Source organism: Sceloporus occidentalis, unplaced genomic scaffold, assembly GCF_023333645.1.
Source record: "Sceloporus occidentalis isolate IW3139 unplaced genomic scaffold, rSceOcc1.0.p SCAF_8, whole genome shotgun sequence".
Taxonomy (NCBI): domain Eukaryota; kingdom Metazoa; phylum Chordata; class Lepidosauria; order Squamata; family Phrynosomatidae; genus Sceloporus; species Sceloporus occidentalis.
Genome location: NW_028316988.1, coordinates 24,182,832 through 24,243,779, shown reverse-complemented (window position 1 = coordinate 24,243,779; position 60,948 = coordinate 24,182,832). Strand labels below are relative to the sequence as shown.

The 60,948-nt window shown below is 44.6% G+C and overlaps 3 protein-coding genes across 11 annotated transcripts; all 3 read right to left on the bottom strand.

The window, feature by feature from the left end:
- Positions 1-397: 397 nt before the first annotated feature.
- On the bottom strand, positions 398-8,758 carry LOC149308299 (tRNA-dihydrouridine(47) synthase [NAD(P)(+)]-like). The gene is made up of 13 exons (XM_089535481.1): positions 8,638-8,758; positions 7,177-7,477; positions 5,897-6,487; positions 5,430-5,471; positions 5,043-5,195; positions 4,463-4,579; positions 4,135-4,200; positions 3,479-3,589; positions 3,005-3,101; positions 2,356-2,431; positions 1,654-1,842; positions 1,225-1,353; positions 398-577 (listed from the first exon to the last, which is right to left on the bottom strand). The coding sequence occupies exons 1-13, from the start codon at positions 8,670-8,672 to the stop codon at positions 505-507; spliced, it is 1,980 nt and encodes a 659-aa protein (XP_089391607.1). The 5' UTR covers positions 8,673-8,758; the 3' UTR covers positions 398-504.
- On the bottom strand, positions 7,395-25,142 carry LOC149308298 (tRNA-dihydrouridine(47) synthase [NAD(P)(+)]-like). Of its 4 annotated transcripts, XM_089535478.1 has the most exons (18): positions 24,957-25,142; positions 22,951-23,397; positions 21,631-21,725; positions 20,406-20,603; positions 20,123-20,320; positions 19,779-20,037; positions 18,748-19,179; positions 17,575-17,616; positions 16,896-17,048; positions 16,260-16,376; positions 15,555-15,629; positions 14,838-14,948; positions 14,072-14,168; positions 13,125-13,200; positions 12,282-12,470; positions 11,883-12,011; positions 10,901-11,029; positions 7,395-7,477 (listed from the first exon to the last, which is right to left on the bottom strand). In XM_089535478.1, the coding sequence occupies exons 1-17, from the start codon at positions 25,092-25,094 to the stop codon at positions 10,948-10,950; spliced, it is 2,838 nt and encodes a 945-aa protein (XP_089391604.1). In that variant the 5' UTR covers positions 25,095-25,142; the 3' UTR covers positions 7,395-7,477; positions 10,901-10,947. The 4 variants fall into 4 exon arrangements, with proteins under 4 accessions (XP_089391604.1, XP_089391603.1, XP_089391606.1 ...); XM_089535477.1 differs by lacking the exon at positions 7,395-7,477 and having other exon boundaries at positions 10,376-11,029; XM_089535480.1 differs by lacking the exons at positions 7,395-7,477; positions 18,748-19,179 and having other exon boundaries at positions 10,376-11,029.
- Positions 25,143-26,086: 944 nt separating this feature from the next.
- LOC149308297 (tRNA-dihydrouridine(47) synthase [NAD(P)(+)]-like) lies at positions 26,087-36,831 on the bottom strand. Of its 6 annotated transcripts, none has more exons than XM_089535472.1 (13): positions 36,742-36,831; positions 33,791-33,986; positions 32,497-32,931; positions 32,143-32,184; positions 31,312-31,464; positions 30,629-30,721; positions 29,865-29,930; positions 29,071-29,181; positions 28,789-28,885; positions 28,044-28,119; positions 27,233-27,421; positions 26,821-26,949; positions 26,087-26,356 (listed from the first exon to the last, which is right to left on the bottom strand). In XM_089535472.1, the coding sequence occupies exons 2-13, from the start codon at positions 33,791-33,793 to the stop codon at positions 26,275-26,277; spliced, it is 1,476 nt and encodes a 491-aa protein (XP_089391598.1). In that variant the 5' UTR covers positions 33,794-33,986; positions 36,742-36,831; the 3' UTR covers positions 26,087-26,274. The 6 variants fall into 6 exon arrangements, with proteins under 6 accessions (XP_089391598.1, XP_089391599.1, XP_089391596.1 ...); XM_089535473.1 differs by lacking the exon at positions 36,742-36,831 and adding an exon at positions 35,722-35,795; XM_089535470.1 differs by lacking the exon at positions 36,742-36,831 and adding an exon at positions 35,563-35,692.
- Between the last annotated feature and the right edge of the window lie 24,117 nt (positions 36,832-60,948).

Genomic DNA, 60,948 nt, shown 5'->3' with positions numbered 1-60,948 from the left:
GCAATCTTTAGCTGTCTGAATGTCTGTATCTTGGGTCTCTCAGACTCCCTGGAGCATTTTCCCACCTCCCTGGCCAAAAAAGGGAAGGATGAATTGCCTCTTTAAGAAGCCTAGACTGAGGGATTCTGGGAAATGTAGTCCTCAAAAGTCACCTTTCCAAGTTCTGGATTCCTTCAAGCACCTAAGCATGCGCACAACCAGAAATAGCTATAGACAAATTTTACCAGCAAGTTAACTCCCAAAGCAATCAGATAATGAGAGATTTTTAACCACTGGGATCAGTTAAAAAATAAATTACAGGCTGCAATCTGGAAGCAAGTTAATGATGGTCAGGATTTTTGGATTGGATCAAGGGAATGGGTGTCAGGGAAGACTTTGAGGAAACACAGCAGACAAGTTAAAAATATATCGTTTTTAAAAATTATTGTTGAGAAACCAAAAGAGTCACAATCTCCAAAGATGCTTCCAAGTAGAGACTTAATTCCAACGACAGCGGCAATGGTCCTATTTGTATGAATTTGCCTTGTGCTTTGGCAGAAAAGTGAAGTTGACAGGGACAGGACCGAGGAGCATCTCACTGCATGGAGAAAAGAACAGAGAAAGCAAGAGAGAGACAGGGAAAAGTTAGATCCAGATCAGTTTAAATCAGTTTAAAAAGAAATATGGGAACTAAGGCTAAAGGGTGTTCCTTTTAAATGTCAGCTGATGGTCGGAAGGGAAGGGTGGCTAGATAACATCCAAGGAGACTTCAGTGTAACTGGGTTGGAGGCAAGGGGACCATAGAAAAATTCAGGATGTTAAGGAAGAATTTCAACTCCAGACATTTCAGCAATTTCAAGTAGGTATGTACAGACCATCCGGCCCAAATACCCTAAAAAGGCAGCAAATTCCCTTTGATCTTAGAAACTAAGTAGGGCCAGGCATGGTTAGTGCTTTGATGGAAGACCGCCAACAAACTGCAGGTGCTGTAGGCAGTATTTCAGAGGAAGGAACTGGCAAAACTACCTCTCGGGTTTTGTTGCCTAAGAAAACCTTATGAAATTGATGAGGTCACCATAAGTCAATAGGTGACTTATGTACAGGTCTATAGAGCACCTATAGACATGCGGGTCCTTGGTTTTTTTCTGTGCTGGCCAAAATAGTGCCATTTTGGGCCACAGGAAAGTCAAGAGTGTATCCACACTTTTGAGATGAAAAAAAACTCCTAGAGTCAAGAACTTTTACCTGATCTTAATCCAGTCCCCCACATTTTGGCTTGCCATGAGGGTCTCCATGTAGTCTCGCCCCATGTAATACGGGGGTCTCTCATTGATCCTCTGAGGCAGGCGCTCCAGTAAACCGGCTGGAATGTACCTAACCAATGTCAGAGAAGGCAGAAAAATGATACAATACCATCATGATTTGAGTAATAAGAATAAATCATTCACTTCATTCAGATACCCTACCTCTTCTCCCCAACAAAAAGAAACACAAGTAAAACTACCTAGATAGTTTTATCCCCAGATAAACTTTTAACCATCCCTGGCTCAAAAATATTCCAAAAGAAAAAAAAAACCACCTTAATTTTGCCATTTTACGTAAGGGACACCAATTTTACTACCCCGTTGTTCATCATGGTAGTTGAGCATCCAGGGGTTTAGCAGCAGCTGTTACCTGCAAAGAAAGGAGAGCCATTCCAGCATGAACTTCCGGGTCTTCTCCACGCCTTGCGTGTCCGACCCCCAGTGCTCCAGGCCATAGTTGGTGTAGTCCTTAAGGATCTCAAACCGCTCGGAGGATGAGATGTCCCAGTGGCGCCGCTCCTTGATTTCAGTGAAAATCCAAGGCTTGATCAGTGCCCCTCTGAGGACAGGGAGAACAACAAATAAGCCTGAGCTAAACGCCCTAAATGAGCCATCGTAGCACAGTATTTGAGTGCCAACTATGAACCTGGAGACTAGAGTTGGATTCCCAGCTTGACCATGAAACCCACTGGGTGACCTTGGGTAAGTCACACTCTCTCAGCCTCAGGGGAAGGCAATGGCAAACCTCCTCTGGAACAAACCCTGAGAAAGAAAAGCCCATGACAGGTTCACCTTATGATCACCTTAAGTCAGAAATGACTTGTTGCACACAACAACTATCCTAAATACACTTTGATTTGTGCCCAATAACAAATCAGTGGGACTTTGGGAGGAAGGGAATTGTATGATTCCTGCAACCCTCCCATTAACCTGTTCCTTCCCAAAACTGGAATGATAAACTACATGGAGAAAGCTTTCATCTAGTCCTCTGAAACTGCTTTCTCAGGAAGACTATCTTTCCATAAGCAGGTAAATTTCTAACAAGAAGCTGAAAGAAAGAAGGGGCACTTGCCTGGCGATCATAATCCCCGAAACGCCAGTTTTCATGGCTCGATCGGCATCGTCAAAAGAGAAGATATCCCCATTCCCTGGGCCAGAAAGAAGCGAAGAAGTAAAGGATGGGTGGAGTTCAGAAGGGAAATGTTACCACTTGAGTTATCAAAATAATACTTCAGATACCACAAAGGAAGGTGTGATTTCTGCTAGGCCTGTAAACTCTGGACAAGTTGTGTCTAAAATTTTCATCTCTTTCCTGCATCAAAAGTTAAACCTTTTAAAGGCAAATTGATCTGAGAAAGAAGAAAGTACAAGAACAGATCAGTAGAGGTGAAGAGCTTCACAAAGAGAAACTGAATGTTCTTGTTTGAACCAACTCTCCTAAATCTTCCACAAACACATTCAAAAATTAGCAAGGCTTGTCCTGGTTAGAAAGGATTTTTCCAGTATTTTAAGAGAGCTGGAGATTTACATTTGGATGATTCTGGATTCTGTACGTGCAAATGTAACAATGGTATGCTATTTACTCACAAATTTGTCTGTATTAATTAGTTCTTTAGGTGCTGTTATTTCATAAGTCAGTTTATCCAAGTGAGAAGCAAAAGCAGATGGGCTGGAACTGGCTGCACAGAAATGAAGAAAAGCAAACCTTGCAAACAACCTACCGAAAAGAGGCATTGGACTGGCAATTTTGGCACACTCCGAAATGTATTCCCAGTCCGCCACCTTTGTGTACCTCTGCTCTCTTGACCGACCGTGAAGCTAACAGTGAAACAGAAGGAAAAGAAGACATTTTGTGGTTGGTTGGACTAGGGCAGGGAAAAGAGAGATAGGACAATGGAGACAAAGACAAAGCGAAGAAAACTCATTGGATGGTTCCTATCCCTTGCAACCTATCCTACCTTGCAGGGCTGTGTGCTAATAAAAGTTGGAATGAGTAAAAGTCTCCTTGCAGTCACTGCATTGGAGGATGTAAAATGTAGATAGGAAAACCGTTCTCTTATCCAGCTAGGAAAAGGCACTATCTCTCTGGTATACAGAGAATCAGGAATAATTCCATAAGGAATCTGAACATGAAGGCTTGGGAAACTGGAACTGACTCTTCCTCCTACAAATGTGGACGAAACAAGGTGGTTTACCGTGACCAAAGCTGCCCCCCATTCCCGGAGGTTGGGGATGATCTTGTGAGCCAAGTTGGTCTTCTCTTGCACACCAGTTCTGATCTTGACAGTCAACGGCGCATCCAACACCTGGCATGGAAAGAGGATAAGACTCAGAGAACAAACATAGGCCTGTTACAGACAGCCAAAATAAAGCTGCTTCGAGTCGCAGTGGAGGTATGGCGTTTCAATGATGCATGCGTCCTAAGAGTCCAGAAGTTGCACCAAAGCCACGCTCCAGACAGGAGTGTGGCTTTGGTGTTGCTTCTGGACTCTTAGGACGCATGCATCATTGAAACGCCATACCTCCACTGCGACTCGAAGCAGCTTTATTTTGGCTGTCTGTAACAGGCCATAGTGTAGTAGTTTGATTGCTGGACTGGGACTCTGAGAAATCAGGGTTCGAATCATTGCTCAGCCACAGATACCTACTGGGTGAGCTTGGCCAAGTTCCACTTTCTCCCACATGGGAATTGTGGGAGTGCGAAATCTTAATGCCATAAAAACCCTGCCCGTGATTACTAATGCATTCCCTCTTTGGCATGTGCATCCCATGGGCTGAGAGCAGCAATAGACAGGATGGGAAGAAAAGGGTGGGACTACACTTGGAGAAATCCCTGCCCCTCAAAACGTACATAATTCATGCCTTGGACTATCTGTTCAAACTTGTTTGTGCGGGTCATTAAAGCACAGCCTCCACCCTAGGAAGAAAAAGAAGAGAATGGTAGTGAAGGGGTAGCATACAGTCCGCTGGCATTATCTTTTCTATCCCACCAAAAAAGTCCTTAGCAATCAAATTTATCCCTCAGAATGGGGAAACAGTTCCATGATCTCCCTATCCTTTGTAGACCTGATGCACCTTGAGGTACTTGCTTTCCTTTCATTCTTTACACATAAGTGGCACTAAATAAATAGAAACTTTTTACAGACCAGGCAGCTTTATGGATGCAAGGAACTGACTACCTTGTTATATATGAGGTCAATGGGGCAACCAACATTGATGTCTACAAAATCCACCTCGATGGTCCGGTTGAGAAGCTCTGCGCACTTGGTCATGGTGTCTGGAAATGCTCCTTCCAACTGTAGACAGATATCATCATCATCATCATCATTTTATTTAGTGCCATCAATGTACATGGCATTTTACAAGTGAAACAACAGCAAAAAACAGTCTGCTCTGCCAAAGGCATACAATCTAATAAATACAAACATACATACACATACATACATACATACATAGGGAAAGGAAGGAGTACAGTGGGCTCTTTGGTTCTGGGACCCACCATGGATACTAGAATCAATGGATGTTCAAATCTAATTAAATATAATGACCCAGTAAAATGGTGTCCCTTATATAAAATGGTAAAACCAAATGTTTGCTTTTTGAAATTTATATTAATTTAAATTTATATAGATTTATATATTATATAGTCTGGTTTTTTCAGACTCATCCTGAGCTTTTTGACACTGTGCGGTCCAGAGAGGGTCCCAAGGAGAGAAAACTGGCCCCCAGACCCACTGAGGTCGCCCACCCATGCTTTACCTGGACACCAAAAAGATCTTCAGTGTGGTGCCGCTTCAGTAAAGCCCACTCAGACGACTGTCCCTGGAGCAAATTCGTACATACAGCCATCTCTCCGCAGGTGACATCTGCTCCGTAGCGCTTACAGATTCTCCGAAAAGGGAGGTTGCCGCACTGAATGCCACAGAAAGGAGGGGGGGGGGGAAGGACAGCATGGTCAAGTCAGACTTATCCAACAGTTCACAGCTCCCTATCACAAAGCTTTTCTTGGCAAGCTTTGTTCATAGGGGGTTTGCCTTTGCCTCTCTCTGAGACTGAGAACTTGCCTAAGGTCACCCAGTGGGTTTCCAGAGTCCTAGTCCAACACTCAAACCACTATACACCGCTGCCTCTCTTCCATATACTTACCGTTGTTAAAGGAGCCAAATAAAGCTTGCTATTGAGATCCAGCTGGAAGACAGAAGTGGAAACAGAAGAGAGAAAACTGAGGGATAAAAGTGGTATTAGAAGCTTTGTGTGGTATTATGAACTATCCCTGCTATGCAGGCAGGGATTTTTTGGAAGTTGTAGTCCAAAATACCTTTTCAAAGCTCTGCAGTTACTCAATGTCTGACATCATCATCCATGTCAATATCATGCTTTTTATCCCAAAACCATCTAACAAACTGAAACAAATACCATATAGCTACAAACAAAAAAAAGACTAACATGTAAAATGTAACCATATAGTCAACAATGTTAAAAACAAATTAAAACACACAATTGAAAACAATAACTTTAAGGAAGTTAATTTTAAAGCAGTTAAAAGGAAGATACAGGGAGGATAAACGGCTCTCTCTCCCTGGGCGATTGCCCACCCAATTTGCGCTGGGTACCTTTCGCTTCTCACATGGTCTCAGCTTCACAACGTCTTCATCTGTCACAGTGCCGGATGTTTTGAGAACCGGTTGCTCTGGGACTGCCAGATTATCAGAATCCTCCGTAGTCAACAACGAGGCCTTTTCGTTCTGCGATGAAAGGGTGACGTCCGGCACTTCCATGTCCGCAGGGTTGAGGTCCACACTTTCTTTGGATGAAGTACAGTTTGGCATCCCTGTCTCTCTCACAGAAGCTTTGCTCCCGGATCCAGCTGCGCGGCTGGTCTTGCCAAGGCGGCGAAGATATTCCTGAGACTTGTCAAAGGGGAATTTCTTCTTCCGCAGTTGTTGCTGAAGCTCTTTGCTCAGGCCGTTCTTCACCACTGCCTTCCCCTCCCACTGTTTTTGGAGGTCCGTGTCAATGACGTTCTTGAGGTCCTCCCCAAAATGGCAGCTGGCAAACCGGCAAGTGACCCCATAGATGCACTTGCCAAAGGTTCTGAAGAGCACGCAGCTGTCTCCGAGGTCTGGGGCCTTTGTGGCCATGTATTCTTTGACATCGTGGAGGAAGCGGCACCGTGAGCCAAAGAAACATTTGTCTGTGCGTTCCTTCAAGGGGAGAGAAAAGTGTTGTTTTTGGCCAGGGGTGGAGACTTTGTGGTTCTCTGGACCCTACTTTTCAGGCCTCGGAAGTCCCCCACCAGTCCTCCCAAGACTTCCCAAATCATCCCATTAAAAACAATTGCTTTGGCATGATTTGGAAAGTAGTTTTTCATCAAACACTCTCATCCTATAACAATTTTGCCTCCAAACTGGGTAGAAAGTACCTCAAACATGAAAACATCCAAAAGTATTCACTCCAACAATTACCCCAGAACCCTGGTACAAACACCCTACACCTCCATTTCCCTCTGCAGCCTCTCTCAAAATGGCAACAGGAAAGGATGCCACCATTTTGAGAGGGACTGCAGAGGAAAACAGAGGCATTTGAGACTGTGTAAGTGGGATGGCCAAGTGTTGAGGCCCATAAGAGGTTTGTGGGGTTCACTGACCCCTGGCACCCACATCCTGCTGTAGAGGAGCAGGGGGAGACAACTGCCATGGAAAATTGGAGAGCTGCCCCCTCATGAACCACCAAAAACTAGAAAAGGAAACAGATCCCTACTGTATCATGTCTTATTGCATAAGGAACACAGAACACCAAGACTGGATCCCTACATTTTCAGAGGGGCCACAAAAATTATCTCTGAGGGCCACGCGTGACCCAAAAGTCACACTTTCACCACCTTCTGCTGTACCTGGACAACTGAGGGGCACAGCCGGTTCTTCTCATAGTTAGCAGGCTTCATACACGGGCGGCTCTTGTTCTGGCCCCGGGCCCTCTTCCGTTCTTCCTTGTTTGTATTTTCATTTCCCGCTTCCGACAGATTTTCTTCTTGGTCTCCATCTTCCTCCAGCTTCTGAAGCTTGGCAGGAGGAGGTTCACTTTGGTCACCGCCAGCTTTCTTCTCTGGCTCATCCTTCTCACCATCTTCGCCGCTCTGCTGTTTTCCTTCCCGGTCAAGGTAGGCATGAAACTCTTCTTTCGTAGAAAGGTATCTAGAGGAAAAAGAAAAAAAATTAGTTGTTCAACATTATTTTGGGGGGAAATGCTACCATGGAGATGGGTAAAGGGTTTAAGAAGCCTACACATCACTACACTTTCCATGCTGCATTCATCTTTCTTTTAAAGAACCAGTGTGGTCACAGCGATTCCCAAACTCTGCCTTGAGGCATTTTGGGCTTGGGCTCCCAGAATCCCAGACCATTGGCCAAAACGGCTGAGGCTTCTGGGAGCTGAAGTCCAAAACACCTGGAGGATCAGAATTTGGGAATCACTGCGTGGTTTGAATGTTGGACTAGGACTATGGGAGAGCAAGGTTCGAATCACCACTCAGCCATGGAAACCCACTGGATGCCCTTGAGCCTCAAAGGAAGGCAATGGCAGCAAACTCCCGGTCTAGAAAACCTGGACTGTCGCTGGGCAATTTGGGGCAGTTGCAGGATACGGATTAATGGGGACCAGCCACCGATGAAGCCTACTATGAGTGCCTTCCAGGGAGCCCCGTCTTCTCATGATATGTCCAAAGTATGCAGAGGTCAAGCTTGATTTGCTCCAGGGTCCCTTTATTTGTCTTTTTTGGCAGTCCAGGATATCCGCAGAATTCTTCCTCAGCCCCAGATTTGAAATGAATGGATTCCTTTCCTTCTCCGTCTTCCATCTTTCACAGCCATCCGTAGAAATGGGAAATACGATCGCCTGGATGACTCTGACTTTGGCAGACAATGTTTCCTATCAGCGGACATATAGGGAAATATAGCTCTGAGGGTCTTCCTAGAAGACAATGCGCTGGTTGGGGGATTCTGGGAATTACAGTCGGAGAACGAACTTTCTCTCTGTATTGAATGCAGAAGAACCATACACAGGAATGGGAATTTGGATGGACTGGGCGACTCTGACTTTGAAGCACAGCTCTAGGGCTCTTACTAGGCTTAGCTAGGGGATTCTGGGAACTGTAGTCCAAAATAAAGGAACACTCTCTCTTTGCGCACAAAATCATATATCAATGGGAAATGCATAGACGACCCTAAGTTTGGCATTCAGTGATGCTTTGCAACAACAACAATAATAGCAACAATGTTAATAATAATGAATGGGAGAGGATGGAAAGCTTGTGGTTCTTTTGGGAGAAGCAAGTGGGGGGCTCCCCGATACTCACTGGGCTCTGATGGGGGCCACCCCACTGGCCTCCATGGCAGGGAGGGCTTTCTGAGGCTGAGACTCTGCTCACTTCCCACGAGGCTGGAAAGGGCATGAGAACATAGACAGCGGCGGCTAGAGCGTCCCCAGCACAAGCACTTCCTGCCCAAACCGGAAATGCTCTTGCCGCTTCTCTATTGCACTGGCCTCTTGTTATCTAAAGGGGTGGTCATAGAGTTGGAGGGCTAGAGCGCCCGTGGGCCTTTCTAGCCCCTCACCTCTACGGAGAAGGATAAGGAGGGAGGGGGCGTGGCTACGACGGGCGGAGCTTTGGAAGTGGGCGGGGCCTTACAATGGGCGGGAAGATGCCTCTAATCACTTTTCTGAGGGGAAATTTCTGAGGGGCGAAATTGTAAAGCAAGCCATGTTAAAACACATAAAACACACCAATTATATACACACACACACACATATAATTGTATGTAAATACACCTGTAGCTACACTATATATATATATATATATATATATATACACACACACACACACACATACACATACATAGATAGATAAACCCACTGGGTGACCTTGGTCTAGTCACACTCTCTCAGCCTCGAAAACTGAATAAACCTTGCCAAGGAAACTCCACAACAGGAGTCACCACAAGCTGTAAAAATACAGTAAGAAAATACACATATATCTTACGCCGTGTGTGTTTTCGCAGACGTCTATTCTTTGACATCAACATTGACCCTACAGCAACCCTAAAAAATCCATACATAATACATATTATAATAAATGTCATTTTATTCAAATAGCGTGTGCTTATTAACTCTGTTGGGTGCGTTCAAGCCATTTCCGACTTAAGGCAACCCTAACCACAGATACATATACAGTCGGCCCTCCTTATTTACGGATGTTTCACTCACGGATTCAAGCATCCACAGCTTGAAAATATTCCAAAACTGAATAAATACCACATAACAAACCTTGGTTGTTTCATTTTATATAAGGGACACCATTTTACTATGCCATTGTAATTCATGGGACTTGAGCATCCATGGATTTTGTTATCCTCAGGGGGTCCTGGAACCAAACCCCAGTGAATAACAAGGGTCCACTGTATAGCATTGCATGCACACAAATGTATATACACTCGGCCCCCGGGTTACGAAAATAATCCGTTCCGGCGCCATTTTCGTAACCCGGAAGTCTTCGTAAGCCGAGAAACCCATAGGCGCTAATGGAGGGAAGCCGCGATTTGGTGCGAAATAGCGCCAAAAAGCACCAAAAGGTTATTCGTAACCCGGAATAACCTTCGTAACCCGGAAATAATTTTTATTTTTTTTTTCGTAACCCGAAAAGTTCGTATCCCGGCGCGTTCGTAACCCGAGGTATGAGTGTATAATATGTATATACTGTATAGTTAGAATAGCCTACTTTGGTTCAAGAGTGTTTTTATTAACCGTTGTGTGCCTTCAAGTCATTATGTAAAGGGAAAATAGGACATTTAGGTAGGACATCTAGGACATTTATATTACCTAGATAAGTTTGCTGAATAAATGTATTAGAAGTCATGATTCTGAGTTGGTATAAAAAGAGGAACCAATTTCTATAGGAGGTGTGTATTTATTAACTACGGTTGTGTGCTTTCAAGCCATTTCTGACTTATGGCAAACCCTAAGGCCATGGACACATGTATATCATTACATACAGACAGACAGACAGACACACACACACACACACACACACACATATATATATATAATACTTTTATTCAAGATTGTGTTTTTATGAACTGTTGTGAGACTTCAAGTAGTTTCTGACTTATGGCAACCCTAAGTTGATCCTATCACTGGACTTTCTGGGCAAGAATTGTTTCAGCGGCTGAGAGTGTGATTTGCCCAAGGCAACATGCTTAGAAATGGGGAATAAAATGGCATGGAGAAGCCTCACCTTGGTATTAAACAATACATCTGTAGACATATATGCCCATCCTACCTGAATTGGCACATTTGTGCATGTTACAAGCAGTTTTACGTCCATTTTTATATGAACTATACACAGTGTCATTAATATATATGTATTTCCTGCATGGCATTTGCCCTTGCGGTCTCTTCCAACTCTATGATTCTATATATATAATTTTATCTTTATTTTTCTTTGCAAAAAGCTCTTGCCCAATAAGAGCCATTAAAGACATTTAAATCTGGCAAGAACGCTCGCACACACATATACATAAATGTAACACATTTTTAATGCCTGGAAATGAAGGATTCACAACCTGTACATGGATGCCTCAAGCAGAGGCAGCATTAAGGTCTTGCTTCGCTACAGCTTCCTGAGATATGCATCGACATTGTGTGCTGGCTCGAAACGGTAATTATCAGGAACCCTACCTAAAAACATCTCACTGGAAGAAGAGGAAGAAGAAGAGGAAGAAGGGCAAAAACATTAGTGTACAGATCTGATTCTTCCAGTTTCACGCATCTGCAACAATACTGAGCAAGTGACAGATTGTTTTTCTCCCTTTGCTATGTAAGGAGAGCCATGGAAAGAACAAGAAATAACTTATAGCCTGGTGCCTTTTTAAAGATTTTCCTCTGTTTCACTTTGGGGCACCAAAGCTACTTAACCCCCCCCCCCCCCCCCCAATATGGTTGCGCACCTTTGCACCACTCCCTCCTTCCCTCCATAGATAGATCCATCCACTGTCTCAGCTTGGAAAGAGTACCTCCCTTTAAGTCCCTTCATTTTAGAGTACTTCACTAATACAACACTTTTCAATAATGATACCATATGGCACCATTTTCGGAAGATAAAAGGCCCTCCCTCCATCGTATTCTTTTTGTAAACCCTCGGCCTGACTGCTGCAATGTTCTCCCTCTGGGGCTGCCCTAGAATTTGGAAGCCTCCGTAAGTCCATGATTGCCTCCTTTAACACAACAATACACATGATTTTGTAATCCTTTTTGGAAAGGCGCTAGTATAGCTGGAAAGGTTCAGATGCTGATTAATTTGCTCCCTAGTTCAATGCATGTATAACAGATTAACTTCAAGATCTATCCCTTGGCACCAGATGACTCATGGAGACCTCCCCATCTCTGCTAATAGACCCTTTATTCTTCTGTTTTGCAACCAAGGCCAAATTGGAAAGAAAAGGAAAAGCCCCACCTGTTCCAATATCGCTCTGCCCCAGACAAGGAATCTCCACGATTAACGTAACAACATAGAAGGATTGGCTGAGATGCAGCGCCCCTTATTACCTGATCTTCACCCAGTCTTTGATCATTTCACTTGACATTAAGTTTTCCAGATAGTCTCCATACAAAATGCCAGGGTGTTGGTCACTCATTTTCGGAGGAAGGCGCTCAAGTAATCCAATTGGGATGTACCTGCCAAAAGGAAGCAAGAGAGAGAGGGAGAAAATGTATCATGGGGCTTTTTTGGCATGATTTGTTCAGAGGGGGTTTGCCTGCCTTCCTCTGAGGCTGAGAGAGTGGGCATGTGAATGCTGGCCTCTCACAGTCCTAGCCCAATGCTCAAACCACTCCTCCACTCTGGAGAGTTCAGATATCGAGGTTCTATTTAGCCAAAGCAAACTGGGGCCAGCCTTGGATACTCCATGGGGGAGCTTAGCAGGAGGCCCAAAAGGATCTGCTAACCTGCAGAGAAACGGAAGCCAATTCAACAGGTAATGTCTGGTCTTCTCCACACCCGCATTGTCCGATCCCCAGTACTCCAGACCAAAGTCCGTAAAGTCTTTGAGCATGTCCAGCCGTTCCCGTGCGGAGATGTCCCAGTGCCGCCGCTCTTTGATTTCGGTGAAGATCCAAGGCTTGATGAGAGCTGCCCTGTAGTCAGGAATAAAAATTACTAGGACAAAAGGAAAAAGTAACACCATTTTGGAAATGGGCACATGAATGCTTCCAAAGGTTTTAGTTTTGCATGTATACCCCTGCTAATATACACAGGCTTTATACTGCCACTGCCTATATACTCCTCAAAACGCAGATCTGCTGGAGGGGCGCTCTGTCATCTCCTAGTAGCCGAGCCAATACGATGGGGGAGTTTACACAGGACAGGGTCTTCTCAGCTGTAGCATCTCATTAGTGGATTCCGCTATCTTTGAAGACCCAACTAACACCAACGTTAAGATCAGTACCTGCAGCAACAAGTTAAAAGCCAAAGGCTTGCCATAATAAAATGGCAGAAGGGAATTACTAAAAATGTCAATTGGACATCCTGCGAGGGTCCTGCAGTCTTGGAGCAACTAAAGAGATGTCCCTGTCTGGTGATGGTGGTGAGACGAAGAGAAAAAACCTTATCTGGAGAATCAGGCATCATCTTTAAAAAGTATGAACAATTCAGTGTAACACAAAGCGGAGAATCTCTGGAAGAGCCTAATTATGAAAGACTGAAAATAAACAGTGCTGTTCTCTACTGGGATTCCTTTCCCCAACTACCCATTAATGCAATGCTATTGTAGAAGAGGAAGCGGTACTTGCCTAGCAATTGTAATTCCTGAAACACCGATCTCCATGGCTCGAGTGGCATCTTCAAAAGAGAAGATATCCCCGTTTCCTGCGTCAGAAGGAAGGGAAGAAAACAGGGATTAACAGAAAATGCTAAAATTTTCAGTGGTGAAAAGCTCATTTCAAGCCACATAGATCAAAATTGTACACTCAGCTTCCTGTCTAATAATCGGATGCATTCTGGTCTGCGCTCCATCCTTCATCCTGCCTGCTAATGGCACTCCCATTAGTCTAACTTTCCTTAAGGAGTCTACAGGACCTCTTTGTTTTTAAATATGTACTGTATATTAAAAAAGTAAAATTTCAGCCTAGGATGTATGAAACAGGCCAGGGCTATTGAGAATTCCTTGGACAGAAAAGGAGCATGGGGAGAGCTTGAAAGACAGCTCTGTTTGAGGACTGAGGCAGGAAGCTTCTCCATGGAGCCACCAAACTGCCCTGACACATTCGGCATTAAAGATAAGCATTTAAAAATCTAAGTGTTTATTGCCTGGCTTTAGGAACAATGGAGACACATTAGGAACACATTTGCTAGAAGCAGGAAATATCCCAGTCAAGAGCTTTAAGATCTAACAAATTGAAGGGGCAAAGGAGGAGCATGCTAGCAACTGAAATGGCTTACTGGCCAATTTGCTGTCTTACAGCTCAGCCAGGCAAGCTCCATCTTGCCTTGGGTCCAGGGCCTGGTGAGAGGCCCTTCCTCCTTCTTCCAACCACCATTGCTCTGGCCTCTGAGGGAAAGAAGAGCAGCCAGGCACAATTCCATCTTGTCTTGGCCCAGAGGCTAGTGTTCCCTCCATGTTCCAACTGCTGTTGCTCTGGCCTCCAAAGGGGGAGAAGAGCGGCTAGGCACAGCTCCATCGTGCCTTGGTCCAACCAATATTAAGAAATGAAGAAAAAGTTGTATAAAAACTACTTACCGAAAAGAGGCATTGGGGCAGAGAGTTTTGCACATTCTCCTATGTATTCCCAGTCTGCCAGGTTTTGGTACAGGCCCTCTGATGACCGGCCATGCAACTAAGAGGGTCAGAGGAGTGGAATTATTCCCACAGAATAGATCCATACAAGAATCTGCACTTGAACCTCCATGTTTCTGACTAAACGGGGTATTGTTGTCATCCCCCCCACCATTCTCTTCTCCTTTTGTGTCATGTCTTTTTAGATTGTAAGCCTGAGGGCAGGGAACTGTCTATTATCCCCTCTGTTGTAAGCTGCCCGGATTCCCAGTGACTGGGCGGCATATAAATAAATTGGAAAACATGAGAGTGCTCAGTAAAATGGAACGCAGCAGGAAAAGAAAGGAAGATCCCATCAGAAGTAGACAGACTCCATCAAGGAAATCATATCTGCCCTTAGGTTTTTAGGGAAAGAGAATCAAAGCATCACAGAGCTGGAAGGGACCCCAAGGGCCATCCAGTCCGATATGCCATGCAGGAACTCACAATCAAAGCACTCCCAACAGATGGCCATCCAGCCTCTTTTTAAAGACCTCCAAAGGAGGAGATTCCACTACTTTCAGAGGAAGTGTGTTCCATTGTCGAACAGCTGTTGGTGACAGGGGGTCTTGGGTGTCTCTCATTCACAGAGTCACAACCAGGTCTCTCATTCAGACAGTCACCCTAACTCAAATTCACCTTGACAGCATCCAAAGGAGGCTTGAGGAAAGAGACAAGATGGCTACTATACCGTGACCATAGAAACTCCCCAGTCCCGGAGTTTGGGAATCAGGGTGTGAGCCAGCCTGCTTGTATTATTTATCCCAGTCTTGAGCTTCACTGTCACGGGAACATCCAAGACCTGACAACAAAAGAGAAAAATGATGCAACATGAAGCATCAGGCAGGAACCAGTTTACTGCTTGAAATAAAATTTGAGCCTCCCTCTCTCCACAAGGATTCTTCAAGAGCTGAGGAATAAAAATGAGCCCCCTTTTCAGGGATCCCTCGCTTTTAGTGAAAGCAGAAAGCAAGGGTGAATGCCGTGCACCATCCCTATGGCTCTTGCCTCAGCCTTGTGCTTTTCCATATTTATTTTATTTCTTAAAATATTTCTATACCACCCTCTATCTAAAGATCTGAGCATGCCAGCTCTGGCTGAGGACTTCTTTCCAAGAGAGCCGGTGTAGTGTAATCAATTAGGCCAAGAAAGCTTTCGTAAATAACCATGTTTTCATTTGTAATGGATTCACAGCAATGTAGGCACCCAGCAGGCCTCCAAGGGCAAAGCATTCCCTATCTAGGATATCACAGCAGAGAAGGCTCTGCTCCTTTCCCCTCTGACACCATATCACCCTGATGGTTGGGCCATAGAGGCGGAAATAAATGCAGACAATGTAAAGGTGGACAGAATGTGGAAATGAGATTAGGAGAGGTTTCTGCCAACTTGGGAACTCATCCTAACTTACGTAATCCAAGCCGCGGACAATGTTTTCAAACAAAGCAGGATTGCTTATTAAGGACTTCTCTCCTGAGTCTCCCCCCTGAAAGACAAGAAAAGACAAAGAGAGACACAGCTGATGCATGCTCTCAAAGAACATGAGTGTTTTCTCACTACAGTGGGCCCTCCACCTTTGCTGGGGTTAGGGGCGCAGGACCCCCAGGGAAGTGGAAAAAACATAAATGAAAAAACACTATTTTTTAACCTGCAAACTCCCTCTCTAGGAATCTCTACATCTTCTGGTGTAACTCTATGGTCAACATCTGCTGGCAGTTGACCATAGAATTGGGCTGGAGGGCCTACAAATGCCTAGAGAAGTGTTTTCTCTAGGAATCTCTAGGTTTTCAAGTGTGACTGTGATCAACATCCAGAAGAGTAATGCTGGAGGACCTACAGATTTCTAGACAATGTACTAATCAAATCTGCAAATATCAAAGCTACAAATGTGGGGGTCCCAACTGTACTGTCTAACAAGAAACCTTCTACACTCCATCCCACCATTTTGGAGTATAGGCAATTTTACCACATTTTGACTCTACCTGAGTGGTTTTAGGGATGTCAGGAGGCAAGAAGCCCTCCAAAGTCCCTGAGACACCCAACAGTTTCCTACCCAGAAATAAAAACACAAAAGAGTTGTGTACTTGCAAGATGTTTTAGGGATGCAACTGGCTACCTTTAAATAATTAAGCATATGGGCATGCTCGGCGTTAATTTCCACAAAATCCACTTGGGATGTCTCGTTGAGCAGCTCTGCGTATCTGATCATGTATTTGGGAGCCTTTTCTTGAAGCTGCAGAGTAGGAGGATGACAGTCAAGAGAGGCCTTAATGGCAAGCTCACAAAAGCACATCAAGCACACCTGGAGGTGTCACACCAAGTAACAAAGACAAGCCTAAGAACTCTGCTTTTCCCACTTTTATGCCCATTCAGGCAACCCTAATGAGTAACTACTTCACTTACCTCACTTATCTGGCAAGAGCTGATCACAAACTCTGGTTTGGCTGGCTGGACCCCAAAAGGCAACGGGGTTACATGTTCTATTGAGAGGATTTAGCAACCAGATCAAAAGAAGCCATAGCCCCACTCTGTTCTGCTTCAGTCAGACCTCACCTGGAATCCTGTATCCAGTTCATGAAGGATATTGACAAACCAGGAAGGATATCCAAGAAGGATATTGAGAATCGGGCCTGTAAGAGGAGGGAAGGTCCCTCGTATACCATTGTCTTCCTCACCATTTTGAGAGGGATTGCAGAGAAAGAAAAGAGGTATTAAGACTCAGCTATGGGGTGAGCTCCACCTCCTGAGCTACCTGAATGCCAAAGAAATCCTCCGTTTCATGGCGGTGCAGATAAGTCGTAGCACCCGGCATTTGATCCGGGGACAATATACAAGGGAGCATCTCTCCACAGGTGATGTCCGCTCCGAACCGCTTGCATATCCTCCGGAAAGGAAGAAAGCCACACTGAAATCCAAGAGAAAGGACAAAATCAGTTGCACTCTCATGGCTTGCATGGAACCTACCTGCAGAGTAAGAAAAAACAGGCTGAATTTCCCTTATTTGGAATTTTGAATTATTCCAGATACCAAAGCTGTTTTCACAGATTCTTGAGGTAGACAGTCACCATTTTGAGAACTGCAGGGTGAGGGAGAGGAATTCCAGCTTGCTGTGGGTAGACTAGTTTTTAGGATAAATTTTCTATACTTATTCAAAGCTCTCTTTTCCACCCACTTTCCTCATTGGCCCTGTTTGGGCATCATTTCTGTAGGAGTCATCACTCATATTTGCTATTAGGAGCAAGCTGAATTCCAAGTGCAGCTCTTGGTAACAAGGGTTACGTATACTTCCAAATCTCTGCTGCTCTCTCCTTCCATCACTGTGGTTTCCCAACCAATATACTTCCTTCTGAGAAAAGTGATTTCATGTCCTGAGATTCGGTGTTTATCAGACAGCAAAATTGTCTTAGAGAGCGAACAGAACCCTGACTTACCTTTGATAACGGAGACAAATAAAGCTTGCCTTGAAGATCCAGCTGTGGAAGACAATGAGAAAAAAGAGCAGAGGAAAGATGAAATTGTGGAATGAGGCAGTAGAGGCAAACCAAACTTCCACATGACTAAAAGGGAAAAAAAGAGGATCCCAACAATTATCATCCAGTTAGTCTGACATCAATACCAGGAAAGATTCTGGAGTAGATCATTAAACAGAGGGTCTGTGAACATCTAGAAGGCAATGTCATAATCACAAAAAGTCAACATGGGTTTCAGAGAAACAAGTCATGCTAGAACAATCTGATCTCTTTCTTTGGTAAAATCACCAGCTTGGTAGATGAAGGGAATGTTGCGGATATAGTACAGTATATCTTGATTTCAGAAACGCCTTTGACAAGGCTCCCCATGACATTCTTGCAAGCAAGCTCCCTTTCCAAAATGCACCTGGCTAGAACATAGATGAGCATCTCCACCATATCAGGGCTGAGAAAATGAAATGAAGCAGGGAAGGTAGATGCTCCCAAATGGGTCTTTCAACAGAATCCCTGCTCTCCAGCAACTATAAATAATATCAGCTCAGGAAAGTCGCTGAACTACCTACCCCAACATACCTTCAACATTTCCCAGATGAAATCTGGCACACGTGGCAAAGCAAGAGCAGAGTGGGGTGAAGATGGCAAGCCTTATTAATGAAAATGAAGATCACTTGAATAGGAGAGGCTGCATTAGTTTGCCTTTGCCTGAGACTACTGGGAAGGGCAACATTCTATCTACTTCTCCATTTCTGAATTAATGGAATGAAAACTAATTTTTCACTTTTTGAACTCTGTGTGCCACAAGAGAGGCAACTGAAGACGAAGAGGAAAAATGGGAGGAGGAGGGAGAAACTGTGACATTTAAAAAGCAGCTGGGATGATGGAGGATTAATCACAACCGTTGGAAGTGACACCTTCAGAAGGAAGCTGCCTGGGAGATTTTGCTCTAGATTGAATTCTTCCCAAAGAGTCATTTTGGTTCTTAAATTCCAGAAAGAAATAGGTTTCTGACATAAGGGACAAAGGCTCAGTGTGGCATTTCTGTGCCTCCTCTGTGCCTGGGATCAAGGCCCAGACAGAGAAGAAAGTGGTTCCAACTCAGGATAAATTGCCTGCTCTATTTCCCAGTACACATACCTTTTTTTTCTCACATGGCCTCAGCCTTATGAGGTCCTCGTCTGTCAGGACACCAACTGTTTTGAGAATTGAGGTCCCAGTCTTTTTTTTGGCGCCCTTCATTGGCTGATTGGCTTTGTTGAGGCAGAAAAGGTAGTCTCTGGACTTTGTAAATGGAAAATCCTTCAATATCATGTAGCCAGAGCCTGGAATCATCAGCTTGTTCCTCACCGCAGACCTTCCCTCCCACTTTTTCCACAGCTCTTCGTTGACCACATTCTGGTAGCCCTCTCCTAAGTGGGCACTGGCGAATCGGCAAGCGACCCAATACTGGCACTTGCCAAACTGCGAGAAGTGGATGCAGCTGTCTCCGAGGTCCGGGGGCTTTGTGGCCATGTATTCCTCAATGTCATCTGGGAAACCCCTCAGCGGGCCCAAGAAACACGAAATGTCCTTCAACATGAGAAACATGCTGCTAGGAAAAGAGCATAGTGGTATGAACCCCATCCTCCTGTCCCACCACTACCACCAAATGTGAAGACCTCCTCCTGCCACACTGCTATGGCATCAATAGCAGGGACTGTACAGATGGCCTCATAGTTACTTTATGAGGTTTTATTTGTCTAATCCCACCATTGGACACTGCTTCCTTTGAAAAATGGTTGCTATTAGAGGTACTGTGGATCTGAGCTCAAGCATACCTTTTCTACCATTCTCAGAGGCTCAAGGATATAATACAAAATTCAGTTTATTAAACAGAACTGCAATGTGAAGTTAAAGGGAGTGAATAGACTGATTAGACTAAATTTTTCTCCTACAAAAAACAGGCTTGGAAGTTGCACGCCTCCCACGCCACGTTCCCATCCCTGATCTCTTTTTTTTGGAGTGGGGGAGAATCGTTGCATTGTCAACATAAAAATAATACTCCACGCCTTTTGAGTTTTTCTACTCTTGCTGTTCTTTTGTAGCTGATCTGGGACACCTCTCAAAGGGAAAAGCTGGCAGGAAACAAACAGTTAAAAGCAATGTCAGTAACTGATCATAAACTTTACCTTCTCCTTTCCAGAGCATAGGATATCCTCCTTCGGCTTCTTATTGAGGTTTTCCCCAAACCTGGTCTCGGGTTCCTTGCTCATTTTCGGCAGGCTTTCTTTCTCGCCGTCTCCTTCTGAGTTCTGCAGCTCAGCAGGAGCTTCATCTGGCTCCATGCTGTCGAGCTTCTTTGTACTGCTTGGGCCGCCATCTTTGCTCTTACCCAAATCTTTGTCCCAATCAATACGGAAACTAAACTTGACCGCAGTAGGAATATTCCTGGAATAAAGAAGGATTGCTCGTTAAAACTTTGTGGATATACCATGTTGTCTACAAAGACATCTTATTGAGGTTTTTCCCAAACCTGGCCTCAGGTTCCTTGCTCATTTTTGGCAGGCTTTCTTTCTTGCCATCTCCTTCTGAGGTCCACAGCCTGGCAGGAGGTTTACCCGGCTCCAAGATGTTGAACTTCTTTGGACTGCTTTGGTCCCCATCTTTACTCTTACCAAAATCATTGTCCTGATTAGCATTGAAACTAATCTTGGTTGCAGTAGGGATACACCTGGAATAGAAAAGGATTGCTTGTTACATCTCTGGGGATATACCTTGTTGTACACAAGGGCATCTTATTAAGGTTTCTCCCAAACCTAGCATCAGGTTTCTCGCTCATTTTGGGCAGGTTTCCTTTCTTGCCATCTCCTTCTGAGGGCCACAGCTTTGTGGGAGGTACAACCGGCTTCATGCTGTCGAGCTTCTTTGTACTGCTTTGGCCGCCATTTTTGCTCTTACCCAAATCTTTGCCCCAATCAATGCGGAAACTAAACTCGGCTGCAGTAGGGACACGCCTAGAAGAGAAGAAGATTGCTTTTAAAACTCTCTAAATATACCATGTTGTCTACAGGGGCGGAAATTATGCTACATTGGGGGCTTGCCAGAAAATCCCAATTTAAAAAAACAAACAAAAAAATAGCCTCAAAAAGGACTTAAAATATCATCTAGTACAGTACACCTCGTGCTGTCTAATGTGGAGGACTGTCTCTTTGTCCACCCTCCACAATGTATCATAGATTGGTTTCTTTCTATCCTGGAAACTCTGCAGACTGGCAACCAATGGCTCATGAACCAACGTTATTCCACTGGCTGACATTTTGAGCATTATTTCTCCAGCCTTCCCTCATGTCTTCCCCATAAACACTCTTTATGGCTTATCCCAAACCACTCCCAAGAGTAATCAGAAGGGACTTCCAGTCGCCGGTAACAGCACTTCCAGGTGTGGAAAAGAGGAAAACCTTATTTTCGGTGGATAGACCTCATTACTAGAAAATCAGTGCAGTGTAGTGGACTGAGCATTTTGACTAGGACCCTAGAGAATAGGGTTCGAATCCCCACTCATCTGTGGAAACTCACTGGATGACCTTGGGCAAGTTGCACTCAGGACAACAGAAATATACTCAGGGCAACAGAAATGCTTTATTATTAAGTGCAATCCAACAGCACAAACCCAATGAAACATGCCACAATATTACAAAACTGTACATCCAGAACTGCCTCCAAACACTGACCGACTAGATTTACCAGTTCTTGGTATTGCCTGCTTACAAAGCAAGAACTTCCCTATTCAATTACAAGTTAGCATCACTTTTTTTGGAACTGTATATTGAATAAAATGGCCCAAAACTTGCATTGATACAAACACACCACATGGTGCTACAATAACTTGTCTTTCATTTCTTCTCTTATCCATTGATCTACGCATATATTTGCCTATTTATTTAATTTTACATACACATACTCGCAGTTAGTCATTACCACTAACACTATCAATGAGGCTGCATTCAGGCAAGGTAATGCTTAATGGACATCAAGACTCACCTGGGTTTTCCAAACAGCAGTGCACCTTGGCTGTAGCTCTGAGGGAGCTTAGAACCAGAGTCTGAGCTGGAGCTGGAAGGACCTGATGGGGCAGACTTCACACCCCACCAGCAAAAGGGAAGGGGGAGAAAGAAAGAAAATATTAACCTCTACAGTTCATGCGTCAGAGAGAAAGACAGGTGGTGCCCACTTCCCTCCCATCTTCCTCTCCGTGTTTCCCAGTGTGCGACTGTTGTTGTTGTTGTTGTTGCTACTGCTGCATGTCTTCAAGTAATTTCTGACTTATGACGTCCCCATTGTGCGTTTTTCTTGGCAAGATTTATTCAGAGGGTTGTCGCCATTGCTTTTCTCTGAGACTGAAAGAGTAGGACTTGACCAGGATTCACACCCAGTGGGTTTCTGTGGCTGATCAAGGATTTGGACCCTGGTCTCCCATGTTAAGGAAAAAGCCACATGGGATATACAGTAAGTGAAATAAAACATGTATGTGAGAGTCAGAGTGACTCAGCAGAAGCCAGTAGAGAACCACACAGGTGTGAATGGTAATACAATTAACAAGTACTGAGTGCCAAGGACAAGAAATGCATAGTGAATAATTGGAAACACCTGAGAATTGTTAAGTGGTCAAGGCTGAGATGATTAAATCATCAATTCTGGATAGAAACGAGAGAGCCAATGGGAATGGATATACACGCCCACTGGGTGGATACTGACAAGAGTGGGTGGTATGATCCAAGGACTATATTAATGACTATGAATCCCAATGCATTTTGTGGGTAGTAGTTGGGAGTATTGGAGTAGTGAGGAGTATTGTTGTGTTGGATAGTTTGGAGCTGTTTATAGTAGAATAAAGTAGATCTTTTATATAAGACTACTGAGTTGTCTGGTGTCTTGGGTGAAGCTACAAGAACCAGCAGGACCCTGGTGAAGAAGGGTGAAGACTTCTGTGGAAGCAAGAGTGAGAAGGCTTGGAGAGTTTGTCGGGGTCTTCAGCCTGTTCTCTGCAACTCTTGCAAAGATATAACAACTGGCCAAAACTGGTCAGCGTGGTGCACAACCAGGTGGTGAGTTCCAGGCCAGAGGTGAAGAGCCACAACTCCCATCATCCCTGACATCCCAGAGTCCTAGTCCAACACTCAGATGATAAAGAACCCCCCCCCCACACACACACACACACAAAAACCAAGTTTCCATTCATAAATAAAATTAGAACCAATGCCTGGATCAGTGTCACCCCCTTGAAGAGAGCAGCTCTGTTGGTCTCATGGAGACAGAGTCTGAGGCTGGCTGCTGGGTGGGGTAAGTGAAAGGGACCCTCACCTCTGATTTCAGAGAGGCTTCCTCTTTCCAACTGGACTCCTCCACTGGCTCTGGAGGCTTCCCGAGGGCTTCAGGCTGGCTCTCTGGCTTGGCCTGCTCAGCTTTGGCTTCGGGATGCTGCTCTTCTTTGCCTGACTTCTCCTCTGCGTGCGAGGCTTGTGGGGAGGCAGTGGGGATGGTATTGTCGCCATCAGGGCTGCTCTTCTTGGCCTTTTTGGGACTGGGCTTGGGGGACTCTGCCGCCAGGGGTCTTTTGCTGGGAGGCTTGACCTCCAGCTGCGGGGGTCCCTCTCCTCCAGCGTCACCACTGCCTTCGGGGGAAATATTCTTCAGCTCAGGCTCCTTCATGGATGCTTTAAGGAGAGGCTTCTCCTCCTCAGGGGCCTTCTCCTCGGTGGGTTTCACGGAGGCATCCTCGGGTGGCTTACCCAGTTCTCTCTCCAGGTCCTGTTAAAAGAATAGTGTTTTGTTTTGTTTTAAAATAGTCCCCTTCTATGTTAAAGGGGACTAGGTTAAACCCTAAGAAGATAATGTTAGATGACTGGAATGTTGGAGAGACAAATCGACTACACTTGTCCCTCCATATTTGCTAGGGTTAAGGGCACAAAACCCCCATGAATACGGGAAAACCGCAGATAACAAAAACACCACCTTTTTATCTGAGAGGATACCTCTCTAGGAATCTCTAGGTCCACCAGCGCAACTCTGTGGTCAACGTATGACAGACACTGACCATAGGACTGCACTGGAGGAGCTACAAATGCCTAGTAGAGTAGGAATCTCTAGGGATCTCTAGGTCTTTCAGTGCAACTTTTAGTTCAAGTTGACCATAGAGTTGCACTGGAGGACCTAGATATTGCTAGAGAGGACATATTGATCAAATCTGTGAATAACCAAAGCTGCAAATATGAAGGGATGAATTTACTAGGACATTTTTTTCTTGCCATTTCATAGAATCCTAGAGTTGGAAGAGAGTCTGTCAAGGAAGAGCAGTAGCATGCAAAGACCTGAGGGGGAGCCCTGGCCTCACTAGGCCTGAGGGTCATCCAGTCCGACCCCCTTCTGCCATGCAGGAACTCTCAATCAAAGCATCCCCATCGACAGATGGCCATACAGCCTCTGCTTAAAGACCTCCAAGGAAGGAGACTCCACTAGACTCCGAGGAAGGAGTGTGTTAAACTGCCGAACAGCCCTTACTGTCAGGAAGGTCCTCCTAATGTTGAGGTGGAACCTATCTTCCTGTAGCTTGCATCCACTGCTCCGGGTCCTAGTTTCTGGAGCAGCAGAAAACAAGCTCACTCCCTCCTCAACATGACATCCCTTCAAATATTTAATCAGGGCTATCATATCACCTCTTAACCTTCTCTTCTCCAGGCTAAACATCCCCAGCTCCCTAAGTCTTTCCTCATAGGGCTTCATGGTTTCCGGACCCTTCACCATTTTGGTGGCCCTCCTTTGGGCTCACTCCAGTTTCTCAACATCCTTTTTGAATTGTGGAGCCTAGAACTGGGCACAGCATTATTCCAGATGGGGCCTGACCAAAGCAGAATAGTGTGGCACTGTGACTTCCCTTGATCTAGACACTGTGCTTCTACTGATAGCATCAATCAAACCAACTGAATGCAATGGTTCAGGAGGCTACTCTTCTGGGAGAGCAGAAAACAGTCTCTCTCCCCATTTTCCACCTGCTTCTAGCATATGATGGGTATGTTATTCTATGATTTTATAGTGTGGCGTTTCATTGGTTGCTTATTATTGTGTATGTCTTCATGTACCACCGTTTGGTGGAAAGGGCGCCATAAATAAACGTTATTATTATTATTATTATGCACATTATGAATGAGACACGTATAAAAAGCAGAGAGCGAGGGGGCGTGCCCCCAATAGGCCCCGCCCCTTAAAACTCCCCATTAGTGTGCCACTCCCCCTGAAGAGGGAGTGGGCGTGGCTTCTCCCCAGCCAACCAATGAGGGCGGCCTTTTCTTCCTGGAGGGGAGGAGCCTCACCTGGCTGTCCGTGGCCGGGCCTCCTCCGCTTCCCTCGGGGTTCCTCGGGCCTAGCGAGGCCGCCGCCGCCGCGTCCGGCCCTGGCTTCCCTTCAGGGCTCTGCATTCTACTGCTCTTCCTCGTCCTCGTTCCGACCATTTTTTTCCTTCTCCACACCGGAACCGGAAGCAGCGACTCCTCTCCACCTTCCCCCCCCCCCGCTACTGGGTCGAAGGAGTAAAGAAAATAAAAAAGACCGGCAGCCGCTGCAGCCAATAAGAGCGCGCGCTGAGGGAAGGCGGGGCCAATCGCCGCCTGCCTGGAGAGCCAATGGCATGTCTGTCTATATGTGTACATTGTACAGACGTATAGGCTGTTTGTGTGTATATACACACACACCTCATATAGTGTATATACAGACAGACACACATATATACACACATACACACCTCGAGTATTTACCTCATATAGTGTATACAGACATATATATATATATACACACATATACACACACCTCAAGTATTTACCTCATATAGTGTATACAGACATATATATATATATACACACATATACACACACCTCAAGTATTTACCTCATATAGTGTATACAGACATATATATATATATATACACATCTCAAGTATTTACCTCATATAGTGTATACAGACATATATATATATATACACACCTCAAGTATTTACCTCATAGTGTATACAGACATATATATATATATATACACACACACACACATACACACACCTCAAGTATTTATCTCATATAGTGTATACAGACATACATATATATATATATATACAGTACACACACACACAACTCATAAGTATTTACCTCATATAGTGTATACACTGACAATATATGTATACACACACACACACACACACACACACACAGAGTGGTTTGTGTTCAGTTCCCAGCTCAGCAATGTAAACTCACTTGAAGGCACACAACAGTTAATAAAAACAAGATCTTGAATAAAATCTAACTCTCTCTCTCTTTCTCTCTCTCTCTCTCTCTCTATATATATATATATATACACATGTATGTATATATGTTACATATACAATTAAATTGGCACATTTGTGCATAGTACAAATAGTTTTATGTCCATTTTTATATATACTATACACTGTGTCATTAAGAAAAAAAATCTTTATTTCTCTTTACAAAAAGCTCTTGCCCAACATAAGCAATTTAAAGACATTTAAACCTGGGACCCGGCACATATCCAAACACGTGACACAATTTTTTAGTGCTTGGAAATGAAGGATTCACAACATGTACATGGACGCCTCAAGTGGAGGCAGAATTAGGGTCTTGCTTCATTATGGCTGCCTGAAGTACGTATCGACATCGTGTGCTGGCTCGAAATGGTAATCGTCAGGAACCGTACCTAAAAACATCTCGCTGGAAGAAGAAAAAAGGCAAAAACATTAGTGTACAGATCTGATTCTTCTAGTTTCACGCATCTGCAACAACACTGAGCAAGTGACAGATCGTTTTTCTCTCCCTTTGCTATGTAAGGAGAGCCCTGGAAAGAACAAAAAATAACTTATAGTCTGGTGCCTTTTTAAAAAATTTATTATTATTTTTTATAAATTTTATTAGCTCAGCTCAACTTTATATATATATATATATATATTACAAAAACTATATACAAAACATATAGTCAACATACAAAGACTTACAAAACAAACAGAAACATACAAAACACTTAACATCCCTGCTAATGGTCCCTTTATTCGAGGCCCAAACCGGAAAGAAAAGGAAAAGCCCCACCTGTTCCAATATCGCTCTGCCCCAGACAAGGAATCTCCATGATTAGCGTAACAACATAGAAGGAATGGCTGAGACGCAGCGCCCCTTATTACCTGATCTTCACCCAGTCTTTGATCATTTCGCTTGACATTAAGTTTTCCAGGTAGTCTCCATACAAAACGCCAGGGTGTTGGTCACTCATTTTCGGAGGAAGGCGCTCAAGTAATCCAACTGGGATGTACCTGCCCAAAGGAAGCAAAAGAGAGAGAGGGGAAAAATGTATCATGGGGCTTTTTTGGCATGATTTGTTCAGAGGGAGGTTGCCTGCCTTCCTCTGAGGCTGAGAGAGTGGGCATGTGAATGCTGGCCTCTCACAGTCCTAGCCCAATGCTCAAACCACTCCTCCACTCTGGAGAGTTCAGATATCGAGGTTCTATTTAGCCAAAGCAAACTGGGGCCAGCCTTGGTTACTCTGTGGGGGAGCTTAGCAGGAGGCCCAAAAGAAGTCCAAAAGGATCTGCTAACCTGCAGAGAAACGGAAGCCAATTCAACAGGTAATGTCTTGTCTTCTCCACACCAATCTTGTCCGATCCCCAGTACTCCAGGCCAAAGTCCGTAAAGTCTTTGAGCATGTCCAGCCGTTCCCGTGCGGAGATGTCCCAGTGCCGCTGCTCTTTGATTTCGGTGAAGATCCAAGGCTTGATGAGAGCCGCCCTGTAGTCAGGAATAAGAATTCCAAAACACCATTTTGGAAATGGGCACATGCATGGTTCCGAAGGTTTCACATGCATGCCACTGCCTTTGTAGGCCTGCCCGAAAACGTAGATCTGCTGGAGGGTAGCTCCCTTGCATTCCACTAGCACAAGAGAGGTGTTTACACAGGACAGGGCCTTTCTCAAGGTGTGGCACCTCATCAGTGGACTGCCCTCTCCCTGAAGGTCCAACTAACAACAATGTTAAGAGCACCATCTGTGACAAGTTAAAAAAAATGATCGCCTGCCAAAATAAAAAAGGTCTTTGCTTGTTGGTGGGAGGAGGAAACAGAAAAAGCTAATTGGACTTCTTGCGAGAGTCCCACAGCCTAGAACAGGCTCTGTCTTCACCAAACATATATGTGATGACAGTAAGACCAAGAGGAAGTCCTTACCTGGAGAATCAGCAGGCATCTTAAAAAATTAAGAATACGTAATGTAGTATAACACAGAGCAGAGTCTGCCTGGAAGGGCCTAATTATGCAAAATAAACAGTGTTGTTCTCCACTGGGATACCTTTCCCCACCTACTCATTAAATGGTACTTTCTTTTTCAGTATCTGCAGAAGAAGCAGCAACACTTGCCTAGCAATTGCAATCCCTGAAACACCAGTCTCCATGGCTCGAGTGGCATCTTCGAAAGAGAAGATATCCCCATTTCCTGGGTCAGAAAAAAGGGAAGAAAGCAAGGATCAGCAGAAAATGCTAACATTTTCCGTTGTGAAAAGCTCATTCAAGCAGAATGAAACAGAATCATACTCTCTGCTTCCTCTCTAACAAACACCCCACACACTACTTGCAAGGCTATTCGTCCAATTTTCCTTTGGGACCTCAGCCTCCTCTACAGACAGGACCTCTTTCTTTTTAAATATATGTATTTAAAAAGTAAAATTTTAACCTAGGATAGATGAAACAGGCCAGAGCTATTGAGAATTCCTTGGCCTCCACTGGGAACTAGGATCAAAACAGACAAATCAAAGCTTAGGTGATGGAGACAGCAGGCAGATGTTAAGAGCAAAGCCGCAGAAAAACATATGCCCATAAAGCTGACAATCCACCAGAGTGGGAAAAGCAGCACAGGGAGAGCTTGGAGGACATCTCTGAGGCAGGAAGCTTCTGAATGGAGCCACCATTGGTGTGACCTCCAAGGGCCAGACACAGCTCCATCCTCCTGCCTTGGACTCAGTGGCTGGTGGCAGGCCTTCCCTCCATATTCCAACTGCCATTGCTATGGCCTCTGAGGGAAGAAGAGCAGCCAGGCACAGCTCCATCATGCCTTGGTCCAACCAATCGAGAGAAATGAAGAAAAAGTGATACAAAATCTACCTACCGAAAAGAGGCATTGGGGCAGCGACTTTTGCACATTCTCCTATGTATTCCCAGTTTGCCAAGTTTTGGTGCATCTCCTCTCTTGACCGGCCATGGAGCTAAGAGGGCCAGAGGACTGGAATTATTCTCATACAGTACATCCGTACAAGAACCTACACTTGAATGTCCAGGCTTTGACTCAACAGGCTATACGGTATTACAGTTGACGCAGATTTAACAGCACTTAACAAGAATCTCTTCACCCAAAGGTAGCTCAAGGAAGGAGACAGGATGGCTACTGTACCGTGACCATAGAGGCTCCCCAGTCCCGGAGTTTGGGAATCAAGGTGTGAGCTATCCGGCATTTCTTCGCAATACCAGTCCTGATCTTCGCTGTCACAGGAACACTCAAAACCTGGCAACAAAAGAGGAAAATGATGCAGCGTGAAGCGTGAGGCAGGAACCAGTTCGCTGCTTCAAGAAAGACTTGAGTCTGTTTTCTCCCCACCTCACAAACTTCTCAAAGAGCTGAGGAATAAAAATGAGCCCCATTTTCAGGGATCCCTGGCTTTTAGTGAAAGGAGAAGGAAAGGGTCAATACCGTGCACCATCCCTATGGCTCTTGCCTCAGCCTTGTCCTTTTTCATATTTATTTTATTTCTTAAAATATTTCTGTACCACCCGCTAGGTAAAGATCTGACCATGCTGGCTCTGTCTAAGAACGTCTTTCCAAGAGCCCTGGTGGTGCAGTGTTTAAATGCAAATACTGCAGCCACAATGTTGTGAGTTTGATCCCTGGGCTCAAAGGTTGACTCAGCCTTCCATCCTTTTGTAGGTTTCATAAATAACTGTTTTCATGTGGTAATGAATTAATGAATGTAGGCACCCAGCAAGCCTCCAAGGGGAAAGTGTTCCCTGTCTGGGGTGCCACAGCAGAGAAGGGTCTGCTCCCTCCTCTTCTGACAGCTATTGCCCTTCTGACAGCTATTGCCCTATTTCCACAGAGGCGGAAATAAGTGCAGGCAACGTAAAGGCTGATAGAATGTGCAAATTAGATTAAGATAGTTTCTGCCAGTATGCGAACTCATCCTAACTTACGTAGTCCATGCCGCGGACGATCTGTTCAAACTCGACAAGATGGTTCATTAAGACACAGCCTCCCCGCTGAAAAACAAAAATGACACAGCTGATACATGCTTTGAAAGAACATGAGTGCTTTCTCACTGTAGCATGGGAGAGCAATTCTAACAGAAGCCCGAGGGCAACAGCCACTGGAAAAATTGCGTGAGGAGTCTACCGTGGCAAAACTGAACACAATGAGGTTTAATTCCAATTGAGGGGTAGTCTGACTGCATGCCAACTAGGGTTTTGGTGATCCTACATACACCTTAAAACTAGCCCCAGGCCAATGTGATTCCATGCAAAACAAAAACTGAGGTTTACAAAGTGGTGGGTTTGTTTTTATATTCAGAAAATGAAGGGGCTTAATTTTGATTTATGGTTGTTTCACTGACTTTAAAACACAGAGACAAGAGCTGGAGTACCCCAAAACAAGTTGACAGGAAGAATACTTGGGAACATGGCAGAGGAAGAAAGGAGATATGGTTTTGTTTGATCTTCTGCCCGAACTATACTACTGACTTTCAGTTTTCATTAGAATTTCAGAGCACAGGGAGGGTGGTCGCATTTTCTAATATGCCCTTTCACCTTCACTGAGCCTTTCGCATGTCAGGTGTCTACAAAAAATTACCTTCCCATTGTTTCATAGGTCATAACAGCCTTATCAGCACATGCTGGTGTCCAGTAGTAAAAAATCAATTTTGCTAGATTAAAACTGTATCAGGAGTAATTAGGGTACTTACATACTCAGCGTTAATGTCCACAAAATCCACTTGGGCCGTCTCATTGAGCAGCTCTGCATATTTGACCATTTGTTTGGGAGTTGTTCCTTGCAGCTGCAGAGTAGGAAGATGACACTGAAAAGAGGCCTCAATGGCAAACTCACAAAGACACATCATGCACACCTGGAGGTGTCACAAGGAACAAAGACAAGCCTAAGAAGTCTGCTTTTCCTACTTTTCTGCCCATTCAGGCAACCCACTTACCTCCCAGGTTGACGAGTTGCTCAAAAACTCTGGATTGGCTGATCAGACCCCCAAAAAGGAATGGGGTTGTATGTTCTATTGACAGGGGTTTAGCAAGCAAATCAAAGGAAGTCACAGTCCCACTCTGTTCTGCTTCAGTCAGACTTCACCTGGAATCCTGCATCCAGATTATGAAGGATATTGACAAACCAAGAATAATATCGAGAATCAGACCTCTAAGAGGAGGATGACACAAGATCTCTTGCATTATTGTGTCCTCTTCTGTGGGAAAACATGTACAAATATCCCTGAAGTTCCCTCAAATGCCACTGTCTTCTTCTGCAGTCCCTCTCAAAATGGCAACAGGAAGTCACTTCCTGTCACCATTCTGAGAGGGACTGCAGAGGGGAAAAAATGGTATCAGGGCTTAGCTGTGGGATGAGCATGGCTGCTTGAGCTACCTGGATGCCAAAGAGATCCTCTGTTTCATGGCGGTGGAGAGACGACGTGATACCTGGCAGCTCATTCTGGGACAATGCACAAGTCAACATCTCTCCACAGGTGATGTCCGCTCCGAACCGCTTGCATATCCTCCGGAAGGGGACGGAGCCACACTGAAATCCAAGAAAGGGACAAGATCAGGTGTGGTACGTGACTTGAGTGGATTCCACCACCAGAGTAAATGGGAAAAGGTGGTACAGGTTGAGTCTTTCTTATCTGGAATTCCTATTGCTCTGGCCTCTGAGGGGGAGAAGAGCAGCCAGACAAAGCTTCATCATGCCTTGGTCTCTGCAGCTGGTGAGACTCCTTCCCTCCATGTTCTAATGGCCATTTCTATGGCCTCTGAGGGAGAGAAGAACAGCAAGGCACAGCATAATCGTGCAATGGTCCCTGTAGCTAGTGACAGGCCCTCCTTCCATATTCCAACTGCCATAGGGAAAGAACAATAATCCAGGTGACTGGCTTTGCTCCCCTTTTAGTTTTTAAGAAAGATTTTCAACACTTGTCCAATGCTCCCCCCCCCCACCCTTTATTCCCCAATGGCCCTGTTCAGGTTTCTTTCAGCACTCACACTTGCAATTGGGAGCAAGCTGAATCCCAACTGGCATTCTGAGTGACAAGGGCAACTATCCTTCCAAACCTCTGCTGCTCTCTCCCTCCATCACTCTGGTTTCCCAACCTACCTTCCATGAACAGCTGGATTCCAATTCTGATATCTATTATATTTATTTATAAATATATTTATTTATAATTTATAAAATTCCCTTAGAGCAAGTAGAACACTGACTTACATTGGATAATGATGACAAATAAAGCTTGCCCTGGAAATCCAGCTGTGAAAGACAAGGAGACAAAAGACAGAAAAGAAGAAAGGGTGGAATGAGGCATTGGAAGCAAATTCAACTTGGTGTCCCTAAAGTAAAACAACATTTTTTGAAACAAGAGTTAAGGGGAGAGTAATTTCTTGGTTCTTAAATTCCAGAAAGAAACAGCTTTCTGACCCAAGGGATGAAGGTTCATTGTGGCACTTCTGTGTCTCCTCTGTGCCTGGGATCAGGTCCCAGACAGAGGAGAAAGTGGTTGGTTGAGAAACAAGCTCTCCAACTTAAGATAAAATGACCTGCTCTGTTTCCCAGTCCATGTACCTTTCTTTTCTCACACGGCCTCAGCCTTATGAGGTCCTCGTCTGTCAGGACACCAACTGTTTTGAGAGTTGTGGTCCCAGTTGTTTTGGCAGTGGCAGCCTTCATTGCCTTACTGGCCTTCTTGAGGCAGAAAAGGTAGTCACTGGACTTTCTAAAGAAAAAATTCTTCAACATCAAGGAGCCGGATCCCTTATTCACCAGCATATTCCTCACTGTTGACTTCCCCTTCCACTCTTCCCATAGCTCTTTGTTGACCACGTTCTGGTAGCCTTCTCCTAAGTGGGCTCCGGCAAACCGACAAGTAACCCAATACCGGCACTTGCCGAACCGCGAGAAGAGGATGCAGCTGTCTCCGAGGTCCGGAGGCTTTGTGGCCATGTAACTCTCAATGTCACGTGGGAAACCTCCCTCTGGGCCTGGCATACACTCTTCTCCCTTCAACATGAGAAAAATTTGGTATGAAAAGATGGTGGTGTTATGAAGGCTCATCCTTCCGTCTCACCGCTACTATCAAATGTGAAGATCTCCCCATCCCACTGCAATAGAATCAAATGTGGAGAATGTCTAGATGCCGTCATAGTTCCCTTTTGAGATTTTATTTGTCTAATCCTGCCACTGGACACTGCCACCCTTAAATAAGGGTTGCCATCACAGGCACTGTGGATCTGAGTTCAAGCATTCCAGTGACCCTTACCTACCTTTCCCTGAAGCACAAGGGTGTAATACAAAAAACCAGTTTATTGAACAGAAATGCAGCGTGTTGAAGCTTACTTATTTAATACATGTGGATGTGGGTGAATAAACTGAATATACTAAATTTTGCTTCCACAAAAAGGGGTTGGAAGCCGCACACCTCCCACGCCCTTTCCTCATTCTTTAGGGGGTTTTGTTGCATTGTTGACATAAGAATAATGCTTCATGTCTTTTTGAGTTTTGCTACTCTAGCTATTCTTTCGTAGCAGCTCTGGGACACCTTTCAGAAGGATCATCCCTCAGTATCCGTGGACTTGCCACCTGCGGATTCAAGCATCTATGGACAGCAAGACTGTGTTGTCCCAGTGGCAGCACATTAGGGACAGCCCTTGTTGTCCCATAGTGGCATATGTATACGGCTGTGCCACCATTAGATTCCCTTGTCCCCAATGGTGGTGCAGCTGCATGCACACTGCCACAGGACAATGGAGGCTGTCACTAATAGTGGTGTAGCCACGTACCATTGGGGACAACGCAGCTTTGAGCATCTGCAGTCCCCCAAAACAGATCCCCTGCAGATACTCTTCTGCACAAACTTTACCATGATTGTTCTGGAGCACAGGATATCCTCCTTCTGTACGATATTGAAGTTTTCTCCAAACCTAGCCTCGGTTCCTTGCTAATTTCCAGCAAGCTTCCTTTCGCGGCGACTTCTTCCGACTTTCACAGCTTGGCAGGAAGTTCACCCAGCTCGATGGGACTCAAATTGGACATATCCCATTGTTGGTCACTGTTTTCTGGTAGAAAGACAGAAGGTTGGGAGTTGGAGGAATGGCTCATATGAGGTACTGTAGCAGCCAAATCCATAATGTTACCAAAGTGGACACCCAGAACCACCTCCAAGCACTGCCAACTGGGTTTGCCAGTTCTTGGTAGAATCATAGAGTTGGAAGAGACCACAAGGGCCATCCAGTCCAACCCCCTGCCATGCAGGAAATCTCAATCAAAGCATCCCCAACAGATAGCCATCCAGCCTCTAAAGATGGGGATATCCACCACACTTCAAGGGAGTGTCTTCTATAGTCGAACAGTCCTTACTGTCAGGAAGGTCCTCCTAATGTTGTGGTGGAATCTCTTTTCCTGTTGCTTGCATCCATTGTTCTATGTCCTGTTCTCTGGAGCAACAGAAAATAAGCTTGCTCTGTCCTCAATGTGACACCCCTTTAAGTATTTAAACAGGGCTGTCATATCACCTCTTAACCTTCTCTTCTCCAGTCTAAACATCCCCAGCTTCCTAAGTCGTTCCTCATAGGGCATGGTTTCCAGACCCTTCACCATTTTAGTCGCCCTCCTTTGGACACATGGCTCCAGTTTCTCAATGTCCTTTTTGAATTGTGGTGCCCAGAACTGGACACAATATTCCAGATGGGGCCTGACCAGAGCAGAATAGAGTGGCACTATTTCTTCCCTTAATCTAGACCCTATGCTTTTATTGTTGCAGCCTAAAATTGCATTGGCCTGCTTACAAAAAAAAGAGAGAGCTTCTCTATTAAATTACAAGTTGGCATTACTTCTTTGAACTGTATGTCAGCCAAACGGAGCAGAGCCTGAACTGATACAAATACACCACAAGGTGCTAAGATAACATCAATGAATGCTTGTCTTTCATTTCTTTCTTCACTTCTTGACCATTTATGCTCATATTTGGCTATTTATTTCATTCATTTTCCATACACACACTCACAGTCCCCCCCCCCAAAAAAACTTTTCTCCTCCCAGATTTAGAATCCATTGAGCAAAACAAACCTTGTCAGTTGTGATTTTATTTGATACAGGTTAACAGACATGGTTTTAAAAGTAGGAGGTGGGATAGGGAACAATTTTGGGAAGGAGAAAAAGAAGGAATCCACATGTACTCTGCTTTGTTGTCTGGAAGGAAACCTACTGAAGGGCAGCCTGGCAGTAACTTAAAGCATAATTATGATTATTTGAACTACTTTTCAATTAACCCTTGGTTTAAAAAAAGTAACACAACTTGTTTTGCTTTTGCAGGTTGAGACTCCCTTATCTGAAAGGGGTTTTGGGTTTTGGGTCTATAGATATGGATTGTACTCCAAAATCCTAGTTTGGAAAAATGACTACAATCCTGACCTTCCCACCCCCTATATATATATATATATATATTCTTGGGGGATTCTGGGAGTTTTAGTACAAAAGTTACCAAGTTCTGTTCAGTTGAGATTGGCTCCTTGGACTACAACTCCCAGCATCCCCCAGGAAGCATGGCCACAGATGATGGGAGCTGTAGTCCAACCCAAAAAGTAACTTCCCTAGTTTTTAAAGCGCCTAGAGTGGGGTCTTCCCCATACTCACTGGACTACTTTGGGGATCCCTCCAGAAGCCTCCACTTCCGGGGGTAAAAGTCGCCTTCCTCCCCAACTTCCTTCCCCATTTCACCTTCTAAACTACAAGGACTACGATCATAGACAACATCCGCCTAGAGAGGCTCCGCTAAGCTTAAACCGGAAATACCTCTACCGCTTATTTACTCGCGGGGGGCATAGAGGTTCCAAGGCTAGAACGCCCCTTTCGCTTCCTCTCCCCCTTTATTTAGGTCACTCTAGCCATTTTTCTATGGTCTCTGAGGAGAGGCACGGCTTGGGAGAGGGGCGTGGCCTAGGTGGGCGTGGCTTAACCAACGGCTACTTTTTTAAAAAGAGGCGGGAAAGCCCACTTTTCTTTTTTATTTGGTCAGTTTTATCTTGAGTCCTGACAGGATTCAGGGCTAGTTTTGTGAGACCAATAATGAGGGAAGGAAGTGCAAAATAAGAATAAGAATAATAAAAGCCAGTTTATTTTAAAAAAATACTATTATCATTATTTATTTGTTTATTTGTAGGATTTCTATCCCGCCTTTCTCCCAAGGTGGGGTTCAAGGCGGTTTACCATACTTTTAAAAAGTGTTAAAACTAAAACATTCATATTAGCCACACACAGCCACTTATTGCAGTGTTTGGGAAGCAATTTGCTATCCTTGTACCAACCTCCCATCTGGAAAGCACCTTGCTCTGCTGGCTGTGGATGATGGGAGTTGCTACCCAGCACATTTAGGCTGCATACACACTGGATAAATAACTCCGTTTGGCACCGCTTTAACTCTTTCTGGCTCAAGGCTATGGAATTCTGGGAGTTGGAGTTTGTTGTGGGCCCAGAGCGGAGCGGAGCTCCGCTCTGGGCCCCACAACAAACTCCAACTCCCAGAATTCCATAGCAAAGAGTCAGACAAAGAGTTAAAGCGTTGTCAAACCTAATTATTTCTCCAGTGTGGATACAGACCAAGAAAACCCTGTCAGAGTTTGGCCTTCGGGTCGCCATAAATCGGAAATGGCTTGAAGGCATGCATCAGAGTAAATAATTTCTGCCAAGTGAACTTATGTCTCAGTGGTGACTAAAAATCCCCTTCCATTGCATTGTCTGTGGGACTAGCATTGGACTTCATTGCGTGAACGAAACCTGCGGCCACTGTATTTTCATGTTCAAAAAACCTCTCACAATTAGATGTTGTCGACAGAAGAGGGCGGCAGATGGCCTTGCGTCCATTTGCTTTATTTTTTTCTGGAAAACACAGTTACTTTCATGCATGGCTTTGGCTAATTATGTGGCCTTGGACAAGGGAAAAAGATGCATGAGGAGAAGTGATGAGGTGGGCCTCCATGTTCTCTTCCATCCCTGTTACATTCCTCTGAATGCCATTGCCACAGGAGGAGAAGAGGAATACAGCTGGCCCTCCGTATCCATGGATTATGTATCCACAGATTTTAGCATCCATGGCTTGAAGATACTCAAAAGAAATATGAATTCCAAATAGCAAACCTTGATATTGCCATTTTAGATAAGGGGAACCATTTTACTAGGCCATTATATTTAATGGGACACGAGTGTCCACACATTTTGGTATCCACAGGAGGTCCTGGAATGGAACCAAACCCCAACAGATACCAAGGACCCACTGTAATAATAACAATAACAATAATATTAATAGTAATAACAACAATAACAAAATAATATCTCATTGTATCTAATAGGATGTGAGCATCCATGGATTTTGGTATCAAGGGGGGTCCTGGAATCAAACCCCAGCAGATACCAAGAACCCGCTGTAGTAGCAGTAGTAATAATAATAATAATTAATAATTTGTTTTATTTATATACCGCTATTCCAAAGATCATAGCGGTGAACAGCAAGTAAGCTAATTAGCAAGTAAGCTAATTTGCCCCCAACAGTCTGGGTACTCATTTTAGCGACCTCGGAAGGATGCAAGCCTGAGTCAAGCTTGGGCCCTTTTGCTGGTCTTGAACTCGCAACCTTGTGGTCTTGAGTGAATGGCTGCAGTACAGGCATTTAACCACTGCGCCACCAGGACTCCATGTAGTAGTAATATCCAATTGTATATAAGGCATTTTGGGAACCATAGAAGGTCCTGGAACAAAGTCCCATGACACCAAGGGCCCACTGTAATACTAATACGAATACTACTAATAATAACAATACGCTAGTGTATAATGGAAGTTGAGCATCCATGGATTTTGGAATTCATGGGGAGTCCTGGCTGGACCCAAACCCCAGTGGATACCAAGGGCCTACTATGATGATAATAATATCCCATTGTATATAATTGGGTTTGAGCATCCACAGATTTTGCTATCCATGGGGAGTCCTAGAACCAAACCCTAGCAGCTACCAAGGGCCCACTGTAATACTACTACTACTGTTAATAATAACAATAATAACACCCCATTGTATATAATGGGACTTGAGCATCCACGGATTTTGCTATCCACAGGGGTTCCTGTAACCAAACCGCAGCAGACACCAAGGGCGAGGCTGAGAGCATGTGTTTTGCCCAAGGACAGCCAGTGGGTTGCATGGCCAGGCTGGGATTCAAACCCTGGTCTCCAGATTCTTGGTCCAGTACGCCTGGAAACTAGGAAACGTGTACCCAAGCAAGATCAGAGGCTGGGTCTACACCACAGAATTAATGCTGTTTGACACCGCTTTAACTGCCACGACTCAATGATATGGAATTCTGGGATTTGTAGTTTCATGAGAATGCTCTCATGCCACAACAAACTACAAACTCCAGACTTAACAGCCATGGCAGCCAAAGCGGCATCAAACTGTATTAATTCTGCAGTGAAGTGGGGCCAAGATGGCAAAAGGTCTGAATGAGGAAGGACCGAAAAGCTAGGCAAGACCACAGCAGTTTGCTTTTGCCTGAAACCACTGGGAAGGGCAAGTTTCTGCCCCCTTCTTTCCCTCCCTTGGCAGAGTAAATTTTGCACAAACTCCTTTTGCATTTTGAACTCAGTTTGCTGCAACAGAGGTCCAAAACCGCAGAAATAATCCAGTATGAGACCGCTTTAAGTGCCCTGGCTCAGTGCTAGGGAATCTGGGAAACTGTAGTTTGTTGTGGCACCAGAGCTCTGTGACAGAGAAGGCTAGATGCCTCACAAAACTACAGTTCCCAGAATTCCCTAGCATTAAGCCAGGGCAGTTAAAGTGGTCTCAAACTGGATTATCTCTGCAGTGTGTTCTGAAAGAGCTGAGGAGAAAGAGAAAGAATGTGGGAGGAGGAGAGAAAAACTGGGCCATTTTAAAAGCAAGATAGAGGATTAATACCCAACTGTTCCTGGCTAATTGGGACAACTGGAAGGTAAGCTCACCCAAAGCAGGATTGTTTGGCCATATTTTGGGTGAAAAGGCCCCAAATCCCTGGGAAATAGGGGTAGCCGGAGCAGACCTGCAGGAAAACTAAGCCAAGACAGGAGGTAATTTTGTAAATAGACAAACTTTGTAATTTAAAGTAACAAACACTCCTCCACCTTTGTTTTTTCCTTGTCATTCAGAAATCTGTAAGGTTTGGAGCTAGCTGTGTATACAATGCAAGACAGGAATGATGTGAATGTGAATTCCAGGCTGGATTTAAGGCACAAATACTGATTTCTTTCTTGTCTGTTGTCTCCAGGTTTTCAGCACTTTCTGAAATGAATCAGTTCATCCAGGACCACTGCTCTCTGCCACCATCATTTGATATCATTTTGGGGCTCAGGAATAAAAAAATGAATTATTGCACTCATTAGAGGTAGGCTTTTTCTTTTTTCTTTTCCCTGTACTCTTGGGCTGCATCCACACTGGAGACATAACCCAGTTTGGCACTGCTTTAACTGCCCTGGCTCAAGGCTGTGGAATACTGGGAATTGGAGTTTGTTGTGGGCCCAGAGCGGGGCGGAATTTAAACAAGCATACAGTGTTTTTCTGTTGTTGTTATGTGACTTCAAGTTGTTTCTTTCAGTATTCTTAAAGCCCTTCAAGTGTCACAAAGGATATTTTTGCTTCAACACAGAGAGACCCCACTATTGTTATTATTAAGCTTTATTTATATAGCGCTGTAAATTTACACAACGCTGTACATACAATTAAAATAGATAAAATAAGCCCGCCTATGGCATACATTCTATGAAAATAATTAAATATAATACATATTAATACGTGTTAACATTCAAACAGTAAAATGTACCAGATAACAAATTAAAATAACATGAGATAACAAGCATGTAACATCTGGAGTCTTCCCTAGCCTATGGCTGCATCTGCACTGCAGAAATAATGCAATTCTACACCACTTTCATTCAATGCTATGGAATTTGGGATTTGTATCCCCCCCTCGGATATTGAGCCTTCCCTGTAAGAGAGCTCTGGGGCCACAACAAGTTACAAATCCCAGGATTCCACAGAATGGAGCCATAGCAGTTAAAGTGGTGTCAAACTGCATTATATCTGCAGTGCGAATGCAATCACAGAGTGCTTCCTTTCCTAGCTAGACCCGGCTCTTCTTCTCCTGCTTTCCTAGAAATGATCTGAAGGACTTTCCCCTCTCGATGACTGGCTTTTATCTCGTTCATTTGTTCACTGTCAGTTCCAGCCTTTTGGTTGTTTTCCCACACATCCCCTGTCCACCGCCACCAAGTGTTTACAGCATTAAAAGCCTGTTTCTGCTCACTGCTTCCTCTTACTTTAACTGCCTTGGCTTTCATTGATCTTCCCTTGGCTTGGACGCATTTGGCACAGATTGTGGCCGCGCAAATTCCCAGTTGCTTCGTCCACAGCTCTCCCCATCCTCCTGAACTTCATATCCTTGGACCCTGTCTTCTAACATATTGACTTCCCAAGGCAGATATTGAGAAATCAGAGAAGGTCCGACATAACAGAGTCAAGGAACTGTCCACTGAGCTCAGTCTTATCTACACTGACCAGCAGCAGACCTCCAGCCGTACCTAGAGAGACTGAACCCAGACCACAGACCTTTGCAGTATTGTTTGTTGTTGTGTGCCATCAAATAGTTTTTGACTTATGGCAACCTATCATGGGGGTTTCTTGGCAAGTTCTTTCAGAGGAGAAACCACTGCCTCTGAGGGTGAGAGAATGTGACTCGCCCAAGATCGCCCAGTAGGTTTCATGGCTCAGCAGGGATTTGAACCTGGTCTTCAACACTCAAACCACATTTGTTGTTGTTTGCCTTCAAGTCGTTTCTGACTCATGGCAACCCTAAGGTGACCCTATCGTGGTGATATTTGTTCAGAGGGGGTTTGCCTTTGCCTTCCTCTGAGGCTGAGAGAGTGAGACTTGCCCAATGTCACCCAGAGGGTTTCATGGCTGAGCTGGGAATTGAGTGGGGGACACACACTTTTTACCCTCCTTGTTTTTTATAGCATGCAAAAAGGGGACAGAGGGTGAGTAGGTTGAAAAGATACCAAGCCCTTATTTGCTGCTAGCCCACCAAAGAGAGGCTGCCGGTGACACGCAGCCCTGATAGGAAGGACTTTAAAAGCTGACAACACCTACTTGGCCCCTACATGCTCTCCAGCCATCCATCCTTATTTTTTCTTCCCTGCATTGGGCGATAACTCCTGCAAATGTCTGATTTAAGCTGGTCAGAGCAGGAGTGATATCCTGCTTCCCTCTTGGCCTCCCATCCTGGCTCTAGCTATTTCGCCTATCGTTCTGCCACCTTGTAAATGTCATCAGCTCCCTTGTCCAGGATTTGCGTGTACTTTCACTGTTTCATTGGCTCTCTCGCTCTGTGTTGGTGTGTGTGTTTTAACTTCCCAAAATAGGCCTTCCAGCTTCAACATCCAAGATAGATGTGCCCAATTCCAATCTGTGTTGGAACGCAGCAAAGGAATCTTCTTCTGCCATGCCAACTGCAGTGTGATTGTTGCACAGGGACACAGACCAAATTTGGGGCACCCTTCTTCACGATGGTGCCCTTGAGCGGCCTCAGGCAACAATTCATATCATCCCCACATACCATCCAGCTGCCCCGATTTTTCGGGGATGGTCCTGATCAATTCTCTGCCTTCCCACATTTTCAGCTGCTTTTAAAATGTCCTGGTTTCTCTCTCCGGGATTATGATCTTAGTATATTTTTAGGAGAAGGGCCATCATTCAGTAGTAGTGATTCCTTACTGTTCAACATTTCACAGATGAAAACCGAGACACATGTGGCCAAACAACATCAGAATGTGGTCAAGATGGCAAAATGAGGAGGAACAGTCAAGAGAGGAGAGATTGCAGCAGTTTTCTTTTGCTTGAAGACAAGATGCCATCTCTTTTCGGCTGAACTGAGTGCAAATTCCTTTTGCATTTTGAGCTAGGCCAAAGTGGGGATGTGTGAAAAAGAGAAAGAAATTGGGATGTTTTGAAAGCAGCAGAAAATGTGGGATGAAAGAGGGTTAATCAGGATTGGATAATTTCAGATGGGTACAGCTGGCTGCGAAGTGGTTCTGCTTAGCATACTGCTGGTCCTGAGCTCTTTCAATGGCATCTGTAGCTACTACAGTCAGTCCTCTGTGTCCACAGATTCATCTACAGATTCAACCATCCACGGCTTGAAAATATTCACACACACACACGCACACACACACTCCAAAGAGCAAACCTTGATTTTGCCATTTCATATAAGGGACACCATTTTAATATGCCATTGTATATCATGGGACTTGAGCACTGGCATATTTTGGTATCAAGAGGAACTTGGAACCAAACCCCAGCAGATACCAGGGGATATAAAGACCCTTCACTACTAAATTCTGGCCCTCCCCCTAAAAATAACAAGATCCTAGTCCTCATGGTTCTCAATAAAAGGTTGTTTTAAACAAGAACATGGGAAACTACCCACGGAGAGCTGCCACTAATCTGTACAGAGCTAGCTGGACCAGTAGCCTGAATCAGCAGAGTTTACGCGTTCATATTAATGGGTTGCCAAGATGTACAGTCCCAACATTTTCTCCCAGGAGCAGAACCGGGCCTCTCACTGGTCTAGAGTAATTGCTCCTTGGCAAGGCAAGCAAGAAAGCTTGGCTCAATGAGTATGGCCTCAGACTGGTTAATGGATTGTTCCTTTCAAGGCTGAGATTAGATTCCTCTTTCTGGATTAGAAAAGCAAGGGAAAAAGCCTTTTAGTGCACAGAAGGCCCACATCAGTTTTGACTCAGGGTCATTGGTGGCTGGAGACAGCTGGGAAAGGTCTGCTTTATCTCGTCCTGGTCTTTTTGTGGTGGAGAGGAACAGGAAAACAGGCAGGGCACTTGAGAATCAAAGGCAGTCCATTCATCAGCAGTTGTCTCCCTTGGAGTGGAGAGAAGAAACCTGGGAGGAAGCCAAGTGACCCATAAAGAGGGTGGGGGTCAAAGATTTCCATTAGGTACTCCCAGATGGTTTTATCTCAGATTTCTTGTCTCTCTCAATCCAGACTCTGCACAGCTGGCGAATGGAAAAAAGTCCGGTTTGGGGCAGGGAGCGTTTCTCCTTGCGTGACCTCCAAGGGCTTATGGTGTCAAGGTGGTGACGGGAAAAGTCCAGATTTGGAAGCGGGAGGTAAGCATTCCTTCCCCCTTCATCAAAGTGTCTCTCTGTGTGGTCTTCAGACACATGCACCCCTTCAGCGCCCATGTTTGACACAAAGGTTAATGAGTAAATGTCAGCAGAACAGCAGGAAAGCGATACCTGTTGAATGGAGAGAAGGGGAGAGGGCAAATACAAGGATCAAGGGAACTGGTTTGTTTGGATAAGAATGACAGACAATTTAGAAAGCATTTGGAGGTCTCAGCTGTTGATGCAGCCCTTTGGTACCACCATGAGTTGCTGAGAGAGGGGATCACCTGGTTAATCCACTTTAAAAAATGGGCCCTCAATGATACCAAAAGGATCTGACTCAAACATGGGAAAGCCTGATGCCAGAATGTCTACTTTTGTCTAAGTAACAAGGGACCATTTTAATCAAAGGACATCAGGGATCTTTGTTACTTTCCCAGCAGGTTGTGGATTCCAAGTTATCTTTAAGTGTACCTGGTTTCTTGTAAATTTGAAAGTTCTTAAACTATGGCCTGGAGAAGGATATTCTCAGATTTGTTGTTCTGTGCCACCAAGTCATTTCTGGTTTATGGCAACCCTAAGGAGAACCTCTCATGTGCAGGATTTGTTCAGATGGATTTTTCCCCGTTGCCTTCCTCTGAGGCTGAGAAAATGGTCACTCAGTGGGTTTCCATGGACAAGATTCAAAATCATAGTCCAATAATCAAACCACTAAACCATCTTGGCTCTTTCTTTTGGGGCAGGGGAAGTATGATTTTATAAAATTATTAAAGTATTTATTATTGTCACAAAATGGTATATAAGGTGTATTAAAACTGTGCTTTAAAGCCAGGCTGGACAGGGAGTTCTAGGAACTGTACTCATGCACATAAAAGGAACTTTTCCAAGGTCTGCCCCAACAAACAATCTCGGTCTAATATGAGCAGTGAGGTGCAGAACAGATAATTTTGACTGAAATTAAACAGCAGTGAGATGAAAAACAGGCACTTAGGTTTTATAGTGAGATGCAATGGAAAGAAATGGCAAGAAAAGCAGATTTAGGTTAAACTTTAGGAGAAGTTTCCTTGCAATAAGAGGTCTTTGCCAGTGGAACAGACTTCCTCAGGAGGTGGAGGACCTATCATTCATTGGAGAGACTCAGTGGGAAATTAGAGAGCCATTTTTCAGGGATGTGGAAGACATAAAATTCCTGCATTGAGGTTTGGACTAAATGACCTCTGAGACCCTCCCAGTGCAGTCATTCTATGGTGTTTTTTAAACAGCCCCTGAAGGTATATATTTCTATCTTTTTAATGCTGAAAAAACAACTCAGCCAAGAAAAACTTTGATGGCCCAGCGAATAATCTGTAAACGCATGGCGTCACGCTGTCTGCCTGGCACTCTCCACCAACGGTGTAGGTGACACGCTCTCTGAAAATATAAGTCTGTGTGATTCTCAATCCACTCTGGCTGCCATTTTGCTGGGGGTGGAAGCAGAGGGAAGAACATGACATCATGTAAGAGAGTTAATGAGACAAGTTTGCAAACATTTCCATTCCGTCGTGGGTTAAGACGTTGGATTCTTATTATTTCATAACAGACAGTGAAATAATGTGAGGTGTTGATGGCAGGGTGTGGTGAGAAAAATTCTTACATCAGGGTTTTTTTGGGGAGTGGGATCGGGAATAAGGGTTAACATGTCTATAGTGAGGGCCAAACTGACTGTTCGTCATCTGATCTTCTGGGGTTTAAAATTTTAATTTAAAGGCAGTTGCCGGATCTCTCCATTTGGATGCATTCATCCCCACATTGTGGCACAGTAGTTAGAGAGTTGAAAATCTAGATTTGTCTCCCTGTAACTTGCTCAGATTTTCTCAGGATGTATCCATACTGTACAATTATAACAATTTGATACCATTTTAACTCCCACAGTTCCATCCAATGGAATCTTGGTATCTGTAGCTTGTTGAAGGACCTCTCCACCAGAAAGCGTTAGTCCAACTTTGGCACAGCCACAGTTCCCAAGGTACTCCAGGTGTCTTTCTAGATAACAGAATTTCAACCATTTTAATCTTCAGTCCTGCTCTCTTCAGGTTAACTTGGTGCCTTCTAAGTAGCTCACAAAACTACAAATCCCAGGATTCCACAGGGTGGAGCCATGCCAATGAAAGTGGTATCAGGCCACTATAACTGTGCAATGCAGATATCAGTGCCTGATAAGGTCTTGAAGAGAGGAGCCTCACTAGATTGCTTTGTATTTGCTAGAAGAAAAATTGGGGTAGAAAAGTGACAAATAATAGCTGTGAGGAGAGGCCTCATCCACCCTGTCCCCCTCCTATTCATGTTGTACCTTAAAATCTTCATGTACCCCACACCCCCAACTCTCTTTCTTGGAACTCAGTGGGCAGATTCGATGCGCAAATGACTGCACCCATTTTGAATCTGGAAATGGACAAGTTGCCTCATGTCCTAATCTTGGTACAGTTCTTTCTTTCTTTTTTTCATCTACTCCCCCAGAATGCCCCAGCCGGCATGGCCCCTGCTCAAAGTCAACTGAATCCCTTCCACTTTCCCAGTCCAACACAGCTGTCCACCTTGGCGGCACCCATGGAAAGACCAGAGTAGCTGGAAAAATTAAGAACAGGAGAAGCCAAACCTCCTTGTCTCCTTTGCTGGGTCGTCGCATGATCATGTCTTCCATAGTTGCTCTGTTGTTGGAACCAGAGGCTCTTGCTACGGTATTGTAAATCTTCATCATTTGGTCGCTTATCTGTCTGGGACTGAACTAGTGTGGATGTCTTCTTTTAGCAAATCTGCTTTCTCCTTAGCTCCCGGTGCAGGAGTTGGGCAAAGTTTCCTGCCATAGAATCATAGCATTGGAAGGCCATTTTCTTTGCTACCATGAGAAATCCTCGTACATTTAGCAATTTTCCTAATTTAGTTAGAGGCTGTCCATGGACCACTGACACAACGCAGAGTGCTCTTTTCTGCTTGACATATGCATATTGCTTAAAGGAGCGCTTCCCTCCATTTTGTTTAGATGTCAAACTGGAATGTGCGGACCCTTGAATTGGGGGGGGGGGGGGGGCAGGAGATTTGGCTGGGGGCGCTGAGCTTCCCCTGAGAAAATTCAGCAAAATTAGACCACCAAAATCCCTAGGTAGCTGAGCCAACTTTGGAATTATCCATCAAAAGTCTGTTCAATGGCCATTATTTTGCTGTTGCTTTCATGAGATGCTACTGTAATTAGTTGGATGATGATGGAGATTGTTCTAATGCAACATTGTTGAGTTTTCATTGTTTTGTAAAACCTTGTCATTGTTTCCGAATGGCAAGTCTATCCTAGGGTTTTCTTGGCCCCTTTGTCTAGAGGAGCTTTGCTTTTCCCTTCCTCTGAGGCTGAGAAAATAGGATTTACCCATGGATCCCCAGTGGGTTTCCATGTCTGAGCAGGGATTTGAAACCTAGTCTTCCGGAGTCCTAGTCCAGCACTACACTATGACACCACGCTAGCTCTCTAAAAACCTGTAAGTAGTCATAATTAACACTAAGTGGCCTGCCAATGTTGAGCCTGCCTTCCAAAAACAGCTTGAAAATAGAAGCAGCTTCCCAAACCTCCCTCATGTTCATCGATGCAGACATTGAAACCTTTTCTGTGATCTGTTAGGGTAGCTTCCACCAACCTGGCATCCTTCAGACATGATGGATTGCAGCTTCCATCAACTTCATCCAGCATAGCCAGTGGTCAAGAAACCTGGGCATTTTAGACTGAAATATTTGAAGGATAGTAGGCTGTCTTGGGCCTTTTCGTATCCTCTGAACTTGCTTGGGACAGAAGAGGAGGAGGAATCGAGGATGACGTGACAAAGCAGGCGAATCACGCCATTTGCAAACTCCTGAGTCCTGACATCTGTGATGCACATGGAGTGGGTGACTGGGTGGGAAAACCCAACCCAAGCTGAAGTTTGAGCAGCATGTGTTTTGGAGGGATCCCAGCCTTTTGGAGCTAGAAGCAGTAATGTTGCTGTGTTTTGTGTCACTCCTGGTGCGTTAGCCACAGCTGAAGAAACTGTGAAACCCAGACAATCAGCTGCTAATCCACAAGAAATGTAGCCCCTGGGGGTCAGACTCAGATGGTAATGGAGTGAGAGGTTCAGACAGCTTTTCCTTACTCCCACTGCGACAAATTTCTGGAGGAGGCGTTTACAAGGTCTGTTGGTTTATGAGGAGAGCAGGTTTGGTGGTTTCTTTTCCAAGTCTCCTTATGTACAAATGTATAACTTCAATAAGAACAGAACAAGACAATAAAAGCAGTTTAGATCAATCCCAGTGGCAACTAGGGCTGCCAATTCAGGATCATCCCAGGCCCTGAGGTTTTAGGGATGACAACTGTTCATTTCATTAAGTGTTATACATTAGATACCAATCATGGTTGCTATCAGTTTATCATTCAAACAGAAAGAGAGAGAGAGAACATATCTTCATGTCTGGAAATTAAGAGATCTTCGCCAAAGGGGTTACTCCCAGATGAAAGTGAAATGTGGAGACTTCTTTCTCAGAAAGATGGGGTAAGGAGCCTTTAGTCGAACCCATTTGCTTCTAGCCAGAAGGTGAATGCAGAGGAGAGTGGAAGGTGAGCCCTGGCCACACAACAACTGGGATAGAAGGAGGAAGATATCTAAGTATCTTGCCTTGGAGGCTCTTTGCAAGTTGCAGCAACAAACCTATGAAGCCCAGTCTTTCCCTCTTACCTAGAGCTGAGCCTATCAAAACTGGAGAAATTGCACCTGTGTCCCCTGCCTGCAGATGGCCCATGAAAACTGGAGCCTCAGAGCTAGACCCTGTGATAAGGCAACTCCTGGGGACATGCATGGTGGTCCCCCATGGCTACACAGAAGCTGGAGAAAGGACAACCTGCTGGTCCCGAGGTTCTTGTTTTCTTCCCCACGTCTCCACCCACTCTTCTCCAGAAATGTCTGCTCTGTTCTGGTTTCTTTCTCTCTGGCCTCAGATTCGGCCTATTATGAAAAAATAAACACACCATTATAGCTACTCCATGGCCGCACCGCTGGCAGCTGGCTTTCATCTGTGAAATCTAAACAGTGGCTGGAGCATCAAGGCATGAATGTACCAGGACTTATTTTGAGAATTTATATTCCATGCCAAGGATCAGACCGATGGCATCTGAGTCCAAATTAAGGTGTTGATGGATAAAATTGTTAGATCTGCCCCATTTCTTTGCAGGATGCAAACATCATACCTGCCGACATTTCACAGATGGCAAACTGGCATACATGTGGCCAACCATCAGCTGCCCAATGTGGTCAAACACCCCACCGCATCCTATTCTCAGCTGCCTTTAAAGTGTCCTGGCATCTCTCTCCTCCTCTCACTTTCCCCTTTGGGCTTCAGCTTACTTCAATTGCTGCAAAGTGAATTCACATTCAATTGATTCAGCAAGGGAGAGAGGAGCGAACAGGAGAGGAATCAGGTCCTTCCCAGTCGGCTCAAGCAAAAGCAAACTGCTGCATCCTCTCCTAGCTTGTGTTTTTCCCCTACTGGTCACTTATCATCTTGAACACACTCCAGTGTCACTTGGCTCCATTGCCTTCTTCTGTAAAATGTGGGAAAGTGTAAGAGTATCTTCCTTTCTTGTATTCACCTTCCCAGGAATGTAAAGCCTGTGTTTTTTTAGCCCACTGAATTCATCCTTTCTAGTCAGTTGTTGCACCCCTTTCTTGAAGATCTCTCTCTTAAAAACAAGAAGAAGAGATAAGCACTGGGGTCCTCCTTGAAAGTCTTCTTCTATTTTTGTCACATGGTGCTTCTTGTGTATAGCTGTTGCAACGAAGGACAAACTACTAGGACCTTTTGGATCATTCCATTGAGATTTCCCTGGAAAAGGAAAACTACAATTTTAATCACTTGCCATAAACTGCTGTTTGGAATAACCCTGCTGCTCTCTTACCATGTAAAAACCATGAGAAATCAGACAGAGAAAGAGGCAAAAAGTGAAAGATCATGACATTACAAGTAGCTATATCCTGTGCAGACCTTATCAGCCCTTCTGTATCCCTTATTGCAAATGGGATGACGCCTTCCCGGTTCTTTCCTGGAACTTATTCAGCTTTAATTTGTTTAAAACTGGGGATGAGAAGATGATCCTGAGGTTGTTTCCCTTTATGAAAAGCAGTCAAGAGAGGAGCGAGGGAGGCCTTGTTCTTACTTCTTGCTCTTGCTCCCAGATTGTGTCCACAACCTGAAATTGCCATTTGCTCCTCCTTGGGAACACTTTTAGAGCCATGAGGACTCCAATCATATTTCAGGTTAATGTTCCTGTTCAGACTGAAGAGTTTTCAATGACTTACCCTCTGAAATGGTAGAGATTTGGAAGACATGGAGGAGAATTTTATTTGGAGGAACATAATTCTTACTGAGAGCCAGCATTGCATGGTTGTTTGAGCGTTGGAGTATGACTCTGGAGACCAGGGCTCGATTCCCAGCTCAACCATGAAACCCACTGGGTGACCTTTGGCAAGTCACACCCTCTCAGCCTCCTCAGGGGAAGGCCATGGCAAACCTCCTCTGAACAAATCTTGTCAAGAAAACCCCATGATAGGGTCGCCATGAACTGGAAACGACTTGAAGGCACACAAGAACAACAATTCTTTTGGGGGTACAATACTTTCATTTTATCCCCCTCTAAATAGCTACAGGTCCAGCAGGTACTCCTTGTTTTGTGTGGTCTTTTGGATCAAGCCAGCAGTTGAGTTTGTAAGCGTTGCAGGCACCCAAAGGGACTTTTCCAAAATCATCAGCACTGGCTTCAGTCTTCACTTAGTACCACTGATCAATTCAAGCTTGTTTCCATCCTAGCTGCTTATAAAAACTTGGTGCTCCACTTTCCCCACTTTTCTTCGTTTACATCCCGAACATAAACAGAGGGGTGGCGATATGAGCCCCTTCCAGTCAGTTTTGGCAAAGGCGCGTGTGCCTTTGAGCGAGGCCAGGAGCCCAGCCGAGTGTTTCTTTACATAATTATATCTTATTACTGCTATGCAAATAAACTCTCCAGATTTGCGGTGAGCTACAATGACACATATTGGGGGGGGGGGGGTCCTTGGAGTTGGTTTTTGTGGGGAAAGAGGGTAGGAGGGATGCTGGCCGTAAAACTCTCCCAGAGGACGATCCAACATGGAACACAAGCGAGGCACTTTGCCTGTTGCAGTGGCTGCCAGATCTGATGGTTTTAAAGGGGAATTAGACAAGCAGGCCCATGGGGAAAGAGTGGTCTGTGGCTTTTGGCCACGAGAGATCAAGGAAGCCTTGTTGTAAGAACCTAAGAAGAGTCTTGATCGTCATAACATTCCCTCCAACTACTGTATATATTGATGTATAAGTCTAGGATTTTTTGTCAAAAAATTCACCCAAAAAACCCTGAGTTGACTTATTCACGGTGTAAGTACTGGACTTTAACTCTTACCAAATAAAAAACGACATGTCCCCTGGTGAAAAGCAAGAGTATCATCTGTCCTGGAAGCACTGACCCCCTTCTACGTTCTCACCCATCCAGCCTTTAGTGTGGGCACAAACGGTTGTGCCTCTTGAAACTTTGTAAGTTCTTTGGCATTGTTTTCCTTTGCTTCGTCCTTTAGATCCTATGTTATATGCCCTGAAGTTTTACGCTTGACTTATACACAGGTCATATCAAATAGTTTTTAAAGGATTTTTTTTAACAAGGGGGGGGGTGAATTATTCCCTCCCTGTTTAAAACAACCTGTCTGCTTGTCATGCCGTTAAGGTGCTTGGAGGACTCTCCGCACCTTCAACATCAGCTATCTCTGGTGATGCCTCTGGACACCTTGAAGCATTCATGGTGAGCCAAAAGGTTTTCAGGAAACACTTTTTAAAAATTGCTTGGCGATCAAACAATGCTTAATTTCTTTCTGTCAGATTTAATCCTATTTGCACTGGGTTATTTCCACCAAAAGGCCTCCTGGCCCTTCTCTCTCATCTCTGGCCCTTCTTGCTCATCTGCCTTTTTTTGCTGGTGATTTTGGGTTTGTGGCTCACAATCTATGGAGAATAGGGATAACTTAATTAACCGTTCTCTTTCCTTTTAGTTGAAGATTGCAAAGGATTTAGTGGAAGCGGTGCCATCTGGAAGCTCTGTTTCTTCACATTCTTAATTCCAGGTTATTAGGATTTAAGATGCCTCTGGCTACCATTGAATGAGAAGCTAGCCAAGCTGTGGGGGCTACCTGGAAACATTTGACAGTGGGTCCCCCCAGAAAAAAAGGTATTCCATCTTTTTCTCACTGATGTTGTTGTGTGTCTTCAAGCCATCTCTGATTTATGGTGACCCTAAGAGAGCCAGTATAGCAGTCTGGAAGGGGTTTGCTATGCCTTTTGAGGCTGAGAAAGTGTGACTTGCCCAAGATCAGCCAGTGGGTTTCCATGGCTAAGCAGAGATCTGAACCCAGAGTCGTAGTCCAACTCTCAAACCATAACACCAGGCTGACTCTTTTCTGACTAATGCCCCACCTAATGGGAGGAGGTACATCTGTTCCAGGGTTTTGTCTGAACTTTCCAGGAGACAGCAAAGGTCCTAAATGTCTTGGAGGGAGAGAGGAATAAGTTTCAGCACCCCAGATAGCTCCCTTTAAAGTTTGGATTTGGAAATAAAATGTACACAATCTTATTTGTTATGAAATGAATTGAAACAAAAATTCTCACTCAGCTGTGGTGGGGAATTGGGGCAAATGATCTTTTGGGATTGCAGTTCCCATTATCTGAAGCCAGCGTGGCCAGTGGCCTTGGTCTCTGTGAACTGTCATCCTCAAGCTGACTTGCCTAGACTCCAGTTGTGCCAGCTAAGGCTTATCGAACAAACTGTGCTTTCATATGGAAAAGGTTTGGCTTGTCCCTTCAAGAGGAGTTGTAGCATGTCCAGGTGAAAAGGATGACAAAAATTCTGACAGGTGGGATTTCTACATGTGCAGAGAAGGATAAGGTACAGTTCTGACAAAGAGGGGTTTTGTCTTTAGCAGGCAAAGTTTGGATCCTGTGCCAGCCCAAGCCTCTGTCTTACACACAGAGACACAAAATTTAGCTTATTATGGATTAAACAAGCAAAGCACTTCTCCCCTCTCCCCTTCTGCCTTTTCACCTCAGGGCTTAAGCATGGTTTACCGCATTAAAGTAGAAAATGTCTCTGAACAGCAGCTGGTTTGTAGCCTTCACACGCAACGGAGGCCTTAAAAGAGCCCTCTCCCTCCGATGCGCCTTGCCAGGGTGGCGTCTGGGGGCCTATTACTGCCTTTCTGAGTTGGGTTAGGGGCAAGGTCATGGAGAAGGAGAGAAAAACCCCTCCAAGGCACCCATGAGACCCATGGCAACTCATGAGAAGCGTGGCTTTTCTGGTGATGAATCAGAGGAGAAAAATGGGGACTAACTCATGTGCCAAATGAAAGTATTCAGAAAGCCAAAACTTTGTGTACATTCATATCAAAGGCTGTTTTTGTGTCCCTGAATGCTTCCAGACTCTTGGGGTCACCCCTTTTCTTCTTTCCTGAAGGGAGACTAGATGAGTGATCATCCAACTTCTCCATTCATAGAGTTTTGATGGTTAAATACACCCCTAAATGGTTTACCAGTGCCCAGGCTAAAGCACATGCCCTCCAACTGGAAGAATCCCAGTTCATCCTCTACTGTTCCACTTATTCAGCTCCTTGTAAAATGTTCCAGTTTCTCTCTTGTCCTCCCACTTTCCCCCTTTATCCTTCGCTTGCTTCATTTGCTGCAGACTTGGACTGTATTTACACTGCTGGATTAATGCAGTTTGATACCACTTTAGCTGCCACGACACCATGCTATGGAATTCGGGAATTTGTACTCTTGCGAGGTATTTAGCCTTCTCTTTCTGGTGCCACAACAAACCACAAACCCATAGGATGGGAGCCATGGCAGTTAAAGCGGTGTCGAATTGCATTAACTTCTGCTGGCCTCCCTTCTCCCAGCCACCTGGTCCAGCCTCTTTAGGATGTATTTTATACAGCTTGATGATGTTCCCTCGTCCAAGAATTTTTATTGCTCCTCCAATGTGTACGTAAGTGTGCTGTCCTGGAATGGGCAGAGATTAATCATGGCTCTGTTGTTTGCGGCTCTTTTGTTTTGTGTTGTTTTTATTCTTGGGATTTTTCTAATGCCTTCCCTTTGATTCATCTCTCCTCCTGTTGGATTGGGGGGGGGGGGTGGAGTTCATAGGAGGCTTGCTGGGTTTTCCAAAGAACTTAATTGCTTTTGTCGCCCCTCCTCCAGAATGTTTTTTATGGGACACTTGTTTCTCATTTGATTTTTGGCCAGGCCTGATGTCTCCCAAGGCTTTCTTGGTTCTCAGAAGAACAGAAAAGGGGCCCTGATGCTGGATAGGACCAAAGACTTTGCCTGCCTCAGTGCTCCTTCCCCACAGTAGCCAAACTGGAGCATGGAATCACACAATCCCAGAGTTGGAAGAGACCCCAAGGCTTATCCAGTCCAACCCCTTTCTGCCATGCACAAAGACACCATCAAAGCACACCTAAGAGATGGCCATTCAACCTCTGTTTAAAAACCTACAAAAGAGGAGACTCAACCAACCTCCGAGGCAACATCTTCCACTGCCAAACAACTCTTACTGTCAGGAAGTTCTTCATAACATTCAGGTAGAATCTCTTTTCCTGTAGTTTGAATCCATTGCATCACATCCTGGGCCTCATTCCCAATACATAATAAATTGGTTTTCAAACCAATCTGAACTGGTTTAAATGGTCCTTGTTTGCACTTGCACCAAATTTCTGACACAGTCTGGTGAAGGGGGCACAATGCTAAACCCATTGAAACTGGTTCTTCTAGATCTGCATAATCCACCACTTCTTTTGAAATGAATCGATTCAGTGCAAGTTTGAGTGCGCTGTCTATTTGATTCAGTTCCTGTTGCACGGTCACCCCTGTGAGGCTTCTCCATGTTGAATTGATCCATTGCTGAATGTGATTGCAAAATGGATTAAATTGAAACAGGTAGGTTCAATCACGGCTTGAATAGTGTGAATGTCTATTCGGTGCTAAATTGCTTCATCGATTCAACTCAAAAATGATTTATTTTGTAGTGGGAATGAGGCCCTTGTCTTTGAAGCAAAAGAAAACTTACTTCACCCCAATATGTCATCCCTCCCAATAGTTAAGCCCTGCTATCATGTCACCCCTAAATTTTCTCTTCCCCAGGTTAAACATACCCAGCTCTCTTAAGTTGCTCCTTGCAAGGTCTTTAAACAGCGGCTGGATGGTCATTTGTTGGAGTTGCTTTGAATGTGAATTCTTGCATGGCAAGGAGTTGGACTGGATGGCTCTTGGGCTCTCTTCCAACTCTATGATTTGATGAAAATATTCCTTTCAGTGCCTATGCTAGTGGCATTGCCCTGTTACCCGATCTCTGAAACGCTTGATGGTGTTAACTTCAAACTTTTCCAAACTTGGGTTGGCTCCCATTTTCGGCAGGCAGGTGTGACCTTTTGTGGACTGGCCAGGCCAGGCCTAAAATGTCAGAGCAGAGCTTGGGGGAAGAGAAATCCCTGCTGGGACAGAAATTCCCAGACTCCCCCCACCAGCGGAGTGGCCAGGGGATTCTGGGGGCTATCGTCCAAAAAGTTTAGCTGTTCTGAAGCCTGTTTTCCCCCCTTCTTCTGAATTATCAAATTGATCAATACCTAAATTGATCAAAAAAAGAAAAGATAGGTTTGTCTGTACAATATTCTTTCCTTCCCCACTTACGCCACAATCTCTATGAAAATGTTTGGACAACAAGATTGGCTCTTTCTCTTGAGAGAGGGATGGATACCTCCCCCCCAAAAAAAATCTCTCTCTGCCAAGACCTCAGTTAATTTGTGCTCATGTTCCATTTAACAAGACAGCCTAAATATTTAAAATAGATTTGCGAGCATAGGGGCCCTGAGATCTGAGCAAAGGCGTACTTTGTGAGCTCCCCCGGCCGATTGGGTTACGGCAAGCCACAGATGGAAATTATTACAGCTTCTTGAAGCAAAACTGGGTTCTGAGGGGAGGAGAAGGAGAGGAAGGCATGTCGGTTTTTATGTGCTGGTGTGACAATGTCAACAACAACAACAAGAGCAGCTGTTTTAATCCTGATAATTCAATTCCGCCTGTAAAACACAAAGCTAATCACGAACAGGTGGGTTGGCCGGAGACTCACATCTCCATTAGCAAGTGACAGCGTTGGATGCTGGGGACACGGAGAAGGAGGGAAATTTGTTTATATCTATTTGCCTTTCTCCCAATAATGGGACTCAAGGCAGCTAACAACATACTGTATTTGAAAACAAGGCAGATTAAAAACTGTAGAAAACTTTGATAAAAGTATAAATACAATAGTTATCCAAAAAAACCATTAAGCAATCATATTGGGGCTGGAGCGAGTTTGTTTTCTGCTTCTTCAGAGATTAGGACACGGAGTAATGGATTCAAGCTACAGGAAAGAAGATGGTGGAACAGAGAGAAGGGCTTCTCCAGAAGCTCTCAGGTGGGCTCTTGAAGGGAGATATGGTTCTTCAAATGGACCTTATTCAAACTGTGCAGGGATTTACAGATCAGCTGGAAAATGGAGATGACATGTTTTCTGCTCTTCCAGAGTGGTACAGTCCTGAACCATTGGATGACAAGAATTTCCAAGTATTTATTTATTTACACGTTCATTTATTCTCCCAATATGGGACCCAAGGCAGCTCACATCATTAGTTTATACAAGGTACATCTTAACCCATCTAAAAAAAAATCCCAAAACACCCTAATGTCAAAAAAATTTTTAGACAGTTAAAGAAGCTACAGTGGTCCCTCCACTGGGGTTTGGGGTGAAGGACCCCCGTGAATGTGGAAAAACCACAAATAAAAAACCCACTATTCTTTTTACCTAAGAGAACACCTCTCCAGGAAACTCCAGGTCCTCCAGTGCAACTCTATGGTCAATATCTGCCAGAAATTGATAATAGAATCATGCTGGAGGACCTAAAATGCCTAGAGAAGTGTTTTCTTTAGGAACTTCTAGGTTCCCCAGCACAACACTATGGTCAACATCTGACAAAGCTGCACAGGAGGACATAGAGATTCCTAGGAGAACATATTGATCAAATCTCCAAATGATCAAATCTGCAAACATCAAAGCCACAAATGTGGAGGGCCGACTGTACCATAGTAAAACATCAGTAGTTTAAAACCATGTACTGTAGAACCATTTCAGAATCAAATGTCTAAACATTTGGAAGATGCAGGCCTTGAAATGTGGCAACCCTACTTGGGGTCCTTTTCAATTCTACTCTTCCAGAACTACTGTGTTTGCGCTCGGCTTAAAGAATCAGACTAGGGCATTTTCCTTTTGTGATTAATATTCCCAGAATCTCTTGCACTGTTAGCTGGCCAGGGAATTCTGGGAACTGTTTCCCTTCAAAGCACCTTTTCCTTCTTTTGATCAGATGTCTGTTTCTTTGAGGCCGGGGGCAAGTGAGCATTTGAAAGAGAGAGGAAAGACGGGGATAATGCAAACAGCATCCATTTTGCTCTGCCCACGCCCATTTCTCTTTGTCTCTCTGTCAAACTCTGGTGCAACAGGTTTTGGAAATGGGAATTCAACAGTTGGCAAAGGTTGTTCGCCAGAGGCCATGTTTGGTTAGGGTTGTGTGTGAGTGTTGTGTGTACACACCACAAAATGTCTCTCTCCCCAGGTCCCTTTCAGCAACCGGAATAAACACACCATCTGTCTCCAGATGGAAAGAGGTCTCCTGGGGCCAAGAGAAGAGAGAATCCTTTGGCTCGCTGACACATCCGCACCGTCTCCATCGTTTGGGCAACTCCATCACCTGCACCAAGGTTAGTTCCCATGCTAAGCTCCTTTCCGCAATCCGCACCCCTCCTCCCCGTACCAATAACCGAGAGGAAATGCCAAACGCTTTCATGTTGCTGTTGCTATGGACGACTGTTTTTATTGGGATATCCCACATGTTGGGCACATGTGTCCAAATCCACCACACGGCTCCATCTCAGCAAGGGGCCTCATTTCTTGCCAGCAAAAGAATCTGGAGATTTTGAGAGTTCAAAAGGACTTTGGAGGTCATCTAGTCCAACCCCGTTTGGCCCAGGAATCATGCAGCTCGGGCTTCCTTGATGCATGACTATCCACTCTCTGCTAATTGGCATTTTAGCCTTTGCAAAAAGGCACAGCGTAGAATAAATCCACCAGGCGCTGAGCTTGTATCTATTGAAAAAAGTAAGGATTTGGGGAACTGGTAGTGGTTTGAACGTTGCACTATGACTCTGGAAACCAAGGTTTGAATTGCAGCTGAGCCATGGAAACCCATTGGGTGATTTGGGCAAGTCACACTCTCTCAACCTCAGAGGATGGCAATGGCAAACCCCTTCTGAAGAAGCTTGGCAAGAAAACCCCATGATAGGGTCACCTTAGGATCATTGTAAGCCAAAAACTATTTGAAGGCACACAACAACAAAAATGCAAAGGTCCCAGGTCTGGATTCAATCCCAAGGTATCGCTGGAGGCGTGCTGCCAGTCAATGCAGACAGTAACTACTACAGGAAAAGAGATTCCACCTCAACATTAGAAGGAACTTCCTGACAGTAAGGGCTGTTCTACAGTGGAACACACCCCTTCCTTGAACTGTAGTGGAGTCTCCTTCCTTAGAGGTCTTTAAACAGAGGCTGGATGGCCATCTGTCGGGGATGCTTTGATTGAGAGTTCCTGCATGGCAGAATGGGGTTGGTCCCTTCCAACTATATGATTCTAAGAAGTAACTGTTTCCAGTTATTTCCAACAGCTAATAACAACAAGAAAAAGTTCATTAGTTCAACAAGTAACAGTTTCTACTTATTTCCAACCATTACTTTTAAGGGCAGCTTGAGGAGGAGGATGCCATACATGGAGGATATACTATTGTTATATCGGTAGCTAGCTCTTTTTGAGGACCACTAATCTTGGATAGTTATTAACAAAAATTACTTTTTTCAATAGTAAGCTTTCTGGGCTTGGTTTGGTGCCAGCTTTTGACAACTGAGCACAAACTTCTTTAATTGGCTGGGTCTATTTTATTATTTATTTATTTATTTTTATCCTGCCTTTCTGCCAAGTTGGGACCCAAGGTGGCTAGATCTCCTTGGAAAGTTATTTTTTTAGACTACCGCTCCCAGAATCTCCCAGCCCAGCATGTCCCTCATACTTTAGTCCAAAAGAAACTAACTTCTCTATATTCTAGTCAGTGTTTCCAGACATAAGTTGTATCCTAATTCTACTAGACAAAAGACATTCCCCAGATATTCAGCCTTCATAACTAGTTTTTCTTTGGCAAGAGGCGGGGAAGAGGGGAATTAGCAGGAAAACATGGAAGTGACTTGCCCTTAGGATGAAAAATAAATAAATAATATGTCACCATTATATTAAAAATGTCCAATACCAAATTCAAAATACAATAAATACCAAGGAGACGCCAGAAATCATTTTCAGATGTTGGCACATCTGATTAACGTCAGCCAGGGTACAGAACATGCACAGAGAAAATCGACTTTAAAGGACTGTTTTCTTTTTGTTCAGAAGCTACAGCTAACAAATAGTGTAGTGTAGTGGTTAGAGCATCAGGACCTGGGCCATAGAAGATCTGGGTTCCGTTCTCTGTTAAACCCTGAAACTGACAAATTATTGTTATGTGCCTTCAAGTCAACTCTGATTTAGGCAACCTTTTCCTATTTGGAAGTTAAGACAGACTTCTTAACTAAATCAGCTGTTTCCAAACTGAGGTGAAACGAGGGGATTTTAACTTCACACCACCTTAAGAAAATGGGATAAGGAACTTGTGAGAGCCAGTGTGGTGTAGTGGTTTGACTGTTGGACTACAACTCTGGAGACCAGAGTTCAAATCCCTATATGACTATGGAAAGCCACTAGGTCACCTTGGGCTAGTCCCACTCTCTTAACTTCAGAGGAAGGCAGTGACAAACTCTGAACAAATCTTGCCAAGAAAGCCTCATGATAGGTTCTCCACAGGGTCTCCATGAGTCAGAAATGACTTGAAGGCAAACAACATAAGGAGCATGCAAGCTAGCCTGGCTGCTTTTAGCCAGGAGTTGGATTCAGAGCAGAGTAGAGGCACCACAATGACTGGGAGGGAAGGAAGAAACTGACTAAGGAAATATATGGATGCTCTTGAGAACCCTTGCAAGTTGCAGCAAGAAATCAATGAAGTGTTGGAAATTGCAGCCAGCTCTACTTTCCTACTAAGCCCAGGATTTGTACCCAGGTTTTCCCTCTTGCCTAGAGTTGATCCTTCCAAAACTGGAGAATTTGCACCATCCTTTCCCGTCTGGAGATGAGCCATGAGAACTGGAGATTCAGGGCTAGCCCCTGGCAACCCTACTTGGGGTCCTCATGAAGACCATGGCCACACTTTTCCCACCCCATATTACTGGAATTACTGGTGGTTTTCTCTTTCCCATCTTCCTCCAAGAGATGTGCCATCTTAGCAGCTCAGGGTGGATAAAAAAGTCAAGGAAAGAAAGAAGTGTTAGAGTGTCAGTAGAGCAATAATAAGCTATGAACTCCAAGTGTTTCTGGACAAAGCCACTGGTAGCTGTTAAGCCAAGAAACTTAATCCAGAACACATTCAGCGAAAGGAGAAGGACAAGAGATGGGATCTTGGGGTCAGAAGAAAAAGACGCATCACAACTGGGAAGGAGGTGCAAAAAGATTCCACACTGCAGGGAGAGAGAAAGAGTTCTGGTTCCAGTTCACTTGTGGCAAAGTTACTCCAGCTCCGTTCTGGTTTGCTGCTGACAGGCGCACAGCTTGAAAACCCCTCAGGATAGAATAATTGGCACATTTTATTCTGCAACTCAAGGAATCCTTGCTATTATTCTTTCCAAAACAGCTAGAGATTGGCCAACATGTTCGCCATTAGTTCCCTTCTGGCCCATGTGTGGAAGTGCCATTCCATCCCACTTGCAACCATTTAAGCTGGGGTTTGTTAAGCGTCACTGCTTCATCACAACAACCTGGGTCGCTTTCCTTCCAAAGCATGCTGATCTGTATTCTGACTGTGCGAATCAGCTTCCAAGACAGTGGAGCAGTGAATCTGCACTTGGTTTTCTCTTCATCTTTAAGGCCTTATAAAGTGGGGGCGGGAGAATAGAGACTGGCACTTGAGATAACTCCTTTAAAGTGTCTAAACCCCAGAAAGCAAGCATTTGGGTGGATGGGGATTCCCGTGAGAAGCTTCCACATAGAAAATAAAAATCTCACGGAGGAGAACTGTAGAATCTTAGAGTTGGTAGGGACCCCAAGGACCATTCAGTGCAACATACTGTGATGCAGGAATCGACAACTACAGCACTCCTGAGAGATGCCCATCCAACCTCTGGTTAAAGACCAGATGGAGAATCCACCACCCCAAACGCTAGGAAGAATGTCTTGACTGTGAGATCTGTTTAACAGTGGAAGAAACTGTCTTGGAAATAGATCTCAGAGTCAAGAAGTGTTGGGGGGATCTCTTTATTTACACTTTGGATCCTTTGGGTCACATTCCAGCCACAGCACAAACTCCCTCCATCTTCTGCATAACATCCTTTCAGATATTCAGAAATGGCTGTATCATATTCCCTCTCTGCTTTCTCTTCCCCAGGTTAAACATTCTAGGCCTGAAAGTCCTGCCTTCTGGCTACTTTTCCATCTTGGATGGGACATTACACCTGAAGTCAGACGTGGTTCCCTTCTTTCATCATATTGTGTGTGATTCAGGCTACCT

What these genes read in the sequence shown, in the direction of transcription:
- LOC149308299 (XM_089535481.1), bottom strand. Translation starts at nt 8,672, where the DNA reads ATGGAGGCCAGTGGGGTGGCCCCCATCAGAGCCCA. An exon ending in ATTTGGCTCCTTTAACAACG is followed by an intron (nt 5,196 to 5,429) that starts GTAAGTATATGG and finishes TGTGGCATTCAG; the next exon opens with TGCGGCAACCTCCCTTTTCG. An exon ending in TCGGGGATTATGATCGCCAG is followed by an intron (nt 1,843 to 2,355) that starts GCAAGTGCCCCT and finishes CCCTGTCCTCAG; the next exon opens with AGGGGCACTGATCAAGCCTT.
- LOC149308298 (XM_089535478.1), bottom strand. Translation starts at nt 25,094, where the DNA reads ATGGTCGGAACGAGGACGAGGAAGAGCAGTAGAATGCAGAGCCCTGAA. An exon ending in GGGGAGTTTCTATGGTCACG is followed by an intron (nt 14,169 to 14,837) that starts GTATAGTAGCCA and finishes TGACCCTCTTAG; the next exon opens with TTGCATGGCCGGTCATCAGA. An exon ending in AAAGACTGGGTGAAGATCAG is followed by an intron (nt 11,030 to 11,882) that starts GTAATAAGGGGC and finishes CTCTTCTTCCAG; the next exon opens with TGAGATGTTTTTAGGTAGGG.
- LOC149308297 (XM_089535472.1), bottom strand. An exon ending in TGGCTTCCGTTTCTCTGCAG is followed by an intron (nt 26,950 to 27,232) that starts GTTAGCAGATCC and finishes TCCTTTGGGCAG; the next exon opens with GTACATCCCAGTTGGATTAC. An exon ending in AAAGACTGGGTGAAGATCAG is followed by an intron (nt 26,357 to 26,820) that starts GTAATAAGGGGC and finishes TTCTTCTTCCAG; the next exon opens with CGAGATGTTTTTAGGTACGG.